This window comes from Bidens hawaiensis, unplaced genomic scaffold (genome assembly GCF_021521415.1).
Source record: "Bidens hawaiensis isolate Kalapana, Puna unplaced genomic scaffold, B.hawaiensis_p1.1 tig00015127_1, whole genome shotgun sequence".
NCBI lineage: Eukaryota > Viridiplantae > Streptophyta > Magnoliopsida > Asterales > Asteraceae > Bidens > Bidens hawaiensis.
In genome coordinates, this window is record NW_027492341.1 from 488,861 (window position 1) to 560,949 (window position 72,089).

The 72,089-nt window shown below is 36.4% G+C and overlaps 1 protein-coding gene across 1 annotated transcript; it reads right to left on the reverse strand.

Moving 5' to 3' along the window:
• Positions 1–39,897: 39,897 nt before the first annotated feature.
• Positions 39,898–48,327, reverse strand: LOC143548451 (ABC transporter B family member 19-like). The gene is made up of 9 exons (XM_077039616.1): positions 48,076–48,327; positions 47,791–47,845; positions 47,275–47,450; positions 45,366–45,566; positions 44,724–44,983; positions 44,316–44,632; positions 43,193–44,236; positions 42,872–43,113; positions 39,898–41,147 (listed from the first exon to the last, which is right to left on the reverse strand). Exons 1-9 carry the CDS (start codon positions 48,325–48,327, stop codon positions 39,939–39,941), a joined length of 3,756 nt encoding a protein of 1,251 aa, XP_076895731.1. The 3' UTR covers positions 39,898–39,938.
• Between the last annotated feature and the right edge of the window lie 23,762 nt (positions 48,328–72,089).

Sequence of the window (72,089 nt, forward strand, 5' to 3'; positions counted from 1 at the left end):
CGCCGATGTTTAGACTTTCATCGTTGAATCTGGTAATAAAATCTTCCACGGATTCGTTATCTCGGCGGATAATGTCCAAAATTTCTGACTGGTCACGAGTATGCTTCTTTTAATGGCTAAACTGTTGAGAAAATTTTTTAACCAAGTCATCCCAGCTGGAAATTTGACCATCAAGTAACTTTTCAAACCATTCTCGTGCTGCCCTTGTTAGTGTCAATGCGAACATGTGACACCAATAGGGGAGCATCCATCCGCTAACACCACCTACTGCCACAAAGTTTGAAGATGATCACTCGGATCAGTCATTCCATTATATTTACTCACCAATGTAGGTATCTTAGCATTGACAGGAAAATGTGCTGTAGAGATGCTTGTTATGAACTTTGATTTCTCAGCAAAAGCTGCTGGGCGATACGGTTTAGTGAAATCTTCTTCCGCATCGCTATGGTACACAGTGTGACGGAGTATATCCTGTGGGCGACTGCTTCTCTCCCGCGGACGCATCCTGCTGTCACTAGTGTAAAAACTGAAGCTCCTGGGTTATAAGTTGAATCATAACTATCAAACTCATCCACATAAGATGGCATCCACATGTCCATTGGAGGACGGGGGTGTAACTCCGTAACTCACCAAACTCTTGCTCCGTCTGTTAACTATAACGGATTTGACGTCCTCTCACTGTTGGTGGAGGAGAAAGAGATCTCCGTGGAGATTCTTTATAAGTCAGTGTGCGGGCATGAAAACGTTCGTTACGCACTCTACACTCATATTCAGCTGCCAAACTCTCTTGTTGTACGCGGAGCCACTCTTCTGGATATAGTGGTCCTCTAGATCTAGAATTATGTCGATGAGTCCTTACAAGATCAGAATCGCCTGAATCGTCCTCCAGATCCAATACTGATCGAGTTCGGCGAGTTTCTCTCATAATTCGTCCAAGGTCACCCAGATTGGAACCTTTTGGTGTCTAACGTGTCCCAAATTAGTGGGAGTTTTCCCAGTTGGTGCTGTGATACGCTCGAGGGTACGACCACCTAGTTTTACATCGGTGAATCTCGAACCCGGAACTGTGACACGTGAAAAAACATTTGAAGCAAAACCTTTAGGTACTTTCGTGTTAGTAACACGTGAAGTAGGTGCAGGGGTTCCCGTCGGCCCTTCGGGAAGTTTACTCATATTTGAACGAACCAAAAAACCAACAAAAACTTATGCAATTCTAACACCAAAACGGATGGCGCCAATGAAGAAACATGGATTCGTTCCCCTGGTCGGGCCCTGGATCGAATGAGTCCACAGGGTAGGGTACAATAACAACCAACACAATATGAATACAAATTCCCAAAGTCCAATGACCGGAACCTGCAAAACAGACACCGTGAATCTCGTCACGGGAAGGACAAGAGGGGGGTCTTCCCGTAACCACCCTCCGACGTGAGAATCAGTAAGTTCTTAAGAAAGAAAGTATTAAATATGAGAGTAAGTACAGTGAGAGTGAATGTGAATGAATACCTCATGTAGGTTGACAATGTATTTATAGCCGAAGGATGTGGGAAGGTGATTGGGCCAGCTGTCCATTTCTAGAAGATCTCAATAACCGTCTGGACGCGTGTCCCTTTGTGATAGGTTGAGCTATACGTCCCATGTGCATGGGTATAACAACCTGGACACGTGTCACCCTATGATAGGACTGATCAAACCCTGGCCATGTGCACGGTTATAACAACCTAGCCAGGTGTCCTCCATTCATTGGTTAATGGGTCATGTATTCTCCAAGTAACAATCGTGGTTATTCTTCTAGAAGGTAATTAGTTATTTACAGCTGTCCTGTTGGCATTGCCTCCCGGTCATTTTGTTCAGACGGGTATTCCATCCTACGGATGAGTTCTGAGGGTGCCAGGATGCTTCCGCATATGTCATGTGGGTGTTTCTTCCTTATACGGTTAAGCGGGTGATCCATATGTCCCGCGGGTGGTATATGAGGAGTTCCTCTCCAACCCGCGGCTGATACTTAAGGGTATTTGGGTCTTTTTGATACCCTACCTCTATATCTATTTACTTTTGAAAGCTTCTCAAAATAGATTTTAAAATAATTAATGATTAAAGAAACCATATATACATAGATTAAATAGTAAATTGATTTACTATTAAGATCCACCGTGTCTACTGATAAGTGTTTGGTATCTTAACATAGCTATATTATATATAGTGATAGGTACGCTTGCCTGTTAACGTGTGTAATTTATTTTGTGGTTATTTACCTTTGAAACTGATATTACATCATTTATCTGTTACGTTTTGCACACATCTCCAACGACTCAATAACTTGACATGGAACTCTATATAACGAGAAAATATAACGGAAGGTTGCCTAAAACCGATTAGATTAGATGAGGGTAAGTTTACCAGCCAAAGAAAGAGTCTTAGACTTCCAAATCATTAACATTTTTTAAACGCTTCTAGTCTTCTACCACATGTGTCCAACTTTTTAATAAATTCATATTCGCTCCCACTTCTATGCCAAAATAGTTAAAAACGGAAGGGCGCCATGTTTACACTGTAATATTTCAACCAAGTTTTCGAGTGATTTAACTTTAAAAAAATGATGGAATCATTTAAAAAAAGGGGCAACTCTATAAAATAGTAACTAAGTTTTGAAATTGTTCAAATGAGGTCACTTATAAAATATTTTGTATCAATCAGGTCAATAAAGTTTTTTTTTCTAATCCTAGATATTTTACCTGGATAGCAGGTCATGTAGGTTTTTTTATTTTTAAATAGTTTATTATTGAAAAAAAATTAAAAATTTTAAAAAGTTGTAGGATCCCAGCCGGATCTACACAGAAATATCTCGTTCTACGTAGGTGCGAAATCCCTACGTAAGACGATACGAGCGTAAAAGGCGATATACGTTAAACCCAAGCAAACACAAACACACGTTACAATACCCAAAAGACACGTTGTATTGAAACTAATAACACGTGATATTCAATCACCAATTACACGTCAAAATGGACTTCTTACCAATACAAGCCGTAACCCTAGCTTATATGGTTATCGACAACTTCGCCTAACAGACTAGGCGAAGTTGTTGATAACTTCGCTTGTTCCACAAGTTCGCTTATAAGAGGCGAACTTGTGAGACAAGTTAACTAAAACACCAATACAAATCAAACTAACACGATGACAGATACTAGATACTGAACTACTGACATCATGCACCAACAGACTCCCCCTTGGCAGTAGCTTCATATCTCAATCTTCAATCACGTGTCTAGTAATCCCAAAACTCGAGTCACCCATCTTCAAACATGTACTCCTTCTCTGACACAAACCGAAACTACTCTCTGATATTTTTTGGCTTCTTCTTTCCAGGCAGGAATATAAAATATCTTTTTCTTGTTCAGCACCAGCAAATCTGCTTGAGACAAATTCACCAAGTGCATAGGGTCATACACTCTCAGCAACTCTTGTTCATCCTCATCCTCCATCACTGCTTCAGCCGTTTCACTATCAACATACCACCATTTCAGATCCTTTAGCACATCCTTGGGCATTTGTTTCATCGGCACTTCTTTTAAGCAACGGATCGGCTTATACTTCATTATCATCCAAGGCTTGCCATCAGCTCTCATTCCTCTGTCTTTATCTTCAACGAGCTTTCCTTTTGGCGGTTTCAACAGCTCGAACTTTTTCTCCTTTATGCTTTCTTTCCAGACTATCTTTCCAATAATCCTAGCCATGTTGTCATCACTCCTGTTTATCAACCCCAACTTGGCTAAGTCCTTCACCTCACACTCCGGCAAGGTATTCAACGACCTCAACAACCTCTTGAAATACTGAACTCCGTCAAAACGTTTAATCACAAACAGCCTCAACTGCTCATCATATAACCAGCAAATAATCCCTTTCTTCGATTCAGCGTATCCTTTGATGTTGTAACTCTTCTTGAACATAGTAGGAACCGCTGGTTTCTTTGTCTTTACGAACCATTGAGCGTAGCCTTCTTTCCATCTTGGCTGCTCTTCCCATTCCGTCTCATCGCTTCCCATATCTTGACCCATATTTGACTTATCAACTTCGGGAATTTCATGCTCAACGTTTTCTTCCACAATCTCTCCCTCTTCAATCTCACTATCAATTACAATATCATCCCCTATCTTCTCAATCTCTTCACTCGGTAACACATCGTCATCACCTTCATCCTCAACATCCAACACCTCCTCAGCATCCACTACCACCACATCATCACCCCCCCCCCCCCCGATTCACCAGTTGCACCAGTAGACTCCCCCTGAGATGTGGAAGTCCCAAGAGCTTGTTCAGTTCTTGGCAGCTCACCACCTGCACCTTTAGATGCATTGGGATCATCGTCTCGATCGTTACTCTTCTTTGTCCTCAGCTCATCACCCTTACAGCTCGTCTCCCCCTGAGATGCCAAGAACTGTTTCAAGGCATCAAAAAGTTTACCGTGCTTAATCAGTAGAGATGACTGAATCTGATTCTCTGCAACAAGGCGCTGAATAGCGTGAGTCTGAATCAGATTTATTCTCGACTGTTCTGCCACGACCCTTTCAAGAGCTGTTATTCTTTCCGAGTCAGATAAGGTTGCATCAAAATCAAACCTCATATGTGAAATGTCTTGAGCGTACGGAGGAGGGATTCCCAAGGTAACCGGCACATCAGAAACAGGCATAAAAGTAACCGCAGGTGGTATCGTAACAGACAACCCTGCAGTGGCAACCAGTGTCGACTCAACAAATCTTGCAATGACCTCCGATGGAGTAAGAGTTGGAGGTGGCAAGGACACAATTTCTGGAGCCGATAGCTGAAATGTAGTGGGTGGTATGCCAAAGGAGGATGAGGTAGTCAACACGGCAACACCCGAGGTGATCGGTCCTGTAACTGTCAATGATGTAGGGACCATAGTCATACCAGACAGTGCGGGTGGAGAAAAACGAACCACCCTCGAGCTCTCACCAGCTCCCGATCCTTCACCCGTTCTTGCCCTTCTCGCTCGACGAACCAACCGATGTAAATCCTCCTCAAAGTCTAATTCACTGTCATCTGTGTCTTTCTTTCTCTTCCCATGAATTCTTTCTTGAGTAATCAGAATCTGACTTGCTTCAGCAACATCATCATCTGAGGAATCAGAATCAGTTCTTTCAGAATCAGCCGCAGTCGTAGCTGCCATCGACACATCCACACTAGAAACCTGTGCAGCCGAGACCTGTACCTCTTCCTCTGGATCAACACGTTCCATATCGAAAAATCCTTGACCGCCGAAAGCAGCTTCAAGGTCGACGTGTTCCTCCGGTGCCACAATAGGAGCAGCAGGAAGAGATTGCTGTACCACAGGCGGTGGTTGAGGTGCTCCAGCCTGTTGCGGTGCCGGATCCCGAAACTCGTCCCCACGAGCTGCAACATACTCCGGGTTGATCAAGTACCCAAATAACGGAGTATGTCGAGGACGAAGCTCTGGTTTACTTCTAGCACTTGATGATCTACATTGGGCGAAGATTCTCTTGCTGACACTCTCCACATACCGAATCGGATGGCGCTGAGGTAGCGTAGGAGCCACGTGATTCAAGATCATTTGTAAAAATCTTGGATACATCAAGAATCTCTCACGCGCCACCTCTCGTCTCTGACGGTCTATCTCATAGAACACCATCTAACTGAAGCTATAACGCTTGTTGTAAGTCAGTGCTGTCATTGCCGACTGCATCGTCGCACCCATTCCATCCGTACCAGCCTTTCTACCCGACATGCACACGATCATCACGTGCATGAGAAAGCGCCATTGATCTAACAAAAACCCCTTGCGTCTCTGAGTATCCCCCAATGGACCAGAATAGCCCATTCTTAAAAAAGCACCATCTCTGAATGGAGCCACGAAGTCTGTTGGATCATCTCTCGTTTCATCCCCAAACTGCAAAGCAACCTGTATCTGTTCTGATGAGAACTGCACTTCCTGATTGTTAACCGTTGCACGCATAACTGGGGGCTCGATTCTGCAATCATATTCAACCGTCTGCCAGAAATCTTCAATGTTTGGTAAAGATATGGGCAGAGTTGTAGTAATAGCATGGAAGATACGCGAGCGGATAAGAAAAGTGATTATCTCGCAGTAATCATCAACACCGCTAGCATCCGGGTCCAGTGTGATGTACATATTATGCCCCGGGAAAAATTGACGGTTGTTATCACCACCTTCGTCACCACCAGCACCACCGGCTCCTGCTACAGCTACCATATCTGCACCACAAACGGTCTAAGTTAGAGACTCGTCAAGGCAGATCGTAACTTCGCTTATTACCATGAGCGAAGTTAAGATAAACATAAGTGTGCAAGCGAAGTTAGACATAGGGCGAAGTTGAGCACAACTTCGCCTATACAATAACTTCGCCTGACAACAGTTTTAATTGCAAATAATATTTATAGCATCAGGCGAAGTTAAGCCTAAGGCGAAGTTAAGGATAACTTCGCCTAATCATAACTTCGCCCCTGATTAATTAAAATATAAAGTAACATGCGAAGTTAAGCCTTAGGCGAAGTTGAGAACAACTTCGCCTAAACTATAACTTCGCCTGAACTGAAACGGCAAAGGTTTAGACGGCCAAACGAAGTGAATTTGGTGAGATTGGTGATTGAGGACAAGGAAGACATGATACTAAAGAGATCTAGACGATCACATTATTTACGAACACGTTAAAATAAGTTTGAAAAGTGGGTGTTTAAGGTTTGCATGAACGGGGTCTTAAATCGGACCAAAACGGCATCTAAATAACTTGATCGAGACGACCATACATTATCCCGACCCTACACACCTTTTAGACGGATTGAATTTGAGAAAAATAACAAGGATTGATTCGAGATTAACTTCGCCGAGGGTTCTGTGAGTATAAGTTCGCCTGAATTGAAAATATGAAAGGTTTTGACTAAGTTGACCTTTATATAGGTCTGTATTATACAGGCGAAGTTAGGGTTAACTTCGCTTACCCCTTAACTTCGCTTGTTAACAAGTTCGCTTAGTATAGAAATTTACACAAAGGTCCTTTATAAATTGAACATTTTGCAATTGTCTTTTAAAAAACTCTCTTTAAAGATTAAATGTTACGATCAAAAACTAAGTAACCAGGTATTAAACCATAAAACGACATATGTAAAATAAAATTTAGAAATAAAATACACGGGATCAAATTTCAGTCTTGACAGGGACTAGTATGTTTTAGAAAAGATCCGAACAGGAATCATACTAATTAAGTGACTGTCACATAAATCCATGTTCAGCGGTATTATGACATAAAGACACAGGTTGTAAGCAGGTAAACAACTTAGTATGGTTTTCATCGCTTCTGTGATACGGATTAGGTTCAATTAAGCTCAAAATATAAATGAACAACACATCAGAGACTGTGATGTCTCCTATCTATTCTCAAAGCGTATTTGGTTTTCCCCAAGTCACCCCGAGTTGACCTCGACCCGTAGTGTCTGATTAAACAGTAATTACACTTCGATCTTGAGAATCTTCTTCCCGTTCTCTTTCTTGCCTCTTGATTGATAAGTAGAACATTATAAGCTTTAGAAGGCTCAACAACACATACACACATTTTTTTTAATAAAGATTTACATAGCTTCTAATATTAAACAACTGCAAGTCCCGAATCTGGATCACTGCAGTTACTTGACACACTATCTTCACAGGAATCAGAACACTCACGGGCTCGTGTATGACTGGGTAATCGCTTTTCTGCCTATCATTCGGAAAGATGTATATGGAGACATGCACAACACTGAATGAGTCACCACTTTAAATCGAGGAGATTTAGTTAGTATCACTTCTACTTTTACGCACCATAAAAAGCTACCATAACATACAATGACTGTTCTAAAGTCTTTTAGGCCTAATAACTTCACTAGTTAAGCACACAGAATTATTTTGTCTATCATTTTCTAAGGTTGGATCAATTTTCTTTTAAACATAGTAAAGAAACTTTTTACGAAGTTATAGACTTGAAAAATTATATCATCTCCCTTAAAAATATTTTAAATTCTATCGCCCCGATCAAGTTAAATTCATCAGGTAAACGGCTATCCTGAAGATCCAATGGATCAGCTGGACCGACCACATACGAATATGTGTCCTTCTAACTAAGTATGAACGACTAAGTTTCAGCGAAAGAATAAAAACACATCATAAACCGCCCCGGTCACTTTCAGTCAGTTGGTTAATGGCTATCCTCATAATCTACTGGTAGAAGTGAGGACCAAACACATCCGAAGATATGTCCTTCAAACTGAAGCAACCGACATAATACTAAGCGATAGAGACGTTTTTTTTTAAGTAAAAACGAAAAATACGGTTACTCGGGATTGATCATCCCATTAAGCTCAACAAGGTTTTGAAAACGAGACCTGTCAAACGCTTTAGTAAACAAATCAGCGAAATTATCTAACGAATCAACCTTTTCGAGCACTATTAATTTCTTCTCAGCACAATCCCGTATAAAATGATGACGAATGTCAATGTGTTTAGTTTTGCTATGCTTTACGGGATTGTTAATTACTGAGATTGCAGCAGTGTTATCTACACAAATAGGAGTTTGAGTGAAATTCAGACCGTAATCGCGCAATTGCTGTTGTATCCAAAGAACCTGGGAGCAGCAGTTCGATGCTGCCATGTACTCTGCTTCACAGGTAGAAATGGCGACTGAGGTCTGCTTCTTGCACTGCCATGACACTAATCTGCCTCCAAGAAACTGGCATCCACCTGTTGTCGACTTGCGATTTTGATTGCATCCTCCATAGTTAGAATCCGTGTAAGCGACCAACTCCAAGTCTCCCCCTTTCGTGTACCACAACCCCAGCTTAGGCTTGCCTTTGAGATACCGCAATATCCTCTTCACTAGCCTTAATCTTTATTGAATAACTATTTTCTCTAGTTTTAGTGTAATGATGATCTTCTTTTAACGTTTTAAATTGAGTGTCCAAACTAACAAACTGATCAGCTAATGTTTTCAATTGTTCAGACAGATTTTCACATTGCATACAAGGGAGTTCAGAACTTACCTCAGAGAGCCGATCATTCACCTCTGCCATATAAGCTTGATCTTCTCTTGTCTCTCTGTCGCTTCCTTCAGTTTCGATGTTAACCAGGTTGGACTGTTCGAACACTTCCTCAACTTGCAGATTCCAATTGTATCCCCCGTTCTGTCTGGATACCATTGCCCTATTCTCATTACTTCCCCCATTCGGTTGTGTTGGCCTATTCTGACTACGTTCTACTCTTTCATTTGTGCATTCTTTAGCAAAGTGGCCATTCTGTTGATAGTTATAACATCGAACCTTTGACTTATCAAACCCTGGTCTTTCGCCAACGAACTTTCTACCAGTTTTCTTCATAAACCTTTTAACTCTTCTTACTATCATCGCCATCTGCCACTGCGGATCCATCTTTTCCAGATCATCAGCATCGATCTGATCATAGTCTTCGTCTAAAGTTGCAGGGTCGACAATTTTACCTTTGATGTAATTTTCATAAGAAGCAATGAAAGATGCATAGAGAGCAAACTGTTGTTCAGCAGATTTAACACTCATGGGCATCTGAGAGTAGTTGTTGTTCGGAACATTTGAGGAAAAACTACCAGTTGTTGCTTGAGGTTTAGAAGAATTTGTTCCACCAGCTACGAAACACACATCACCATCCATGTTGAGAGTTACATGACCATCATGAGTTGAGTTAGAGCTCGAGTCTCCCTTTGAGTAGTAAGCAGATGATTCTGACTTTGAACTTGAACTTGAACTTGAAGTAACTTTCGCACCATACATTCCCGGATCCTGAACCTGATCAGTTGGTGTCTCTTTTCGAACCATGTTAAGTTCAAAAGTTCGTAGTTTATTGACTGCTGTTTCCAAGTCGATGTTTGCAAACTCTTTATCTTCTCTCATCAAGACAGTGTACATTTCCCATTTCGGTGGGAGAGCATCAAGAAGTTTTTCTACGATCTCTTCTTCTTTATAGTCAATTGAATAGTTTCTGAGTTCGGTCATCAAGTGGTAATACCTTGTGATGATATCATCAAGTGACTCATTCTTCAAATACTTGAACACCGAGAATTGGGTTTTGAGTAGCTTAATCTTGGATGCACGTATCCCCACATTACCTTCATATCGATTTTCAAGCGCTTCCCATAGCTCTCTGGCGGTTTTGTATTTCCTGAAGGTGTGGAGAATCTCTTGTGGAAGAGCCATTGTTATCGCAGCATGAGCTTTGCTTTCTGCCTCATACATCTTCTTTTCTTCCTCTTCCATCTTATTGGACTTCTTAATTTGTTCACGACCCTCAAACATAGCCGTTGGTGGAATGTATCCATCTTGAATGCACACCCACATCTTAGCATCTTGATATTTAACATATTGTTCAAACCGATCTTTCCAAGCAACGAAATCGGTACCCTTAAGCATTTTCGGAGCCTTAGTAGCTAAACCTGCTTCCACCTCCATTTTCACCAGTTCCGTAATATTTATAGAAGTCATCTTTGGAAGAAATACGAACGAACACTCAAAGAAACCAAAAAAAAATTATTATTCTGAACAGTACCAGTAGGCGAAGTTATTCTTAACTTCGCTTAAGAGTAACTTCGCTTGAATACTCAACTTCGCTGAAACTCTTAACTTCGCTTTCTTCTCAACTTCGCCTGATGTTAACTTCGCTTGATGACAACTTCGCTTAAGATAAGCGAACTTGTGAGGTAGGCGAAGTTAATGATAACTTCGCTTAGTCTTATATCTTCGCCTAAACCCTACAAACAGTGGCGGCAACTTCGCCTGATGAACACAACGTTTTTGCAGGTTTGATTTTGACGTATTGCGAGGTATCCGAAGGTGTGATGGGTTGTTTTTTATGGAGGGAGGTGAGTAGGACACAAAAACTCGGTATTTCAACGTAAACTCGTCCCGCGAATAGTCGAACGGAACGATTTCTACACCCGTGTGATAATCCTGAACCACACAATCACGAGCAAACGCTCTGATACCAATTGTAGGATCCCAGCCGGATCTACACGGAAATATCTCGTTCTACGTAGGTGCGGAATCCCTACGTAAGACGATACGAGCGTAAAAGGCGATATACGTTAAACCCAAGCAAACAAAAACACACGTTACAATACCCAAAAGACACGTTGTATTGAAACTAATAACACGTGATATTCAATCACCAATTACACGTCAAAATGGACTTCTTACCAATACAAGCCGTAACCCTAGCTTATAGGGTTATCGACAACTTCGCCTAACAGACTAGGCGAAGTTGTTGATAACTTCGCTTGTTCCACAAGTTCGCTTATAAGAGGCGAACTTGTGAGACAAGTAAACTAAAACACCAATATAAATCAAACTAACACGATTACAGACACTAGATACTGAACTACTGACATCATGCACCAACAAAAGTAGTTTTTAAATTGAAAAAAAATAAAATAAAATAATATGGAAAATCACAAAAAAAAAAACTGAAAAAAAAAACTTTTTTTTTTCATTTTGCATTTTTTCAATTTTTTGTTTGTTTTTTTTCATTTTTTCACAATTAATTTTTTTTTCTCAATTTATACTAATTTTGTCAATTTTTAAAAAAATAGTTTGCAATGTCAAACTATTTAAAAATAAAAAAAACCTACAAAACCTGCTATTGAGGTAAAATATATAGGATTAGAATAAAAAATCAACTTTAGTGACCTGATTGAAACAAAAGATTTTATAAGTGACCTAATTGAAACAATTTCTAAACTTGGTTTCTATTCTATATAGTAATCCCTTAAAAAAACGTCAACAGAAGATGCAAATTCTCTCTTTTAACCTTTCTAGCTTTTAGTAACTTAGGTAGCGTTTGTTATACATGAATGACAGGGTGAATGGAATGATTCATTCCATGAAAATGAAAATAAGTGGTGTTTATTTGCATAATGGAATGGAATTATCCATTACACATAACACATGGAATCTCATTTTATTAAAACTATTCTTTACCACCCTCTTTTTTTTCATTCAATTCCTCTTTCATCATACTTTCTTAACAACACCTCCACCTAACAACAACCACCACCACCACTACTATCGCCATGACCACCACCTGACCGCCAACATCACCGACGCCACCACCACCTTCGTCGCCACCGATACCTTACCACCAACACTACCACCGCTATTGTAAGCACTGCAACCAATGTCACCGTCACCGTTAGACCATCACAAAAAACAAAACAATGTGAGTTCATAATTCTCATATTGATTTCCGGGAAGAAATCACAAAACATTTTCCTATAGTTGTTTTCGGGAAGAAAACACCAAATGTTTGCCTATACTTGTTTTCGGGGAGAAAACACAGATTGCCCCTCACGTGAAGGGTACGCTGATGGGTTTAATGACCAGACTTAACGGGATTAGTGAATTCGGGTTTAATTGCAAGTTAAATGAAATCACATGTATGAAAATCGCCAATTTTAAACTATTGGACTAAAAACGCAGATTTGGACAAACCGTAGGGACAAAAACCACAACTCACTCTAAAATAAATGATACCTTTTATTTATTCATTTTTTTAATGATTTTTTCAGCGTGACGAGTGGCTAGATCGTGGTATGTCACGCTCCTCATGATAAAATCCCGTTAATTGAAATTTGAGGGTGTGAAAATTTTTTACTTATAAAAATAGTAATTAAAATAATTCATCTAGTATATACAAAAATGAAATAATTAATTATTGAAGATATAAATTTTTTTAGGAAAATTGGTTTTTATTGGTACCAACTATTTTATTTTTGCCAACGCTGGTCCCAACTATCATTTTGTCTGGCAACGGTCCCAACTTTCACATACATTGATTTCACCAGTCGGCGACTAACGGGGTACTAACTCCGTTAGGTAAAAGCTGATGTGTCATCCTAGTTGTCAAAATCAGATGACATGGGCATCCTACGTGGACGGGTTATGTATTATACATACTCCCCAAATTACACTAAAGCCCTAATCCCCAAATTGCTGATAACTTTAGGTTCAAATCTTGAATTTACATTTTCATTGATGAAATCATCTGGTTTAAATAATCTGTTACGACTTTTTGATCATCAAGTTGTTTGATAACTTCATCTTTCTCAACTACAGCTTGATCAAGTGAACATTTGTCGCTTCCTGATTCGATCTCTAACTCCTTAACTTTCTCAATTTGTTTGGAATTTGACTGTTCCAGTGACGAAATCATGTCTTTACACGCACTCAACTGTTCGTCTTTCTTGACAATTTCACTCTCTGCATTTGTCTTAACATTCTCCAATTCGGTTTTTTATTCAACAATCTGCTCAAACGCAAGCTTCTGCTGCTGTAACTCGTTCATTGCATCTTGCAAATCTTTCGAAACCAAACCATTTTCATTAACTAAACACTCAATCCGCCTCTCGGTTTCCTTTTTCTCTTCAACCAAATCATCAATTCTACTCTTCATGTCCGCTTCATTATCCAAACTTGCAGCATACTTCTTCTCCAAATCAGCAATCTTCTCGCACAATACTCCCTCTTCGGTTCAATTGGGGCTTTATGTCACACCCATACTTAGGGCCTAGGAGTGTGACCAATAGTCGGTACATGTTTTCTATATACATAAGAGTTGCGGGTTTGATTTCAGCGGAAGTCTTAAATAAAGTATCATTATAATTGAAAACTCGGGTTTAAATACCCGTTTGATATTTCAAATACCTTTCTTTAGAAAACATAATTCTTTACAATATTTTAATATGAAATATTTGAGCCATCAGATAGCATCTAATGACTAATTCTCTAATCTTCTATCATGTCTTGCTTGTCTGTCCTAACCTTTCTGATTTTCTGTAAAATGGTTAGAAAATACGTCAGCACACAGCTGGTGAATGACACTGACTCTTTGTAAAAATCTTTTCAATACCTTTGTGAAACCAACAATAATACCATTATGACTACTCATTAGGCACCCAACTACATTGGGATCAAATTACCCTAAGTACCTTGTACAATTAATTATATACACAATATCATTTCTCTGAACAGTCCCGTAGACCTTCAGAGGCATGTTGATGATATGCATGTCCTCGGGGAAATGCTGAGTCACCATGTATGAATGGATCCAGACACATGTATACTCTTAATCAGAGTGTCTGTTTCTTATTATTGTAACACAAAGTTTTAGGATTTGTAATTCCTATGCAAACATTCTAACTCTAAAAGAGTTTGTAAAAGGTTTTGGGGCGTATTCACGTTATAAAAGGTTTGAACGTATTCACATTTTCTGTTTATAATCAGTTTCTGATACTGATTCCTGTTTTCTATTTTCTTCTTCTTGACTTGTTACCTCGGACTTATACTACGAGAATAACCTTTTGTATAAATAACTAGATCATCAATCTAGCTTCAGACCTTTAGTCCGTTTTGTATAGCTTCAACCTTGATAAAATTATTTGTTTATAAAATATTTGGACCTTTAGTCCTCTTGTTTATTTACCAATCATATACTATGTTTCTTCTTCAGGAAGAAACATCTATATTGAGTTTCTTCCTCAAGTAGAAACATTAATTTATTATCTATAATCTCTTGTATAAATAATATATTTCTTAGTATTAAAGAAATACTATTTTGACTATAACCTTTACTTAAGAAAAGTTAAATTATACTTAATCGTAATCAAGGTTAGGCTATATCTCCGACTATGGTCTAAGCCATTTTAATAATAATAAAATAATAAATTAGGCAGAACCCCTACCTTGCACAGGTATTCGGAGTTAGATATTCCTAAGTTTATACGGGCAGCACTTCTACTCTATATGCACGTTTATCGATGCGTTCTTGATCTACCTTCATTGGCACGAAAATCGAGGCGATGTTCAGGTGTCACTGGGTCGTGCACGTACTTAGAGGCGTAATTTTGGGTTACTTTTAGTTGGCACACACTTCGAGGAAAACATCGAGTATTTGACACGGATTATGAGGTGATGATTGTCGCGTCGGTGGCATGCAAAACGGTGCTTGTCACGTAAAACGAGGTAGAGAGAGTGGAATTCTAGAGAGAGAGAGGGAGGTGTAAGGGGAATCGCCATGAGCCTCCCCTTTTATAGTTGATTTTGAGTCCCATCGCGATACGTGATGGGCTCCTCTTTTAGTTGCGTCGCGTATCGCGACACCGCCATTTCTGCATGAATGCCACGTGTTGACACGTGGCCTGCCACGTGTCCTGCCCTGCTGCTACATGTCACCAGAGTGTGGCACGTGTCCCTGTTGTTAGGCCACGTCATCGCGTATCGCGATGACATTGTGGCTTGGGTGATCGCGTATCGCGATACCACCCAAACTTTGGGTTCTGTGAGGATCCATCGCGTTACGTGATGGTTCCTTGGTCTTGCCCGTCGCGTATCGCGATGGGTTAAGTTATCATATTTTTCATTTTTAGTCCTTTGTCTTTAGAACCTGGTTACACCTGGGTCTAACTCTCGTTATCCAAAAATACTAAGGCGGCTCTCAAAGCGGCTCGCGGCGATGCGAGCGTGCGAAGTGCAAATTGCGCCATCAAAGCGTCACATTGCGCCCAACGCCCTTTGCCGTCGCCTTCGCCATCGTCCTCGTCCTTGTCCTCGCCCAAGCCCGAGCCCGTGTGCGTGCGCGTCGGGTGCTTCGCACCCTCCGCTATGACCACTTGGTGCATGCTAAGAATAAAAGAATATAACTATAGAAATTCTATCTTTTATAGAGAGCTTCCATTTCTTTACCACTTTCCATGTGGGATGAAGTTTCCTTTTAGTATTTTCTTTATGTGAGAAAACTTAACTTAGGAATTATTTTTATTTCCTTATTTTTTTTATATTTTCTTATTTAATATTTTCTCATGACTTGTCTATATATTATTTTTGACCCCTCAACTTTCTTAAGTTGTCAAATTTGGATTGAAATTTTAGAGATGTTACATCCTCCCTACCTTGAAATGAATCTCGTCCTCGAGATTCATTGTTTGAAGTGCGAATGACTCTTACGTTTGATTAGATCCTATCTAATCTGGTTTTTTTGTTATAATCCGAATGCGGAGTTGCTGAGGTTTCTGTTTTGTGGTTAACTTACATCCTTGATTGATGTAACTGGTTAATGGTTCAGAATATCATTAGTAAATATAAATTGATAAACACAGTGATCAGTGGTGTTTAACTATTTACCTTACCGTTTGTATTCTAAACATTTACCGATGTTAACTACATTGCTATTTTGATTCAGTCTGTCGAATCTATTCCACTAAGTTGTTGTTTAGATTCGGTCTATCGAATCCATTCTATCCTTGATCTTGATCTATGATGTTCCATATATTCTAACAGTACCTTTGTACTTTAACTTAATCACTTTTGCTATACTTAGCGATTGTATTTTCTTGAATATCTTCGAGTTCTTTTTCTTTGACTTTTTGGTCAACCCCAATGGGTAGGTAGTATAATATTCTTCTTCTTGAATGTTTCCTTTCGATAATATACTGTCCTTGTATATTTAGATATTTTCTAATGTTCGATGATCATCTTCCTAGATGATATATTCAAACATTTTCATTCTAAGTTTCGGATAAAACTTTCCTCTTATTGTCCTCTCGAGGTAATGAATATAAACATTCTTGTCTATTAACACGATCTGTATGCTAATATTTCATTTATAATATAGGGAATTAAATACCCTTCTTTGAATACAAAATTTCTCGTTTGGAAACGAGTTAATATACAAAAGTTAGCTAATCTATCTTTGATATGATCTTATCATTCATTAATCTTGATTAGCTTTTCTTTTTGGGCATTCGGTCTTAAATTGACCCGTTTCTCCACATGTAAAACATACTCCTAACTTCTTTCGACATTCTTCTATTGTGTGTCCTGCTCTCTTGCAGTATGCACAATTATTTGTATTTTCTAGTCGACATTTTCCAGTATGTTTTCTTCCACAAGTTTTGCATGTTGACTTGGGAGTACTTTCTTCTTTTTCTAACTTCTCGAAATCTTTTGGTTTCTGGGTTTCTTTGTCTTTCTTCTTTTCTTCTTCTTGATTCCTTATCATACTGTTGATTAAATATCCGGCCAATTCCATAGCCGAATCAACTGTTTTCTGGCATATTGGATCGTACCATATCTCTTATTTCTCTTGGTAGTCCATATATGTAACGAGTTACTTTATTATATTCTGGCGTTACCAAATGTGGAACCAATTGGCAATATTCTAGGAATTTAGTGTTATATTCCCTAAGATTTGTGCCAATAACCTTGTGATTCCATAACTCAGTTGAATTCGATCCATTTCAAGAGTTGGGAAAAATTTCTTTAACATTAGACCTTTAAATGTTTCCTAACTTAAATTATACATTGTTTCTCGACCCTTGTTTTGAATCAGGGTATTCCACCATTCAAGAGCTTCTCCCTTGAACATTTGTGAAGAATACTGAATAACTTCCTCACCGTTGTATTTGCTTATGGTGACGATTGATTCTTGTTCTTCTAGCCATCTCATAGCGGCTATGCCATCTGAGTCTCCATGAAATTCTTTAGGATTGTAAACTTTAAAGTTCTTAAAGTTGCATCCTTTTTGGGTCTTACGTTTCTTTTGTTTCTAATTCGTTGAATTATTATCAGATGTAGAGCTATCATGAGCCTCTTCCTTTCTTGAATGTACAGATTTACTTTTACTTCGCTTGTCGGGTTTTGTCACACCCTCAAAATCCACTAACGGAGTTTTACCGTCAGAGGGTGTGAACTAACAGGATCGGAATCATTAGTTATAATCAAACACCATAAATAAAGTTTTCAAACCATGAAACATTTAAGTTTTAGTAAGTGCGGAAGCATGAATCATAAACCAAGTGTTGCGTCACGCAGGACGACTTAAAAACCCAATTAATAAAAGTTTAAAATAAGTTTTTCAAAACAATGATATTCAATGAATGCATGTTCCTATACCGTACGCCCGCCTCGGCTACCTGAGAATAACATACTAAAAGTGTCAACACAGGGTTGGTGAGTTCACAGGTTTATATAAATAAAGTGTTTGCGTTTGCGTTTACGTTTTGCGTTTGCGTTTGCGTTTGCGTTTACGTTTTGCGTTTGCGTTTGCGTTTTGCGTTACCAGATAATGTTATGTCAATTATATATCAATAGGTAGCTAGCCTATAAAACAAGTATTACTAAGTGTTCGACACCGAAGCTGACTGTTTATCAATTGCCTTGCCACCATGTCTACCACGACCATGGAAAATGTGTTAGCCAAGATTACACCCACTCGACCTACAGTCGAGTGTAGAGTTGGGTGGGGTTTGTCAAACCCAGTAGTACTACTCAACAATGACTCGCTATTATACAAATACTAAACGGTTCGATGTTATGAAGGACTTTAGTTGGTTCATTTGCCACTTAGCCTTTACAAATGATATATAACTAATAACAAAATCTAAAGCGTTTTGGAGTATGTTATCTCCCCCAAGTAAAAAGCGTTTAAAAGAGTAAAAGGGGAACGTGAAACTCACTGTTTGCGAAGAATTCAAAAACAAGTCAACCAAGAGATGCGCGTCACAGAAAATCCTCACTAGCGTTCTAAAACAAGAATGAGATTTTCTAAGTGTTGGAACTATAATTGAGTCTCTAGACTCGGCACATAATACCTATGCATGAGATACGTTTCATGTTTCGTTTGTGAATTGTGTGTGACTCAACAAACACATTGGTGATACGTTACATGTGTGAACAACTACTTACGTGTCAAGTATTAATATTGTACATTACTAGCAATTATTCCCCACAGGGGCAATTTAATCAAAATCATGGCAATTATCTAACAACAAGTACGTTTCATGTAATTTCGTATAGTTCAGCAGCTAGTTTTATCAAGACAGATTTCTACTTGAAAGATTACTCTATTCAACAGGTCACAACATATCAATTAATTCACCAAAAATCGTCACAAAAGCAAACATGAGTTAGGTTTCCAGAACTATTTGTATTATATTTTTATTCCACATAGTTTTCTCACAAACACCAAAACATTACAGTAAACTCACAGCAGTCAAAATCATGCGCAACAGAATGATATTTGTTATTCCCGTTAAATGGTAATTTCAATTAATGCAAGACTGATTGGGTTAGGTTTTTAACTCAACATGTTAACTTCCAGAAGTGGAACCAACCCATTTGGTCTGGTAGTTTATGAGATATGATAATTTCAAAACAGCCTAACAGCAGACCTCACAATTCAGACTTGCACTTCAGTTTTGTAAAATAATAAAAGTTAACTTTTACACGTCCAAAAATTACAAACTTGGACTTTATAGAAACTAGACTCAACCTAGTATACTGTAGTGTTAATAATTTTGACCAATTACCACATTAACATTCAATTACAGTCGTCTAAACATAAACTTAACAATCTGTCCAGTACCAGTTTACATCAAAACTCAACATAATAACAATCTATGAACCATAATCCATGCATATAACACTCAAGACACAATATTTACCAACCATGCATATCAATCTCACATTACACACATAGTAGGGTTTTTCTTGAAAGTTTAAAATCAAAGAACAATGATTAACAAACAATAATAACACAACAAGTTATCAATTTCATTAGCAAATCATCATCAAGCATATAATCAAACCCTAACTCATCTAAATCATCAATTTCGTGAATTATGGTTTTGATTAACCCATTCAATATCAAAATTAAACATATGGAATGCATAGAGTGGTTGTTAATACCTTCCTAGCACCTTAATTCTTCAACCAAAAGCTTGAAAATCCTTGTGTGTATGTGTGTGTGGTGTGACGGCAGCCAAGAAGAGAGGGAAGGGGGGCCGATCGGGTTTGGGAGGGAGAGAGGAGGTTAGGGTTTTTGTTATTAATTAATAATTATTATATTACACAATGGCCCCTCAACTTTTAGTTATTACTTTTCTAGCATAAAATAGCTTTTTGCATCTTGAGTTAATGTTCTACTCAATATTATCAAATAACACATAAGCCTAACATATAATTATCAATTACTTATTGTTTTGATGTTTGTCGTTTGTTCACCAATGGTTTGAGTCAACTCGTTAGCGTTTCGGTGCAATCCCGAAAGACTACATGTGTAGTGATTGTCAAGTATCATTTAAAACCCTAGTTTAAATGAAATGAGATGTGCGTTATAGTTCTAGTGATCTTAAGTTTGAATTGACGGAGTTTGGATTAACGGAGTTAACCTGAAATTGACGAGTGTCACATCATTCCCATGTTGAAAGAATTTTCGTCCCGAAAATTTGAGTCAAGTCGCGATGGGTGTCTGAAAAGGCAAGAAAATTTTTCAGATTGTCACAGGTTTTGGTTGACTTTGATTTATAGAAATGTCTTTGATAGCTTCCTTAATCATCTTTTGAATTCCTTCCATATATTGGGCGGGAATTTCATTATCTTTATTTTTCGTTTTCTTCATTCACAGTTTTCTTAGGAGGACTGTTGTGAGAGTTTGCACTTTCCTCTCTTGACATACTACAATAAAATTTGTAAAAGATAAGTCCAATATTCGAAGAATTCAAAACATATATTTTATTCATCTTATTATAGTTACAAGAGTGCATATTATTTGTTAAAATTATACTCTCTACAATTACTAAGGTTTTATTTCTTCTAACGAATGACAAATTTCTTAATCTTGATATCTTTCTTGATGTTTTTGATAGCCTCAATTTCATTTTCTTCTACTTCCATTTCCTTCATTGTTTCTTCATTTTGAGTGTGAGCAAAGTAAGGATCTTGAGTTGCCGGAAAATTAAAATATTCCTGTCCGTGAGGATATTCTTCCGGATAAGTCATTACTTCTTTTTCCCTTGACATCATTGGTTTCTTAGATCTACTTGATACGTCTCCATACGTATTATGATTTGGAATAATCTGAGCTAGCGTAATGTTAGAATCGAATGAATCTGAATCTTCCTCCATTTTTGTTTGGCATGTACTTTCATCGCTAGATATAGGAATTGGGAGAAAAGAAGTTCCCATAAATCCTTTACTTTTACCAGATCGAGGCTGACATGATCCTTGGCTAGATTGACAATCGGACATTTGCGCGAGGTTAGATTTTAGGGATTGGAAGACGCTCCTATCTTATTTGTGTTATTTATTTCTTATCCGTATCAGATTTGAATAATTTCTTGATACTTTTCAACTAAGTATCTAGTTTGTTTGAATCGATATTTGTAATATAAGTTTTCCAAAACTTATCCTTAATCAAAGCCTAGGTATAATTAAATACCTATTCGCTAAGATTGATGGCTCTGATACCAACCTGTCATACCCTGACTTAGGTCCTAGGCGTGTGACCAATAGTTGGTACCTGTTTTGTAAATACATCAGAGTTGCGGGTTTGATTTCAGCGAAAGTCTTAAATAAAATATCATTATAATTGAAAACTCGGGTTTAAATCCCCGTTTGATATTTCAAATACCTTTCTTTAGAAAACATAATTCTTTACAATATTTTAATATGAAATATCTGAGCCATCAGATAGCATCTAATGACTAATTCTTCAATCTTCTATCCTGTCTTGCTTGTCTGTCCTAACCTTTCTTTTTTCTAGTAAAATGGTTAGAAAATACGTCAGCACACAGCTGGTGAATGACGCTGACTCTTTGTAAAAAAAATTTCAATACCTTTGTGAAACCAACAATAATACCTTTGTTACTACTCATTAGGCACCCAACTACATTGGGATCAAATTACCCTAAGTACCTTGTACAATTAGTTATATACACAATATCATTTCTCTGAACAGTCCCCGTAGACCTTTAGAGTCATGTTGATGATATGCAAGGCCTCGGGGAAATGTCGAGTCACCATGTATGAATGGATCCAGACACATGTATACTCTTAATCAGAGTGTCAGTTTCTTATTATTGTAACACAAAGTTTTAAGGATTTGTAAATCCTATGCAAACATTCTGACTCTAAAAGAGTTTGTAAAAGGTTTTGGGGCATATTCACGTTATAAAAGGTTTGAACGTATTCACCTTTTCTATTTATAATCAGTTTTGTATACTGATTCCTGTTTCTGATTTCTTCTTCTTGACTTGTTACCTCGGACCTATGGTACGAGAATAACCTTTTGTATAAATAACTAGATCATCGATCTAGCTTCAGACCTTTAGTCCGTTTTGTATAGCTTCAACCTTGATAAAATTATTTGTTTATAAAATATTTGAACCTTTAGTCCTCTTGTTTATTTACCAATCATATACTATGTTTCTTCTTCAGGAAGAAACATCTATATTGAGTTTCTTCTTCAAGTAGAAACATTAATTTATTATCTATAATCTCTTGTATAAATAACATATTTCTTAGTCATAAATAAATACTATTTTAACTTTAACCTTTACTTAAGAAAAGTTATATTATACTTAATCGTAATCAAGGGTCGGCTATATCTCCGACTATGGTCTAAGCCATTTATAATAATAATAAAATAATAACTTAGGCAGAACCCCTACCTTGCACGGGTATTCGGAGTTAGATATTCCTAAGTTTATACGGGCAGCACTTTTACTCTATATGCATGTTTATCGAGGCGTTCTTGATCAACCTTCCTTGGCACGCAAATCGAGGCGATGTTCATGTGTCACCGGGTCGTGGACGTACTTCGAGTCAGAATGTTGGTTTACTTTTAGTTGGCTCGCACTTTGAGGAAAACACCGGGTATTTGACACGGAATACGAGGTGATGATTGTTGGGTCGGTGGCACGCGAAACGGTGCTTGTCACGTAAAACGAGGTAGAGAGAGTGGAATTCTAGAGAGAGAGTGTGGGAGGTGTAAGGGGAATGTCCGTGAGCCTCCCCTTTCATAGTTGATTTTGAGTCCCATCGCGATACGCGATGGGCTCCACTTTTAGTTGCATCGCGTATCGCGACGCCGCCACTTCTGCATGAATGCCACGTGTTGACACGTGGCCTGCCACGTGTCACCAGAGTGTGGCACGTGTCCCAGTTGTCATGCCACGTCATCGCGTATCGCGATGACATTGTGGCTTGGGTGATCACGTATCGCGATACCGCCCAAACTTTGGGTTCTGTGAGGCTCCATCGCGTTACGCGATGGTTCCTTTGTCTTGCCCGTCGCGTATCACGATGGGTTAAGTTATCATATTTTTCACTTTTGGTCCTTTGTCTTTAGAAGCTTGTTACATCTGGGTCTAATTCTCGTTATCCAAAAATAATAAGGCGGCTCTCAAAGCGGCTCGCGGCGATGCGAAGTATAAAGTGTGCCATCAAAGCGCCCAACGCCCTTTGTCGTTGCCTTCGCCTTCGCCATCGTCCTCGTCCGAGCCCGTGCGCATGCGCGTCGGGTGCTTCGCACCCTAAGCTAGGACCACTTGGTGCATGCTAAGCATAAAAGAATATAACTATGAAAATTCTATTTTTTATAAAAAGCTTCCATCTATTTATTACTTTCCATGTGGGATGGAGTTTTCTTTTATATTCTTTATGTGGGAAAACTTAACTTAGGAAATATTTTTATTTCCTTATTTTTTTATATTTCCTGATTTAATATTTTCTCATGACTTGTCTATATATTATTTTTTATCCCTCAACTTTCCTAAGTTGTCAAATTTGGATCGAAATTTTGGGGATGTTACACTTTAGGGCTTTAGTGATTAAGGCTTGAGAGTGAAATTGATTCAATTAGGGCTTTAGTGTAATTTGGGGAGTTTGATGTATTCGTTAGGGAGTATGTATAATACACAATCGGTACAAGTAGGATGCCCATGTCATCTGATTTTGACAACTAGGACGACACATCAGCTTTTACCTAACGAAGTTAGTACTCCATTAGTCGTGGACCGGTGGAATCAACGTATGTGAAAGTTGGAACCGCTGCCAGCCAAAATGATAGTTGGGACCAGCGCCGGCAAAAATAAAATAGTTGGGACCAATAAAAACCAATTTTCCATTTTTATATAGTAAATAAAGGGTAGGTGATGAGGTGATGATTTGAACATAGGACGTGTAATAACCACTAGAGGATAAATAAAGGTTTTTGTATGTTAGTTTGAAATCTGATGTGGCATGCTTAATTAGCGGTTTGAAACAAAACAAGGAAGTTTGCGTTGCATTGGTGATACTACTTCGACTGATTTCAGTAAGAAACTTAGTCCTAATCTTTAACATCGATTAAGAAATAGGTAAAACTATATGGTCATATTGGTTAGGTCAATAAAACTGGTCAAAGTGTTATGTTTAACAATTTGGAGTGTTTGAACCATTATTTTTAAACATTATCGTTAGATTGTATTAAGCATTTATAATGCTAAAAACGATTTATAATAGGAGGTTCTAAGTTGGGTAAAAGAGTTTCTCACCTATAGTGAGTTTTCTCCTAAGGGCACAGTGAAAATGATCATTGGCCTGTCGGTGATTCAAATGGCCGTTAAAAAGTTTATAGATACAAACAAGTTCATATTAAAGAAAAAAGGAAATAAAAATAATAAAGAATCTCTCGATTGTAAGTTCCAAGCTGTGAGTCAAAACTTTTGAACCTGATTTTTCAGATAACAAACTGTAAATCAAATAATAGAAATTTTAAACCAACTAATTTATTTGCTTTAGTTTATCATTGACTAGGTTTTTGAGGAAAGTGTGGAGTATGGAGATTAACCCATCAAAAAAAGTTACAAATTGTTATAGATTAAATAAAGGATAGGTGATGAAGTGTCGTTCGAAGAAAGGTGGGTAATAAACACTTGAGGATAAATAAAGGTTTTTTAGGTTCGTTTAGCTCTTATGTGGTATGATGAATTAGCAGTTTGAAACAAGGTTATTGGCGTTGCATTTGTGATACTATTTCGACTGATTTCAGTAACAAATTCAGGCCGAGTCTTTTAGTTCAATTTTGAAATAGATAAACATTATCATCAGATTGTATAAAGTATTTATAATAACAAAAGTGATTCATAATAGGAGCTTCCAGGTTGAGTAACACGGTTTCTCATCTTTGGCGAGTTTCCTCCTAAGGGTATAATTAAGATGATTAGGTTGTAACAACTCAGATCTTTTTGTTTAATATTTTATCCATTACCAAACCTGTTTATATGTTCGGGAAATTTTTACCGAGAAAATATCCTGTCGATCGAGTTATTATCGTTATTATTAAATGTTTATCATATTTATTTAATATTAAAATATATACAAATAACTTTCAAATATATGCATTTTATACCCTTAACAATACTTTAATATCCTTTTGTATCCATATCCAAACTTAAGGGGCTAAATAGAAAATCTGTAAATATATAATTATATTATAATCATTACCCAGCAACCCTTACCCGTATACCCATATTCATGCACCAAACCCGCAACCGAAGACCCGTTTTGTTTCTTGAGCAGTAATTGTCGTTGTTTGCATGGAAATTGAATCAGAATTTTGTTATATTTGCCATAAACAGCCTACCAACGTCTCTAATTTGGTAATAACAATCATGGATGATACGTATTTCTCATTTGAATGAACCGACCTTAACCTAAAACTAGTTTATACCTATTTCGTCTATAATTATTTAATTAATCAGGCCTGCATCATCCTTTTACCAGCACCAACTAACCCCTCATACTCAATTACATTCTAATTGTCTGAAAGTACCAGTTCTTACCCTTGCTAGTGCCGTCGGGTCAAACCAGTGGTTCCACATCAATTCTTCATCATACTAGGTAATTAGAATATGCACTGTGTTTTTTTAATCGTATATCAGAAACCCTAACATGAATTAAACAAACGAAAACAGGATTAATCGATTTATCTTGTTAGGGTTCTTAATAGAATATGTTATCTGGTCTGTCTGGTTATATTATTCAGTTTCAGGTTATAACCATCTAGCACCCTAGCCCAGATGGGTGGATGGTGTTAAGATTTTATGTGGCTATTGGCACGGGTTTGAGTCTCGACAGCCGATATTTTTGGCGATTTTTTATTTAACTCATTTATATATTTTATAAATTCTTTTAATCAACTAAATAATATTATAAATATTATAAAATTAATAATTACTTTATATCGTATTAAAACCCAACTTTATAACTAGCCACATTTATGAATCTGCTAAAATTATATGTATATATGTTTGTATATAGTGATAAAGGGTTTTATTAAAGATTTTAATAAAGTTTTATACATAATTAAAATATAAAAATAATTAGTGTCAATGTTTTTATATATGTATTTTATATTTATATTTATTACAACTTTAGTACTTATAAGTATCAGTATTTTTATAAATAATTATATTTTTATGTAAATTTTTATTAGTTATTATTTACAATATTAATTTAAAGGTAATCTTTATTATTAAATAACAAGTTTAATTAAATTATTATTTCACAAATACTGATCAAGCCAAATAATTTATTATTTATATAATATTATTAACTTTAATATTTTTTTAAGAAAAGGATTTATTTTGTTATAACTTATATAAGATAAAACTTTAAATAGATTCTTTTATCCTCTGAATACCCGCTCAATCTCTAAAACTCTAAATCTATGAATTTCGCCATTAATCCGTAGTTATTCGTTATTACACTTGTTAGGATTTAACTTTACTACATCTCGAGTGTGACGTTTATTTACCGTTCTTTACGCGCTCATTCCTTCGTTTATTTACTAAGGTGAGTAATCACTCCCCGTTTTTTAATTGTTTTCAATGTTTTTGGGGACATATGTGTATTTATAGTACTTTCTTATTATTCTTATCTACAGTAGCAACTGTTATCCTTGTGTGTATATCAGTTTATGCCTAACTTGCTATTTGCTTACTTGCTTTATTTTACAGCATTCAGAGAGGTCTATCATAATAGTATGATCATAAGACTGTCGTAGTGGCCGAATTCCAATCGTATGACAATGGTTTCACCGACAACTCATTTTTGGTAACCAATGCCAGATTCCCATGACAACGGTTTAGCCATTTCTTTATTATTTGTTTGAATTATGTACATGTTATGGCTTAATTGTTATCTCACAAGAACAGTTTGCATTTTTCTTTATTTATTATATTATAACTCAAATTAACTGGTGTTATACTCAATCAACCTCGTGTTGACAAAATTATTTCTATTTTGTACGCATATGCAGGTTACCGTTTGAACTGATTTATCAAGATTTATTGAAGAACTTAGGAATTTATATGCTAGAGAAAGATTATCAAGATTTAATCTGATTTGAACTATTTACTTTCTTATTTGTTTTAATTATGGATGATGTATTTTGTTTATTTGGATTTTGTTTGAATATTTGAATTAAATAAATAGATATTGTCATCTTAATTATTGCATGATAGTACATTGAAAGCTGTGGGCAATCAGCTCACGCTCCGACATTTTCGCCTTAGGTTGGGGTGTGACAGATTGGTATTAGAGCCGAAGGTTTAATATAGGTCGTTATTGGTGCCTTAGTAACATGCTTATGAGCCTCATACGTGCTTATCTGTTTGCCTTATGTGTGCAAATTAATTGTTTGCAACTTTCTTAGATAATTAATTGTTTATTATTATTTTTTGGGAAATTCCTTAAGAATTTCCTACTTTTGTTTTTACTCCTTCACCATAGGGCTAGGTTGTGTGATAAGTCCCGTAGTAACTGGAAGGGGGAGAGGACTCAAATAGATTGCCTTTTTTATATTTGGGAAATTCCTTAAGAATTCCATACTTATGTTTTTACTCCTTCTCCTTAGGGCTAGATTGTGTGACAAGTCCCGTAATAACTGGAATGTGGAGAGGACTGCGAGTAGGGCCTTGGCAAACTGGTTCCGAGAACCCAAGGTAAGATGTTATTCTTTACCTGGAGGATAACCTGACCAGAGTACTCGATCTTATAGGACAAAGCAGGACACGATTGTCATACGACCGACACCCTAGGTTGTCAAACGTGACCGCATTAGCGGTTGCAATTTTATTTAAACCGAATTCACGATGGTTCGTGGCTAAACCGGTGCACTATAACACCCCACATTTAAGTGAAATACGTCGGGGTGCAACGTACAGATCAATCATAAGCTCGTAACACTATTAAAATGACAATAACTATATTTATTCCATTTCACAAAGTAAAAAGTACACAATTTCTCATAATTGAAAACAAAGCAAAAAACATTTCATCGGATAAAACATAAGTCTTATATAATGTATCCTAAGGTAAACATGGTATTCGTCCTTAGCACATCAGCGTATTCAAACTGCAACACGTTTAAAATAATATATTTTTGTCAACACATGTTGGTGATATTTCATAAGTTAGTTTACATTAATATAAAAATGCTTGTCGATTCACCTGTCACGAATGCAATATATTCAAACATAAAGTAAACGGAATGCAACCAAGAATAGCGCCCCAACCTAGGGGAATGATAATGATACCACCATTCTCTACAACCGAAGTTGAAGGATAGGCAGCAGATGTACGTCCCTTTGGACCCTCCAACTTTTATGTTTTATGCACCAACCATAAAGCGATAAACACATTTCACATTATTCAAGTATAGTCATCATAAACAATATAAAGAAATAGTATTAACATGTGTGACATTGTAAACAAGATCATGAAATAACGTGAAAACATTATAACGTGTTACACCCCAAATAATTGTAAAACATTAGAAAAAGGTGTTATGAAATTCACTTAAAGTGCAAGGATTAAATATTGGTGTGACTTTATCAATCATAACCATGAAGTCCTAAATCAAAGTGTAAAAATGTGTTTTGGGTTAAGGATGAGGAATACTAAAACCAATTGAACAAATGTTAACATAAAAACAAGAAAAATATAAAAAAGGAATATGTGATAAATCAGTTTTTGGACAACAAATTGTTCTATTTTGTTATAGGTTTTTAAAATATCAAACAATTTTATTAAAAATCAAGACTTTTCCGTCAACTAAACTAAGACTTTTGAACAACTTTCATTAAAAAAAGTTTTACAAATTCGAACCCTAAATAGGCCAAAACAGCTGTTTAAATCAAGGGGTACGAATCTATGCACTTTTTTTAAAAAATATCAAACGTAAATTCATAAAAATGAATTAAAAAGTGTAAAAATAACTATTAGAACAATATTTTATGAAGGTTATCATAGAATCCGATCTTGCACTTTTTTCTATTTGTGATGAACAAGCTATGACCGTTTCTTTGATGGCCAAATCTAATGTCAAAACTAAAACATTGATTTTTAATCATTATGAAAAGGATTTTGATGAAATAAAATTTTGGATTTTTTAGGACATGATGATATAACATTTATGAGCATATATCATCAATAATCTTGAGTCCTTTGAATAAAATATAATGATTCAAAATAGAAAAATAAAGATGTAAGAACGCTTCAAGTGTGACGTTCGTGTAATCGATCAACTACTTGTGTTATTTGTCTCATCCACCTTATACACCATGGTGTATAGATTATGTGGATTCCTAGACATGTTTATGTTATGGTCATATGACCATTTGATTAACTAGTATGAACAAGAATTAAAAAGAAATAGAAATAAAATGAAGAAGACTTGAATAATTAAAATGCTACATTTGAAGTGGAAAAGAAGAAAATAATTATCTTGAACTTGTCAAAAAGTCGTGCAAAAAATGAAAGGGTGAGAGTAGGCTTCTATTTATATTAAAATGGGAATGTTACTCTTCAGAATGACTTAATGATAAAATTGATTAGGATAGTGCTTTTGGGGAGGAGGTTCGACCCTTTTAAAAAAGTTTAAAGTAATTTATTTATCTTATAATAATACAAAAAATAATGGTAACCAAAAATATATTAATTTTATGGATGCATACTTATTCAAAAGTTCATGTGTAACATGTAATGTGTCGTATTATCCATGATGTATATAATTGCTATTAAAATGTTTCTTATAGTTAGAACATATTTATATCTGTATTACATATAAAACATATAAGAAGGACAAAATAGTAGGTCTGTTTAAAACCGGATATCCGAACTTTCGGATATCCGAAACCGGATATCCGAACCTTTCGGATAGCTGATTTCGCTATCCGAAATTTCGGATATCCGAAGTTCGGATCTCCGAAATTTCGGATATCCGTTCGGATAATGAAACAGATATCCGAAAATCTGAAACATAATCCCTAGATCTGAGAAATCCAAATATATGGTCATCACCCTAACAGAGAATAAGAATGTGGCTTTATTTACAAGAGAGATCGACGTCATTTAATTGGTCGGAATCTCAAAAAATCCAAATAATAAAACACATGTGACACATGTATTATTGCTGGTATGCTAAAGAATAGGGATTTAAAATATTAATACATAAATATAGAGATTTTAGGTTTTATAATCAGATTCTCCCTAATCTCCATAGCAAAAGACGGTGGCGCCAGTGGTTGCCGGAGTCGGAGGAACCGTGTGTGAGTTTGTCTGTTTAGGAGACACGCATAAAGTTGTGAAAGATGGGTAATCACCAACGTAAAACGAGAGCTGAAGGTGGTGACCGCCCGGAGGTGGTGACTAAAATTGTGGAGATAGGAAATAAAGATGAGATTCATGAGAGATAGCACATGGAGTCATGGATGGCGGCTTATGTTTAGAATTAGGATTCCATACTTTCAATTTTTATTAGCTGGAATATAAACAATAAAAGTTATTCAATATATCGGATAGTTCGGATATCTGAACTATCTGAAAATTCTGAGAATTGCTATCCGAATCTGAATTTTCAAATATCCGGGATTCGGATATCCGAATTTTCGGATAGTTCGGATACGGATTATCGAATAATTCGGATACGGATTCGGATTCTTTTGAACACCCCTACAAAATGGTAATTGATCGCCTTTTTTGTCTTTTTCTGGAGACGCCGTTAACTTAAATGTGTATCCATGTCTCCGTCGTTATCATTAACTTTCCGGCGGGCTCTTTAACAACAAATCCATCTCCGAAGATTTAAACTCATCCTCCGTTACGGGCATTAACCACATCGTCCGTTATACAATTACTCCTTCAGTTCATCGTTATATTCACTCCTTCAATCCTCCAGCAACACCCTCTAATGCTCCTTCTAATCTTCTATTACATCTTCAATTTACATGATGATCTGTAGCAAGTTATTATATCAAAATCTTCTCCTATTCAAATCGGCCCTGCTACTTTAGGGTTCTATGTGCTTGTTCATTAACGCTATTATTTTAATACAATTAATTTAAAGTTGTGCTTATTTATAATGAATTGAATGCGTGGAAAATACATTGCATAAAGTTACTCAGATTGAATGTTCCTATTTTATCTTCATGTTTGATTTTCAATCTTCTCATTATGTGTTCAGAATCTACTCATCATTTGGGAGGAATCGTTGAACCTTCTTTGATGGCATTGGCAAGGAAATGCTAACCGTTGCAATTGGTTATACTCCAAATTTGTATGTTATTGCTCCTAATTCTGTTGGTTCATCTTAAGTGTTTTTTATAGCAATTGTATAATATTGGCAAGGAAATGTATTGCTCCTATCCATATCATCTGTCGCAAAATTCTGATTTTATGTTATTTTGATTTCATGCATTTTTAATTTTTTTTTTGTTGAACTATTATTTTTAGTTGGCATTGTAAACTTTGGTGTATTCATAGCTCTTTGGTTTCTTAATTGTTGTTTTGTTGACCAACAAAGATGATATGTTATCGATTTTTGAATTAAATAAATCAAATTATTGGATTTTGTTTATTGATTATGGTTATGTGGCTTAATTGATATTTACTTACTTTTATTTTTATTTTTACTTTATTCTATCATGCCATCACATGTTTGATTAAATTCCTAATTCAGATGTTGGTCAATTTGTAACATCTCGAAATTTCTAAAATAATATTAATTATATTACTTAATATTGGTGGGAAAGTTAACTCGGGTTAGTGGAGAAATAATAAAATAAAGTAGGAGTTATTACGAGCTGGGCTTATGTTGGGTTAAATAATATGGGTAATGGACTTAGAAAGAGAGGAAGATGGACCATGGGCTCAAGCCCATGACCCATAATATATAAACCATAATTAACCCTTAATTCATTCATTTACCACTCATTCCATACACCACCCAAAACACACACTTATCTCTCTCTCATCCTACTTTCTCTATCTAGCCAAAATCACCAAGAAGAAGCGATTCCCGACCCGAGGTAATGATAGTATGTTATTGTAGAGATCCAAACCCGTTAGATCTAGTTGCGAAATGACGAGCCGACACCTTAAACCGTTAAAGTCACGAGATCCGGAAGGAATCGGGTATAAACCGAGCAAAAGATGAGCTTAGGGGTCACCCTAGCTCAGATCTGGATCGAACGGGACGAAAAAACGGTGAAAACGGTGCGAAAATACGTTTTTCCGGTCACCGCCCGTTTTTCCGGCGATGACGGCGCCGGAAAGATGGCGCCAGAAAAGATGTACGAGGTAAAGAGAATGTCAGGGAATATTCTGACATTCTCTGACCTAACCCTAGTTCGTTAGCGGAGACTTAACGAATTAGAAGGTAATTCGTTATGTCATTCGTCAAGGAGGGATAACGAACTAGAAGCAGTCAATAAGCAGTTCGTTAAGCAATTCGTTGAGTGATTTGTTACCCAGTTCGTTATGTTAAGACAAAGAATCAAGTGATTCGTTACTTACCCAATTCGCTAAACTGAGCTAATGAACCAGACTAACGAATCAGATCACAAAAGATAACAAATTAGTTAACGAATCAAGCTTAACTCGTTAAAGAAAATGAGTTAGTGATTTAAATAATAATTTGGAATCCTAATGGAAAATGTGTTAAGACGGTTAATGGAAATAAAATTTTTCCAAGCTGACCTGGCAGCTCGACCCCAGCCAGGGGCTCTGCCCCTTGGACTCTGCTAGGGGTTGCCGCCCCTAGACCCCGCTGCCAGGGGCGCTGACCCGGACCCCCATTCGTTGAGGGTTATAATTAAACTAGAAACACGATATGGGTAGTGATATTTAATTGATACTTGTAATTGTTATACAGTTAGTCGTGCACAACTCAAGAAATGAGTAACTATAAACGGTGAACGTAACCGAGTTCAGGTGAGTTTCTAGCCCAATTTCCTTGCTATGTTTTCGGGGCTGTGTGCATACTCGATGTGATTAGTAAATACACTTACCTTAACTGGTAAGTGTATGCTATATATGATATATGTGGTAGTTATGAATGATTGCTTGTCGATACGTGAACGATCTTCGTATATTGCGCGTACCGTCAGGTTATAAATAAAGATATTAATGTTATATATAGTGTATGGAGTATGTATGAGCATTATGGGTGAAAACTTGTCGGTACATGAACGATCTTCGGATATTGCACGTATTGCCAAGAATAGTGATTGTCTCCTTATATGGATATTAAATAATAAATTATGTATAGAGTTCCCTCTAAGGATAATATATATATTGTGTTCCTCTAATGGAAAGTATAGTGTTCCTCTAATGGAACGCATAGTGTTCCCCTAATGAAAAGCATAGTGTCCCTCTAATGGAAATCATAGTGTTTGATGGTCGGTTAATTTGTATATGTTTTAGTTTGTTTATTATTTAGTTTTAACTGTTTATTCTAGAACTATCGATACTTCATACGTGTTTTATTGGATTTCAGGTCATAGGCGTTAAAGTACTCGGTATGGACCTGTTGTGACACGGAATGAAGACCCGGGATGTCCAGCACAAAACGAGGAAAAGAATGAAGTTTGCTGTAGAAGAGTCCCATCGCGATACGCGATGGGCTTGCTGAAGGTCCCATCGCGGTACGCGATGGGCTTGCTGAAGGTCCCATCTCGGTACGCGATGGGAGATTAAATGATGACCACTTGGTCAATAGCGGTACGCGATATGTAACAAAAGACCCCGTCGCGGTACGCGACGGGAGGTGCAGACGGGATTTTTAGTTTAAATCATATTCTTCATCATTATGAAACCCTAACTCCGTTTTTGAAGAAAATAGGCGATTTCCAGCAGTTCCTATAGGCGATTTCACCCTCCTAGCTCGTATCAAGTCCATATCTATGATCCAATATCATCCGTATTGAAGACTCGATAATGTCGCGGCTCGGCTAATCTCCTAGAATAGCACCCGGGATGTATAGCTTGTAACCTTTTACAGTTTTTCTCATGTGATTAAGAATACTTATGTTTTGTTATTGATGATTAATATATGATTATTGATGTTTGGTATTTCTGAGTTTTCGGTCGGTTTAGGTTTATGTTAGTCTGAACGATCTGTTACCAGTTGCTAGATAATTAGTCATATAACTGTTTGGTTAGATTGAATACGATAAAACATACAATTACCCTTAACTGAGTCACACTGGCAAGGACTGTTTGATAACCAGTGCCGTGTGTGAAGTAACTGTTGATGTCTAAGGTTTTGTCTGATTGATCAGTTTTCAGTTAATCGTTAATAATTAATCTGTTAGGTTGCATGAGATACTGTTGGTTACTTACTTGAATTCTCGGGTGTGATTTGCTTTGTTAACTGTTTGAAATTCGTTTACTTGTTCATTGCTTAGTTTTCTGAATTTACTAAAAATTGCTTGTGTGATCAGAACTAAAAAAATCAATAACATCATAATTAGAAATCTGTTACACGAATACATTTACCACATACTCCTTGTGATACGATACCCTACTTTCTCTAACTGTTTAGAATAATTAGGTTTTTGATTGACTCAAACGACGGTCATCAGTGTTCCTCAAATGGAAAGCATAGTGATTCTTTAATGGATAGTATAGTAAAAGTAATAGTTCCTTTTGTTAGATGTTATGTGGCGTTCCTCTTATGAATATTTATACAAGGCTGCAGTATTAATACGTGTCTTCGAATACGTGTAGAAATGTATGAGAAAGAATTGTATGTTGCCTGATTAACTAGAACTCACTCAGCGTAGCTGACTTTTAGTATGCACGCAAGTGATCGGACTAGAGCTAGTTAATCAGGCACATGGTATGGATTGAACGGCTGTCATATGAAGATGAGAGTATTGATGTTTTGAATATAATGTTTTATGTTATGGTTTTGAAGAAAAGACTGAGGTTTGTATGAAATGATTAAAGTTAACGTTTCCGCGAAAGTTTTTAATTAACTCTGATCTGTAAGAACTGTGTTTATGAGTAAATCCGACGTTAAAGTAGGGCTACCGGGTTCGGGGCCTTACACAATTGTTGTCTAGACTCAAGAGGCTGCAAAATGGTCAGCTGACAAATCCAACACCAACTTTACAAACATTTAAATGATGTTGAAGATCAGTTTATTATTGATGTTAAGTTGGGCTGTGTTGTCACCTTAGTATATTCAAAGCATGCCAATATTCATTTGGATGATGCTAAGCCCAAAGGAGTTGTCAATGAGACTGTAGAACAAATTGCTTATGCTGATCGTATAAAAAATACAGTATTTGTTAGTAGCACCTTTTGGTTTCTATTATTAAATATTTTATGTTGTTTGGTTCAAATGAATAACGGAATGTTTGAGGTTGGATTTAGATTGATCTTGTTGGAGATAGAGATATCACTTTTTTGATTTAGCAGATAAAGGTACAAGGTTGCTTATTTAGTTAATATATCATGCTAACTTTTTACCTTAATGACACTTAAATACATGTTATAAACCGGATGGCTAAACTAACACGTATTTGAATTTGCGAAAGTGGATTTGGATTATATTCTTGAGAAAATAATCGAGCCGATCATGGTGTATATTCCGCTAATTCCGTCACAGTAAGTTGTCTTTCTGAGTTTCGATCGGAATTGACCATTACGCCCCTCAAAGACATGTATGTAAATTATCCGAGCCCAAGTTGGCTCATTTAATTAACCTGACATGAACTTGAGCTTGGATTGTTAGAGTTTTATTTTAAAAGCTCGTGATCGCCCCTTTCTGAGCTGAACCAAAAAAACCATTTTTTAAATCGGCCTGTCTTGACCCAAACTTATTACGACCTAAAGCCATTATGACACGTTACCCCATCTTACCCGGTGGGAATTACAAATAAGAAATGGTTAAAACTTGGTTGTTGAGTCTATGATCAAAATATGTATTACTAAACGGAAAAGGTGTAATTAGAATTACAAAACGTATAGAAACTATAGTCATATTCTGTATTTTTGGTGAGTTTGACTTTTATAGAAGGGTTGAATTTTAAGTCAACCTTGACCAAAAATAAACAAAAGGCAAACGTAATTAATTGTTTGGCTTTATTTTTAGCTGCATATTTGTGTGTGAGTTTCATCATCATCATCATCGTACTCAGTATATCCCACCAATAGCAATGCTATGGTAGGGTCTGAGGAGGGTAAGACGTAGACAGCCTTACCTCTATCCCATAGGGATAGAGAGGCTGCTTCCGGTGAGACCCCCGGCTCGATAGTAGTTTTGCATCAAGCCTTGGACATAAGGCACATAGCACTCAATCATCGGGACACCGGCTGATCGGTGCATGTGCCCTTGTCTTTCGGCTATCAACGCCACCACATGATGCCTGATTAACCTTCCGCCACTTTTAACGTTATTTTCACGTGATTAGTAAAATAACGTCAAAATTAGTGCAATTTTACTTTTGCCCACCCAAGGGTTCACACATATATACATTATATGTGCGCACCGCAAGCAGGGCGTGTGTGTGAGTTTCCAACTCTTAATATATATCCGGCATGATTATACGATAGGAAAAAAAAAACTTTGTTGCATGGAATTTTTTTATATAAATGACCATACCAGTGTGTTATAACATTTGTGCAGAAAGATGCATTCTGTTCAAGGACCATGGTGGAGTTTATAAGAGGTGAAGTCAAGTCTTTCATAGGTATAAATACGATAGATTTACTTGCTCTATATATATAATTAGTAATGCTATTCACTTCATTCCATTCATACAAACTATAATATTTTTCTAAACTAATGTCTTAATTGTGTTTTAGTTATTAAAATAATAATTCATAAAATTAGTTAACTTGTTTTAAAATTTATTATAAAACGCTGTTGACTTTCGGGAAAGATGTAAAATGAGTCAAAGTGGAGATTTGAATTTTGAATAAATCTAATGAGTGGTTGATGAGATATTCGTGGTTGAGCAGGGGTTATTAATCAGTTCACAACATTTATCACAAGAGGTGGCACCAGGTGCGTTTTCTCATTATTTTGTTGGGAGATCCAACATCTCCAACAAACCATATGCACATGCGGCAGCGTGCTTTAGGTATGAGCATATTCGGTACAGGTACCGATTAGGTACCATCGGTACCGAAGTTTTGAGTTTTGGGATTGGTACGGTACCGATATTTCCTGAATTTTTACCTTCAATACTGGTACCGTTCCGGTACCAAGAATTTGTGATATTCTGGGTCGGTATTTTCGTTACCGGTATGGTACCGAGCTCTCCTTAGTGTGCTCGTACTGATAACCCATTACACACCACACCAAACTATATAAACCAATATGAGGGGATAATTCCGCGGCAACGCTTGGGCACTTATGATAGTATCTATAATTATTCAAAGCTTCTAAGGTCAGATGTAAGACAACAATTTTTAAAATGACTTAAGTGACAATGTATTCACAAACAACGAAATAACATGAAATTCAAAACTTTATTGATAAGTGAAAATCTGAATTACATTGAAATTTAAAATGGGTCGGATTTTAAAAATTAACGAATGTTACAGTATTTACATATTTTGGGAATTTCGTCACGAAATTAAAAAAAATAAATACTACACGGAGTTGTTGAAAATTTTAACAAATCTTATATACATGTAAAAAATATCAACGATTTTCGAATGAACCCGAAAAACGCCACACGTGAGAAATATGACAAGGACACTTATATATAGAATGTACCAGCGGCGTATCCACCATGCCCTTATCATACTGCATTTGTCCTGATGTCCAAAATCATTCTACGTTTCGAGTTATTACACATAACCATACTTATTACGACTTCCATGTAAGAACATTGGTAATTACGTGTGCACCAATAATTACTTACATCGTTACATAATCCACATGGTTCATTCTGTTGTGTGGGTTTTAAGTCATAAAAAATAAATAAAACAAACTCTGGAATATCATTATAAATAGGAAAATTGGTTTTTATTGGTCCCAAATATTGGCTTTTGGTCATTGCCGGTCCCAACTAACGAATTGATCACTGATGGTCCCAACTTTTAATGTATTTGTTCCTAACGGTTCGCGGCTAACAGAATCCTAACGCCGTTAGTTTCAGGTCGCCGGAAAAACGTTTTTGACCGGAAAAGTCAATTTTTTTGCTAGAAAACACCACCTGAACACCGCCACCACCACCAATTGACTCACCACCAACCAACCACCATCACTTAAGCACCATCAACTGATTCCGACGATGATTCTAGGGTTCCGGCGACCTCAAAAATTGGGGCTTTTACTAGAAAAAGGTTTCTAAAGGTACGATACAAAGTTACAATGATGTTTGGGACAAAATTGTTGAGTTTTCGGGATAAATTGTGTGTTTTCCGGCCAAAAACGTTTTTCCGGCGACCTGAAACTAACGACGTTAGAATTCTGTTAGTCGCGGACCGTTAGGAACAAATACGTTAAAAGTTGGGACCGTCAGCAGCCAATTCGTTAGTTGGGACCGGCAGCGACCAAAAGACGATAGTTGAGACCAATAAAAACCAATTTTCCTTATAAATATATCAAAACTTTGAAATGAAGAATAATGATCTATCAAAGTCAAAACTAACAAAATAAATAAATGAAACTCTTGAGGTTAAGGATATGGCGAGAACGTTGGAAAGACAAAAGATAATTACGTCGGACGACAGAAAAAATTACGTCGGACGATCGAAAAACTTCGTTTTTCATTGAAAGACCAGACACCATAACACGTGTCAAAATTTTAGTGGCCAATCTAATCTGTTGGACCAGTTCTTGTTTACATCGGATCAATTCTTTCAAAACCATAACTAAATTTGAAAAATGTTAGTAAAAAATGACTACTTAATAAATTTTTCCTTTTCTTTTTCCATCAATTTAAAAAAAAAGATGTAGGTTTCACACTCCTTATTCATAACACTTTTATTATGAAATGTTTGGGTTTGCTTTTTTGCTTTTTAAAAGGCAAAGACATTTTTTAAAGTTTCGGTTTAAGGCTTTTAGATGAATTTCGTCAAATACATTTTGTTTATTAAAAAGTAAATAAGCAAATAAAAAAGTTAAAAAAGCTCACCCATACACCTCCTTAATTAAAATAGTATAAAATGATTTTTATTTTCAGGGGATTGGAATAATATTAAATATTGGTTTAAATCAGTGTTGTAAAAGTCGGATTCCAAAGCCTTGGAATCAGTGATTCCAAGGTCCTCGGACATCAACCTTGTTGTCTTTTCCCAACTCTGCCACCATTACCCGCCGTCGGAGTACTCGGGATTACTCGGCCTCCAAGGTCAACTCGGCCACCAATTTTTATTTTTTTAGTAAAAAGTTAAATATAACAACAAAACATGAATTTTTTTTTATTATCTTGTTTTTCTTAATATGAATTATGCTTATTTTTTTAATATATCCAATAACTATTTTTTATTATATTTATTATGTTCGGGTATAAGCCAAGTTTTTCCAAATACTCCGAGTACTTCCTACAAGACACTCAACCACATAGGAAGTTTTACACCACTTATTTAAATAAACATGTAGGTTGAGAGTTGTAGTTATATAATGGAACCAATCGACCAAACAAATGAAATATATAACCTTATATGTTATGACATAAGGATTGGAACCAAAAACATGCATATAATTTAGTAATTTACTATTTCCTTCAACCAAACAATCAAACCCTTTAATTTTAATCATCATACATAACTCATATACGATGTTGTTGTAGTTGCAACAGCCTAGAGTAAGCCCCATCGGGTCGGCTCACTAGCTCACCATGGCTACCCTGTTCCACGATCCGCCCATCTTGGACCACACCGATACTATCGACCCTTCGGATGGTCGATAATCGGTGAGCCACTAGGACCGTGGTTCGACCCCTCATTAGCCTTTCAAGTGCCTCTTGAAGCACACATTCTGATTCAGCATCTAGTGCGCTAGTTGCTTCATCTAATAATAATATTGTTGGATTTTTCAAAACTGCTCGGGCTATCGCAATTCTTTGTTTTTGTCCACCTGAGAGTTGAACCCCACGTTCCCCAACCGGAGTTTTATATCCTTCTGACAAGCTGCTTACAAATGTATGCACGTTTGCCGCTGTTGCGGCAGCAATAATCTCCGCCTCAGTCGCCCCATCTTTCCCATACGCGATGTTTTCCATAATGCTCGTAGCAAAGAGCGCGGGTTCTTGTTGGACCAAACCGATTTTCAACCGAAGTGACTTTAGGTTCAACCGTCTAATATCTTTCCCATCAACCATAACTTTCCCAGCCTTCGGGTCATAAAACCGCTCGATTAACGCAATAACCGAGCTTTTGCCAGAGCCACTTGCTCCAACCAGAGCCTGGCTCTGGCCTGCCCGTATTCTAAGACAAAAGTCTTTGAACACGGGCACGTCAGGTCTTGACGGGTACGAAAAGTCAACCCGACGAAGCTCGATCTCGCCCCGGATCGTTTCAACCGGGTCGGCGTCATGATCATCCGGGTCAATCCGCGTTGACCTGTCAAGGATTGAGAAGACCGACCCGATGGCGTCCCCGCCCCGAATAATTTCCGGGGCGAGGCTAACGGTTTCCGCAACCGAGTTGGCCGTAATGACCAAAACTATAAACACTTTGATGACTTTGGAGAAGGTTGAGAGGCCTTTGGTAACAAGGTGTGCACCGTACCATAGGATTAAGGCTTCGGATGCATATAGGGCTAGTTGGGAGATACCGAAGAGTATGCCGGAAAGTTGACTCCGGCGAAGGCTTTGACTTTGGGGAAGACGGAGTTGATCGGAGAATAATGAGAGGATTTTGTCTTGGGCGTTGAAGGCTGCGACAGTTCGGATGTTGCTTACACCTTCTCCGGCGATCATGCTGGTTTTCGCGTGTGCTTTCGCGGTGTCTCCGGCGAAACCTTTGAGAGAAAGTTGCTGTAAAATAAAAAAAATGATCATGTTATTATTTTCATGCAATGGTTAATAATATGAATTATTCGATTTGGTTAATGAATTGCAGTTGTTTGAGGAATTATATATAGAAAATAAGTAATTGATCTCATACACATTAACGAAGATCAAAACCGAATTATTATATAATTTTAAGAACACATAATGATATAGTATTTGTTGTTAAAAACTTGAAATTATCAACAATATACAATTATTAGAAGTGAGGTTGAGTATATATTTGATAATATTTGATATGTCATGTTAGTTTTTTTGGTAAGTTTAAGATCGGGCCTCATGTAATTGTATCATAAATGGGTGTATAGCCATGACTTGCAAACTTGCCCGGTAAGGGGTATCGGGTACCGGAAGGGCATAAAAACTAGTGTACAATCAAATATGAAACCTGAAATATAATAACTTATATTGGACCATTTTAAGAAGATTGTGTAAGAGATTTTATGTTGTATACACACTTTGTGTGTGTTAGCACCTGGCCTTTTCTATGTTGTCATACTCATACCAGTCGTAGATCTCAAACAGGTTATGCGGGGTGTTTCAGCATATCCTACCCTCACTGGTCTAAAGTGAGGAGTGGTTAAAAGTAACTATCGATGTTGGTCTCACTCTCATGCATGGTCTGGGCTGGGGCCATGAAGTAAATGAGTAGTAGGTGAGAAAACGACACATATATCTATCTAATATTCACTCCTACGTACTGTCACACAAGAAAGAAGTGGAGTATTCAAACCCAATCACTTGGACAACACACTCTCCCATGGAGTGTGAATGCATGACCAAACAACAACAACAGGTTGGGACACTAAATAATGGTTCTGACAGGAAGAGTTGACTGTGGAAACCACCACATAGAGATCGCATCGTTCACAGGCTAAATAAGAATCTCTGTCACTTACACCCATCACTGTCTCGTGTCTTGATCATTATGTTAAAGTTTGTATTATTTTCTACAAATCATATATACTTTATAGAAGTAAGAGAATATATTATATATACAAGTCAAGTCAGTGGGTATGGTGCGAGTAACGGGAAAGTATGAACCCGAACCACATGCACGATCCCGGGTATCTAAAATTTAAATTGATACATGGTGGTCTTTAAAATATTTTAAAATTAATAATACATTGAGAACGGTGATATATTTGATTTTCTTTTTTTCTTTTTTGAACGACAAAGCAGATTAAATTAGAAAGCAAGGAGCCTCCGCTAGGAGCCGGAGGGAATAAACAGACTACAAACCAAAAAAAAAAGAAAAGAAAAATACAAGCAAACACCAAAAAAAAAAAAAACTACTCAAGCTAAGAACGGTAATATATTTGATGAGAAAGTGATTCAATAATCAATAGTTAGCATTGCTACTTGAACCGGCATGACACTAAAACATGGCGAAACGTCTCAAAATTTTGAAAGACACAACTTGTGCTACTAGTAATATTATGGAACCCATAACTTGGCCCAGCTGTCAAGACCGAAATTCCACCGGTTTGGTTCGACTTTCACAAGACATCTAATGTAATCCTTTGAGGCATTTAGAAATTTATCTTCTTTTATTTGAGAATTATCTCTCTGTTTCTTTATTTCTTGTTTCGATCAAGATTATGTTACTCAAAATCAAGATCATCAAATTTGATGCTCTTTTTAAATGTAACAATATATAATATTGTAACTGGTGGTGAAAATGTATTTACCTGAGCAAAATGGGCCAGGACAAGAAGGGGAAAAGTGGCAAGAATGAGAAGCGAGACCCTCCATTCCACAATGAAAGCAACCACAAATGAAGTCAGAAGAGATGTCATATTCTGTAAAATAACAGATATCCGCTCGGCTATAGCTGATTTCACATCTGCAGCGTCTGTTGCTAGACGGGCTGCAACTAGACTAGAGTTGTGCTCCTCTTCATCAAACCATCCAACTTCGTTCCTCAAAATCGCTACAAAATATCACAACTTTTTAAAAACTAATAAAAATCCACGACAAGGGTAATTTGGTCATTTCACACAGATGTATACCTGAAAGCATCATCCTCCTTACTCTTGTAGTGAGGTTCTCTCCCATGATACTAAAGAAGTAATGCTGGATTAAGTAAGCGACGACCGCATACAAACCCGCTCCAACATAAATGAAAACATACTCTTTGGTCTTTCTCTCCATTTTAGCTGGGTTATTGAAGTAAAACACTTCAATCATATTACTCATCACAATGGCAAAAGTTGGACCGATGAATCCAGACAGAATTGATCCAATGGCTCCCATTAACGAATAAGGCCACTCGGGAGCGTTCATTTTCAACAGACGAAAGAAATACCCGCTCGGAGCTGGATTTTTTCTATCAGTTTCAGCATTCGATATCATTTCAATACGCCCATCTGCACCGGTACTATACTGATAACTTAAATTCCTCAAGCTTCCAGATCTTAAACTAAGAGACTTTGTAGACAACGAGTTGCTCAAACGTGACGATCGCGCCCTGTGAGTTGACGGGTTAGAAAAGTCCCGGTTTCCCGCCATTTCTTGAAACCTGATTAACGAAGCGTATGCTCCCGGTTTTGAAATCAGTTCTTCGTGTGTACCCGCTTCAATAATCTGTCCTTGTTGAATAACCGCTATCGAGTCAACGTTTCTTATGGTGGACAACCGATGTGCAACCACAACGGTTGTCCTTCCGACCATTAACCGATCAAGGGCTTCCTGAACAATGCTCTCAGAGCCCGAATCAAGGGCGCTGGTGGCCTCGTCAAGGAGGAGGATTTTCGGGTTTTTCAACATTGCTCTAGCGATTGCGATTCTTTGTTTTTGACCACCGGATAGCTGGACCCCGCGCTCACCCACCTGCGTGTTGTAGCCGTTAGGAAGCAAAGTAATGAAGCTGTGAGCATTGGCAGCAGATGCTGCAGCCTCCACTTCAGCTGTAGTTGCATCTGGTTTTCCATAAAGTATGTTTTCGAGAATCGTGGTGGCGAAGAGTGCGGGTTCTTGGTTCACTAAACCAATTTGATCGCGCAACCATTTTAATTGCAGTGTCTTTATATCCACATTGTCTATCAATATTTGCCCTGCATAAGTATATCACATTAAAACCCCTTAAGCTCATAACATCAATAAAAAAAACTAGAAATATGAGTAATTATTTACCTTGATTAGGGTCATAAAACCTTTCTATAAGAGAAACAACAGTGCTTTTACCCGACCCGCTACCACCAACAACCGCGATTGTCTTTCCAGCAGGGAAGAAAATAGAGAAATTTCTGAATATAAAAACATCTGGCCTTGAAGGGTAGCTGAAAGATACATCCTTGAACTCGATATTGCCGTTGACCTCGGTCAAACACTTCCCATCTGTTGAATCTTGAACTATAGTTGGTTTTTGATTAATAATTTCCATTAACTTATATCCAGCAGCTTTGCCTTTGCTAAATGCTCCAAGATTTGAAAAAGACTGACCCAAACTCCTGTTATGAATAATGATCCACTTGTATTGATCAAACTTTGAATAAACGGTTAATTCGGTTTGTGAATTTAGAAAAGCTGAGAAAAACTTACATGCCACCAACAATGGCGGAGAAAATGGCGGTAAATGCTTTCCCGCCATCCGTTTGACCGTTTCTTATAAACACACCAGCATACCAGAACACAAGTGCCCATGACATGCATGCAATTCCATATGTGCATCCCAGTCCCAAACCCTTAGCCATACCGGCCTTGTACCCGAGCTTAAGCGTGTGCTGTATTGCATCTGAATACGAGTCCAACGCCTTTGTCTCGCCCACGTACGAATACACGGTCCTTACTTGTGCAATAGCCTATTAATATTTAAAAGATAATTATCTTTAGCTTGCAGTAATAAAATGACTAGTTGAGTCATATTGTTTACCATGTACATGTATATCAGTATATGATAATATTAATAGTTGATTAATACCACACTAAGGAAACACAAGAGATGTAAAGTGAAAGGGTAAAACTAAAGTAACATATGTAACGCATGCTGTATAGTATATGATCACAAAGTCTTTGATACTACTTTAGTAGCATTGGTGTCCATAAAGTAAATGATTAATTATTCAACATAGACAAAGTTTAGGGGATACCATATATGAAGTTTGTGTATTATTACATTATTTTTTCATTAATAAAATTTGCCAGAGTATCGCCCTCTTTTAGTTTTTACATGATATGCGTCACCTGTTCGGCAATGATGCCAGCATTGGCATAGGATTCACGGCTCTTTGAAGTGAGGCCGGTAAGAGTGTATGCGTATAAGCCACCAGCAAAGGCGATTCCCGGAATAATTGCAATGCTCAGGAGAGCTAGCCTCCATGCGGACACAAAACCGACCACCAATCCAGCCAAAAATGTGGAGAGATAATGGATGAAGTTTCCCACCTAATCAAAGTAAATCTTCATTTCTATGGAGATCAATGATTTGAAGTTTATTAATTTAACAAAAATTAACTTGGTTAAAGATGCATAAAAGTTATCAAATAACAAAATTGTCTCAAATTGATAAAAAGGGAGCAGGTGTAATAAAGGTAAAAGATACAACAAAAAGCTTTTGGTTTACCAACAGACAATCTTCTTGTACAAGGAAAAAATAAAACTAAAGTAGGGGTGTAAATAATAATAATAATTATTGGAATAAATAACTAAAAACTACTGTATACTATGTTATATATATAATTTATATTCATAAATAAATAAATATAAATACAAATATAAAAATAAAGTGATAATATAATTATTAAATAATAAGCAAGTCGAGTCATACTGAGTTTGAGCTCGTCTACGTATGTTTTGAGCTCGACTCATTTCGATCTTTATTTATATAACACAAGCACGGACCATGAACAGTTTTTCTAAGTAGACTGGTGCTCACCAAATATAATTATTTTATCAATTTATTTATATGCATTTATCAATTTATTTATATGCATTTATAACTATAATATTTATGTATACATAATATAGATTATTTATTATTTTCTCATAGTTTTATATATATTAAAAACACTCACTTGTTTAAGTTCGTCGGTTTATTTGAGCTCGATAAATGTAGTTTGGGAGTTTGGGCTAGCTTAATTTAGACGAATTTTTTTTTAAAGTGGTGTTTATTTGGTAAAAAAAAGAAAAACAGGGAATTAAAAAAAAAAAAGGGAAATGGTGTATATGTTTGTGCAACCGGCGGATTAGAAAGAAAATGAAGTTGGATTTGCCATTGGCAGGAGCGGATCCATCACTGGACCTATTTCTCCCCTGCCAATGGCGGATTAGGACCTATTTTTTGGGTAGTACAGTATTTCATATCCCTATGCTATCTATGACTCTTGATGAACCAGTTGCACGAATAATCAACCCCTGTCAACCTCTTCTCTCTTCCGCCGACCCGACCTCCTTCACGGTTCACACTAATACAAAAACACCATATTGAACCCTGAAACACTTAACTTCCTTTTCCTTTCTTCTTCATCATTCAATTCTCTCTTATAATTAGCTTATTTCCTTAATAAAAATGGGCAAATCTGGAGTTGCAGCTGGAGATTTGTCAGTGCTTTTGGCTCAAAACTTTGATGTGCTTGCTGGGTATTCATTATTACTAACTTTATGATTATATATATATTTAACTATTTAAGCTGATATATATTTGTTCACATATATGTTACTCAAATTTGCAGGCCTGTAATTAGTTTGGCCTACCCTCTGTAAGTTCAATTGATCCATGGACTTATCTTAATCCGTCATTGGCAGGGGAGAAATAGGTCCAATGATGGATCCGCTCCTGCCAATAGCAAATCCAACTCCATTTTCTTCCTAATCCGCTGGTGGCACAAACAGATACACCATTTCCCTTTTCTTTTTTTTTGACTTCCCTGTTTTCCTATTTTTTTTACCAAATAAACACCACTTTAAAAAAAATTCTAATTTAGACTGAACTAGTTTAAAATCGACTCAATTTGACCTTTTTTTTAACTCTAGTATGCTAACTTGCGCCAGTCAAATTCCATTGGACCCACATCCCGGACATTAAAGGACCAACAAGATGTGATGATTCGTGAAACATTTAATACCCAAAAACAGAAATATTATGTTACATTACCTTCTCACTGATGGCGTCTTGAACAAGAAGTGTGTCCGTAGAGATGCTGAAAACAATATCGCCCGTTCTCGCATCCGTATCATAAAACCCGACGTCCTGTTTCAAAACCGCTTCTAAGTACCTCTTCCTCAACGCGCTCACTTGTCGCTCTCCGGTATACATCCAACATCCAATCTCTGTCATTTCGTTACTTCATTTTATTTTATTTTCATTGACATAAAGCTATAAAATTTTTAATGTGATAGGAGATGAAAATGTGTGTGAACATGAAAATATTATTCGAAATATTGACAAGTGCGTGACGAAAAGGACAAAGGATATCAAGGAACCACGTGCAACTACTGATCCTAAGTGAACTGGCTAAAATAAGCGTTTTTCTAAATATTAAACCATTGAAAGCAATAATTCATGAAACCAGACTGAACTTACTTCTAGTCAAACAAATATAAATATAAATATAAATATAAATACATATAGAGAGAGAGAGAGATTAACGGATCAAGTTTAGCTTCTCACCTGCGTAAGACGATACGCACACAACCAATCCGAGATATACGAAGTACAAAGCGTACTGCATTAATCACCAGAAACACAAGCTCAATACAAATAGATTTAACATGTTAAATGTACAAATAACTAGAGTAATTTTTTTTAATGTGAATAATCTAGTTCAAAACAACAGAATAATAATTACTTTAGTTATTTCTTATTTGTATGTTTATCAGGTTAATTTACTTTGTACCGAAATAAACCAGCTAAACGCTGATGATGGTGATAATAGCAAAAAAGATAACGAATAACCTTAGAGACTTCATGAGTCATAATACTCAAATCAGACTGGTTTTTTCCAAACCCATTAATCATCTGACCGAACAATAAGAAGAACGACGGCATTGAAGATCCATGAACAATAGCACCAATGCTACCGAGGGTCATGAGAGCATAATCAAACTTGTCAGCAAACAAGAACAGCTTGTAAAACGGCAGCGTTTGCTCTTTTTTCTTCTCTGCCGGTGCCGGCATTGGCTTGTTTGTTTCCGGTGTATCGGTCATTTTGAAAAGCAGTTGTTTCTTTTATATAATGGAAGATTGTATGAAGGGTTTTATAAAGCCATTAACTGACTGGACTGGTGGTCAAACGAGAGAGAGAAAAGGGGGTTTTGAGGGTGTGAAGAGAATGTGGAGTTGGGTTATATAAAAACAAGAGGGGTATGCAGCAGTGGTTCACTTTTGGTGTGAAGTGAAATGAAGGGAGGAAAAAAAAACAAATGTTTGTTATCAAGCAATTGTTTGTTAAAAAGGTTTTTTGTTTTCAAGCAAAACAAAAATTTATGTGTGTTAATGGATGATGACGGGGTAGTCCAAGAAAATAATAAAATGGCTAAAACACATTAACGTTAAAAGGGTTAAAAGGTTAAAGGCTTTGTTTCCCGCCCAAATTTATGTAAACAAGTACGTGAACAGTACCCACGTGCTACAGTACGATGTCAACTCACTGATCAAATCACTGTTCCCTCTGAGCAAGGGACATGCTCAGATAAAGTATTATTATTTTAATCATGGACCAACGGTCCAAAGCTTCCCGCCTACAAAGGTCAACCCTCTAAGCGAACTGGAGGTCAATTAGTTTGTAAATTGGACAAAAGGCTCAGTCTCTTCTTCTATATAAGAAGAACTTAGCCATAAACAAGAACACACCAAGATTTGGGCTGATAACATACTCTCCCTAATCTTCTCTTCTTCCTTGAGAAATATGCTCTTAGCTTATTTCTTTCTTACTCCAATAGCTTAATAGCTTCACCAATAACATCATTCAAGAACCGATTCCAAACATCACGGTTCTTGATCCTTGGTGAACTATAGCAACCAACAACAAACTAGTGAACTTCCTTCTACGTTTTGCAAACGTAGAGGGACACCACAACCTGCGTTAGGTTAACTTGAACCCTTGAAGCTTGTTAGCCTAACCAGTCCATTCACTATCAATGGTCTTATCTTTGTTGTAGCAACAAGTTTGTAAGGCCCCGTTACCGGTAACCCTACTTTCGTGTTGGATTTACTCATAAACACAGTTCTAAATATCAGAGTTAATTAAAAACTTTACGCGGAATATAAAACATTCATAAAACATTACATATCGATTCATAATCATGTCTTAAAACATTCCTCTTGTCTTTCAAAATCAAAACATAACTTATAAAACATATCAGATCTTCAGATGCCAGGCTTTAGTCTTCTGCCATGTGTCCTCCACTCAAGCCAGCTGTCTCAACCTACTCACCTGCGTGCATACTAAAAGTCAGCTACGCTGAGTGAGTTCTAGTTAATCATACCATACCATACAATACCTTATTACATACATACGTACTTAACCTCATAACTTTCTTTCATACACACATAAGTACTCATGCATTCATTCTTACTTACATACTTTCTTTCTTATTTACATACTTTCTTTACATTCATAATCATACGTTTTAAAGAGCCTTTCGCCCTATAACCTCACAGATATTATAAGGGTCTGGTCCCAAACATCACAGATATTATAAGGGTCTGGTCTCTAACATCACAGATATTATGAGGGTCTGGTCCCTAACATCACAGATATTATGAGGGTCTGGTCCCTAACATCACAGATATTATTAGGGTCTGGTCCCTAACATCACAGATATTATTAGGGTCTGGTCCCTTGTTTTCGAATATTAGTAGGGTTCAGTTCCCTCTTCGTTACCATACAACCATGCATCATACCTCGAGTATTATTAGGGCTCGGTACCCCTTTCGTAACCATACAACCATACAACCGTCATTTCCTTCTTTTATTAACTTTATTACGTTCATACACATAAACATACATATCATACTTGCCATATTTATAACGTTACAACCTGACAGTACGTGCAATATCCGAAGATCGTTCACGAACCATCAAGCAATCATTCATACATATCACATATATCACATATGGCTTTATAACGTTACAACCTGACAGTACGTGCAATATCCGAAGATCGTTCACGAACCATCAAGCAATCATTCATACATATCACATATATCACATATGGCATACACTTATCACTTAGGATAAATGTATTAACAACACATCAAGTATGCACACAGCCCCGAAAACATAACAAGGAATGGGGCTAGAAACTCACCTGGATCCTGTTACGCTCGCCGTTGATCGTAATTCCTTTCTTTAACTGGGCTCGGCTAACTGTATAATATTTACACACATCAATTAACTACTACTACTCGTTTTGTATTTCTATCTATATATGACCCACAACGAACGGGGGTCCGGGGGCAGCGCCCCTGGCAGCGGGGTTCTAGGGGCGGCAGCCCCTAGCGGGGTCCAAGGGGCAGAGCCCCTGGCTGGGGTTAAGCTGCCAGGTCAGCTTGGAAAAAATTTTATTTTCGATAACTGCCTTAACACATTTTCCATTAGGTTTTTAATTTATTTTATAAACGAACTTCACTTCAGGCGAAGTTAAACCTTAGGCGAACTTGGCTTCAGGCGAAGTTAAACCTTAGGCGAACTTGGCTTCAGGCGAAGTTAAACCTTAGGCGAACTTGGCTTCAGGCGAAGTTATACCTTAGGCGAACTTGGCTTCAGGCGAAGTTATACCTTAGGCGAACTTGGCTTCAGGCGAAGTTAAACCTTAGGCGAACTTGGCTTCAGGCGAAGTTAAACCTTAGGCGAACTTGGCTTCAGGCGAAGTTAAACCTTAGGCGAACTTGGCTTCAGGCGAAGTTATACCTTAGGCGAACTTGGCCGTAGGCGAAGTTATCCTTAGGCGAAGTTACGCTTGAAGGCGAAGTTACGCTTGAAGGCGAAGTTCATCAGGCGAACTTAATCTTGCAGGCGAAGTTATCGCGCTGCAGATCTGTTTGCCCATAAATCCTTCGTTTCTTAGCCAAATAACTCGATTTTGGTACCCACGGAATCGTATGATCGGCGCCTACAAATCCTAACCATCAAATCGGCCTAAAATCGACGTTTTAGGGGTCCGATTTGGGCAGTTTGGGTTTCGGGTTCGGTTAACCCATCAAATCCTAACCATTTTCAGTAATATAAGCTTTGGTGGATTTGTTCTTACCTTACCAACTCAGATCTATCAACAAAATCTCGGGTCTCGGCTTCGAATCTTGATCGGTTAGTATGTGTGTGTTTTGAGTGTGTGAAGAAAGAAGGTGGAAATGAAAGATTGGGTTTGGGATGGGATATTTATATCCCTCTAAGCCCACGGACCCGAGGCCCATTCTCATTTAACCCATCTTACGCAATCTAAGCCCAACTCCCTCCTTACTCGACATTAAATAATTAACAACGTGAAATCACTAAACATAACTTTCTTTATTTATAATTAAAATTTAGGATGTTACAAAGTTGGCGCCTACCGTGGGGCTACGCCGCTTACTTTATCTTAAAGACCAGTAGTGTAGCTTCATTTTCACTAAATCATTATGGCAGAAGGTGAATCTCCCGAAGAAGTTAACCAAGTGTCAAGAACACCGACACCAAGCTCCGGTCAAGAAACTCCGGCGACAACCTCGATTTTCTCCACTCCGGGAGAAACCTCTACGGGACCTTTGTTCCTCGAGTTGTCACCTTTTCGAACTCCTACTCCTTCACGATCTGGGGTTCCTTCTCCTCATGCAGGAGTCACGAACACCCCGGAACGTGTCGACTTGACAATGGAAGGTGTATCACGGCATTTTTTGCAATTAAGACATCTTCTTAACCAACATGTGAGCCAAGAAAGAGAAAAGGGGATAAGACTAAGGCTGGAGTATGACGACGAAGAACTCTCACTGTCACTTGGACGCCCGCCTTCCCCTTTAACCAGCTCACGACCTACTGCTTCTAGTTTAGAAGCTGGTACAAGTGTAACCTGCCAACCTTTTAACCCATCTCCTTATACCTATGCAAGGCCAAGCCCAACGGCTTTCCCTTTGTATACTTCACAACCCCTTGGACACGAGACCACTCTCGACCAAATATGGTAGTCACCAGCTTCAAATGTTCCTCCTCCTACAGCCACCACGTGGGAACAGGCCATGTCGGTCCTACCCTTGGCTCGGAATGCAACGATGAGCACTCCTATGGGAACAAGCAAAGCAGCAGCAACCCTTGAAAGCCTTCAAGGCTTCAACCTCATGCCTCAAATGGTGGCTCAAATGATGACACACTTCTCTTGGACCCAGCTCATCAACCAAGCGCTGGGTACTCACCAAGGAACAACGTGTCATAATCCTGCCACGATGGTAGAAGAAGACCTTGCTAAACCCTATAAGCCTAGTAACTTGTCGTGCTTCTCTCAACAAATCGCCAATTATGACTCTCAAACAAAAATCAAGATGCCACCACATATAAAAACATATGATGGGACCGAGGATCCCGAAGAACACCTCCAGGTATTTACCGGTGCTGCTAGAATTGAAAAGTGGTCCCATGCTGAATGTTGTTTAATGTTCATGCAAACACTTGTCGGATCAGCCAGGATATGGTTCAATGACCTTCCTGCTCAAAGTGTTCGAAGCTTCGATGATCTGAGCAAAGGATTCTTGGCCCACTTTTCACAACAAATGAGGTATGTCAAGGATGCCACGATAATTTTCCAGATAAAACAGAAAGATGATGAAAGCCTTCGAGACTTTATCGAAAGGTACAAAAAAGAAGGGTTACAATATGTGGGGGCTGACGAAAAAATGAGGGTGACAGGCTTCATGAACGGCATCACCTCCAAGTACCTCACAAGGGACTTCAACAAGTGCCTACCTAAAACCCTTGAAGAAGCTCTCGAACGAGCTGAAGCACATATCCGAGGCGAAGAGGCCGTTGATTTCAAAGAACAAAGAAAACGAGCTCCTAGTTGGCAATAAGCTCCCAAGACACTGGAACGGCAAAATGCTTAAAAGGTTCCATGCCTAGTCAAAGTCTTGAAATGTACTACAAGAGATGTATAATTCTCTTTTTTGTGAACAACAACCTCTTGAAATAAATGATAAAGTTCTTGTCATAACTTGTCTTTACTATCCTATAATCAGGTTGAGAACTTAGCAAGAAACTCCATGGCAAGGGCCATGTAAGGGGATGAGCTCCCAGGCCACATCGCTCAATAGGTTCAAGGGTTAAATGGACCTATATAAGGGGTAAGTTCCTATATCAATACAACTCCATGAGACTTAGAAAAATTTTTCAACTAAAAACTTGTCTCATAGACGGGTCTGAACAGCCTACATCAATTCGTTCCTTAAGCTTTGAAAAAGTTTATGAAACAAAAACATACACTAAGTAGTGATACAAAGGATAGCCAACATGTGCTTTTTACCTAATGAAGCCTTGAAGCTAAAGTGACTGCAGCACTAAAACTTCTTAAGGAAAGTTAGCTAAAATCACATCAAATTAACAAGATAAGCAACCAATACATAAATGCATAGAACATCATAGTTCATAAACAAGGCCATTTCAAGGCCATAACTAATAGCATCCATAATAAGCCAATTAAGGCTAAACAAGGAAATCACAGGGATTCCCATGAAAATGTTCTATGGGCAATAAAAACAACCAAAACTGAACAAAGCCTCGAAGCCTTTAAGCAATAAACAAAATGTGTGCAAAAGTCAGAAGCCCTTGAGCTTACCTCTCAAACACCTCTGACTTGGGGGGCTGATGACGGGGATAGCCCAAGGAAATAATAAAATGGCTGAAACACATTAACGCTAAAAGGGTTAAAAGGTTAAAGGCTTTGTTTCCCGCCCAAATTTATATAAACAAGTACGTGAACAGTACCCACGTGCTACAGTACGATGTCAACTCACTGATCAAATCACTGTTCCCTCTGAGCAAGGGACATGCTCAGATAAAATATTATTATTTTAATCATGGAACAACGGTCCAAAGCTTCCCGCCCACAAAGGTCAACCCTCTAAGTGAACTGGAGGTCAATTAGTTTGTACACTGGACAAAAGGCTCAGTCTCTTCTTCTATATAAGAAGAACTTAGCCATAAACAAGAACACACCAAGATTTGGGCTGATAACATACTCTCCCTAATCTTCTCTTCTTCCTTGAGAAATATGCTCTTAGCTTATTTCTTTCTTACTTCAATAGATTCATAGCTTCACCAAGAACATCATTCAAGAACCGATTCCAAACATCACGGTTCTTGATCCTTGGTGAACTATAGCAACCAACAACAAACTAGAGAACCTCCTTCTACGTTTTGCAAACGTAGAGGGACACCACGACCTACGTTAGGTTAACTTGAACCCTTGAAGCTTGTTAGCCTAACCAGTCCATTCACTATCATTAGTCTTATCTTTGTTGTAGCAACAATGGACAACTAAACCTTGGAGTAAAGTTTGAAGCTTATCTTTAAGACACAGGATAGAATGTGAATGCTTTTATTTACATAATTTAATGTGTCAAATAGAAGCAAATAATATATGTTGTTCTAAATAACTTTTTTCGTAGGGATTTTTACATATATCCCTTTATTAGCCTTCTTAATTACATATTTTTTCAACTCTTAAATTTTAATTACATATTTCCCCTAAGCTATCAAAATTACCCCTTTACCCTTCTCTTTCATTAACCAAATCTTGTAAGTTTCTGGAGACTCAAAGGGAGAACCTGTTCGACGGCTCTGGATAAGAAAGACCGTCTACCACTTATCAAACAAGTGTTAATCATTTCAAAGTAAGTTCTTAGACCTTAGTCAAACAAGCAAATACAAAGACTTCTGGTTCGTATAATCCAACCATAGCTATTCAACCCACAAATATTAAGACAACAACAAATTCACCGAAATTAACAACACCCAAGTCAAACGCTATTGATTTATAAGAACAATAAAGATGACACTGAATGTGAAATTAATTATAAAATAAAAGAGAATAAAGTGGTAAAATATGAAACATATGTGGAACAGAGTATGAAGATAAGTAGCAAGTGATTGAGATAAAGCTTAATTTGAAGTGGGCCGAAAGAGAAGTTTTATATCTGGATGCCATCTTCAACTTTTTTTTTTAATTTCTACTCGTTTTAATGTGTTTGTAGTTTCGATGTTTTTAAGAATGGGATTAAGGGCAAAATAGGAATCTAGTTAACTAATTTTAATGAAATGGATAAATATATTATATATATGTTGTTTAAAAAGGGAAAATATGTAATTGAGTTTTAAGGGTTGGGTAAATATGTAATAAAGAAACTTAAGAAGGGGATATATGTAAATGCCCATTTTTCATATTAATAACTTAAAAGCAAATTTGAGTGTAAAAGCATTTTTTTTTAATGTTTAAGCTTGCCTCCTATCATTTACAATAAACCGCCATTGCCAGGGATCGAACCCTGGACCTCTCACCCAAAGGCCTAAGCCTTTACCATCCCACCAAAGTGGAGATGGCTTGTAAAAGCATATGAGTTAACAACAGTTCATATGGAACAAGGGTATGAAAGTAGTGCAAAATTAACCAACCATATTCCATTGTAGGATCGAAGTTGGACCATTGCTCTCAAACACACTAAATATCAGGCATACGAGTGAAGAGGAGTTAACACACCAAAGTTTTCTTAGTTCTTTTCTTCGTTGAGCTCAATTGACCGGATGGACCATAGAGGAGTTAGGGTTTACGATGATATAATAAGGGAGAGGGGGGGGGGAGGTTACGGGTATTGTATTATGATAATATCCTAATCTTTTTGTATACCAATTAGGCCCTTGGTTTAATTATTTTTTAAGAAAAAAAAGTGAAAAGGATTCACAGGATAAGAAAACTACAAGATCAATAACGTCACTTTTTTTTTTAAATCAACCTATATAATTAGAGAAAAACTGAATTTTAATAATTCAACTATAACATATTAGCTAATAATAATTTATTATGACAATTCAACCCATATCACTTTGAAGTTTCAATTTCATTACAAAAATGGATCCATTCCTAGCTTTGTTTGTGGTTTTTAAACTTTTCATTTTCATATATGAAATCTTTCTTATACAAATTTAATAACACTTCCCTATATATGACACGTGAAAAGGAGGTGCTTTACATGATTTTAGGCAGGCGATATGAAATCTTTAGATATTTTTTGGTTTAAAAAATGTTCTAAATGTAATGTTATAGCGTGAATCAATTGTTTGATTGGTGACTGTCTTCGGGTTGTAGAGGGGGGCGTCTTTTTTTCACCGTTTGTTTATAAAAGTTTATGGTTAACAAAAAAGATAAAAAGTCACATTAAGAAAGTTATGAATGTAATGGTTTTTGAAGATTAAATTAAAGTTATAAGTGTTACTGATAAATTATTATTATGAATTATTATCGAGATGCTATGATTAAGTTATTAGAATCAAATTTTGCTTAATTAATCATTTTAACAACTATAAGTGATTTGTAGATAATTTTGTAACAAATTACATTTTTTTGAATGACAAATTTTAATAAAAAACAAAAACAACTAATCTAGTAAGGAGCTCGACTAAAACATATTACGTACCATACAAACACACCCAAAAACATCGTCACAAATTGCACGTTCCTCTGTTTTTTCAAAAATAATAGTAATAACTTGAATTTATATGGAAACTGGAGTTATGACACACTTTAATATATTATAATTTGAGGTATAAGTTTACCCTTTGTAATATTTTTGACTTATAAAGCAAGTCAAAGATGTTTATACTATATTCCTCAAATTAAGGCAAATGCTAATGTTTAAAATGATACTTTTAATTTGACACTAACTTTATACTTCTTTTATATGTCTTCATGATGACTTCTTAAAGTATATTCTTTAATATACGATATGTACATTTTTTTTTTCTATTTTAGATGGATATGTTTTTTTTAATTAAAGGAAGGAGTTATGGTTGTGGTGTTAGGACTTTTGGGAACAAAACAATAGTTTTAGAAAATTATTTACACCTTGGAATATTTGTGTACCGCATAAAAAAAGGTTTGATATGAAGGGCCGAAGGGGCATGTGAGGTGATGTGCTTTTAGGGTTTTCGGACCACTTCATTTACAATAAACCGCCATTGCCAGGGATCGAACCCTGGACCTCTCACCCAAAGGCCTAAGCCTTTACCATCCCACCAAAGTGGAGATGGCTTGTAAAAGCATATGAGTTAACAACAGTTCATATGGAACAAGGGTATGAAAGTAGTGCAAAATTAACCAACCATATTCCATTGTAGGATCGAAGTTGGACCATTGCTCTCAAACACACTAAATATCAGGCATACGAGTGAAGAGGAGTTAACACACCAAAGTTTTCTTAGTTCTTTTCTTCGTTGAGCTCAATTGACCGGATGGACCATAGAGGAGTTAGGGTTTACGATGATATAATAAGGGAGAGGGGGGGGGGGGGGGGAGGTTACGGGTATTGTATTATGATAATATCCTAATCTTTTTGTATACCAATTAGGCCCTTGGTTTAATTATTTTTTAAGAAAAAAAAGTGAAAAGGATTCACAGGATAAGAAAACTACAAGATCAATAACGTCACTTTTTTTTTTAAATCAACCTATATAATTAGAGAAAAACTGAATTTTAATAATTCAACTATAACATATTAGCTAATAATAATTTATTATGACAATTCAACCCATATCACTTTGAAGTTTCAATTTCATTACAAAAATGGATCCATTCCTAGCTTTGTTTGTGGTTTTTAAACTTTTCATTTTCATATATGAAATCTTTCTTATACAAATTTAATAACACTTCCCTATATATGACACGTGAAAAGGAGGTGCTTTACATGATTTTAGGCAGGCGATATGAAATCTTTAGATATTTTTTGGTTTAAAAAATGTTCTAAATGTAATGTTATAGCGTGAATCAATTGTTTGATTGGTGACTGTCTTCGGGTTGTAGAGGGGGGCGTCTTTTTTTCACCGTTTGTTTATAAAAGTTTATGGTTAACAAAAAAGATAAAAAGTCACATTAAGAAAGTTATGAATGTAATGGTTTTTGAAGATTAAATTAAAGTTATAAGTGTTACTGATAAATTATTATTATGAATTATTATCGAGATGCTATGATTAAGTTATTAGAATCAAATTTTGCTTAATTAATCATTTTAACAACTATAAGTGATTTGTAGATAATTTTGTAACAAATTACATTTTTTTGAATGACAAATTTTAATAAAAAACAAAAACAACTAATCTAGTAAGGAGCTCGACTAAAACATATTACGTACCATACAAACACACCCAAAAACATCGTCACAAATTGCACGTTCCTCTGTTTTTTCAAAAATAATAGTAATAACTTGAATTTATATGGAAACTGGAGTTATGACACACTTTAATATATTATAATTTGAGGTATAAGTTTACCCTTTGTAATATTTTTGACTTATAAAGCAAGTCAAAGATGTTTATACTATATTCCTCAAATTAAGGCAAATGCTAATGTTTAAAATGATACTTTTAATTTGACACTAACTTTATACTTCTTTTATATGTCTTCATGATGACTTCTTAAAGTATATTCTTTAATATACGATATGTACATTTTTTTTTTCTATTTTAGATGGATATGTTTTTTTTAATTAAAGGAAGGAGTTATGGTTGTGGTGTTAGGACTTTTGGGAACAAAACAATAGTTTTAGAAAATTATTTACACCTTGGAATATTTGTGTACCGCATAAAAAAAGGTTTGATATGAAGGGCCGAAGGGGCATGTGAGGTGATGTGCTTTTAGGGTTTTCGGACCACTTCATGTTCAATGTAAAATTCATTTTTTAAAATAAAATATATGGAAATTAATGACTTTAAAATGTGTTATTAACTTTTTTATTTAATGCACTTATTTTTAGTTTAAAATTATTTATAGACAAAACTAGCATAACAAAGAGATTTATGAAATTATTAAAATGTTTTAGATGGTCCTAAATCACACCATTATGGTATTCAAGAGACGTTTTTATTGTCATTGTCAAAGTACTTACATTTTAAAAATTGATAAAAAAATTATTAAAACGCACCAAATTAAGTGTATGTGGAAGGTTACTCATAGATTTTCTTTTGAAACTACGACTTATATAAAAAACTTGTTGAAGCTAGAGAAAACCATTACAAAATAAGGTTTTAAAAAATAGCTCTCAATCAATTGATAAAAAATTCAATTTGTCATCCAACGTTCTCATCTAATGCAAGTATCTCGCAAAAAAAAAAAAAAAACCAAAGTATCGTGGGCCTATCCAAATCCTTCACGTAACCGAATACGCAAGGGTGTAAAAACACATTAATATTTTACTCGACAACCCTGATTTTCAGGAAGTCCATCAAATCCGCTCTATTTGCCCGCGAAGCAAAAGGAAAACAAATCTCAAATCGCAACCAGAAAGTTACACCCGGAGAACGTATGATCAACCTCCTCTTCATCTTTCTCACGAAAGGGCCAACCATAGATGTAACATTACTTAATTTTCAAACCCGAAAACCCCACCCGTGTTAAATTTTCGGATTTAATGTTATTAATAAATCACAAGTTGAATTTCATGTATTTCGAACCATTATAAAGCTTAAAACAAGGTTCACGGATCAAATGTGTCAAACTCCAAAATCTGATAAATCTGGACACGTCGCGTAGCACGTCTGGCTCAGAAATCTCAACGAATACATTTGGGTCGTGCTACGCGACGAAGCCACCCCTGGCCCATTGCGATACACAACCAAAGTCGTTATGAAAACTTTGTATGAAAATGAGCATTCAATCCAGTTCACTGCCAATTTGATTAGTTTTCTGTTTTGATTACCTTTGCAATGAATCCATTAACACTCATTGATCATTGGCTCTATGATACAATTACAAATTGATGATTTCATTAAAATTTTAACGACTTTTAACTCAATCTAATTCTTTGACCAACTTAATCAAGTTGAAACACCCTTGGCTTGTTTTTCCCAATAAATATAGTTTAGTTTTCCGCTTCTTACTTTGCTACATTACGAAATATGAAAATTTGTTGTTGTTGAGCTCTCTTTGGTGTTTTGATTAAGTCTGACTTCAAATTGTCAAATCGTTCCAAGAATTCATGTTTCATCTTTTTGTCTTGTGTTCACTCCTCAGGTTATTCGTGTATTTTTTGTGCATTATGTTTATTTAGGATGTAATACCGGGGTGAAAATATTTAACAACGTCGTTCATCCAACAAAAACGAACTCAACTCGCTTATGCTTCTTTTGCACATAGTTTGGATATTTTATTTATACAAATTTTAAAACATAAACTATTAAAGTGCTAAACCTAAAAAAACCATTTTTATCATGACGGACACGAATCCGTCATAAAAACCGGATTTATATCCGACTAAAATTGAACCACTCGCTTAAATCTAATTTATTACTTTTTAAGCCCGTTTGACTTTCTTGAACGGATCAAACTAATAAAACTTGATTAACGATATCAAACCCCGATTCTTGAATAAAAATTAACGTTTAGAGAAATTTGCGACAAAAACATAATCAAAGACTATTTTTTGTGAAAAATATTTTTTTTCTTTTAAGACTTAAAAATTCCAAACTTTTAGCAAGAACCTTTCACCGTCTTTATTTTCTTTCAACCTTGTGAACATTGTGTGAACTTAGAATTTATTTAATAAGTCCGCCCGCTGAACCAAACTTGTTCGGTTCATCTTGCTTACATGTTTAATTCGTCTTCATTAGCGTAACTCCATCAAGTGAGTTTTCATAACCACATTTTAAATATTTATTACATTTTTGGGGTGTAGCATGTTTAAGTATTTATCGTTAGTTTATGTTTACAATTTCAAACCGATTTGCGTTAATGAGGTGCATGTTAATATCATTCTATCATATCGTTTATGATTATCATATGTGTATTATGTGCAATACGTTTATCGCTTTATGGTTGATACATCAAACATAAAACATCAAAACGGGAGGGTCCGGGTGGACGTACCTGTGATGCTAGACTGTCGCTATCTAGTAGAAAACAATTAAATCAAGTTCCTAATCACCTAAGCAAGCTAGGGTAAGTAGGGTGTCGAACACAAGGAGTATGTGGTCAATGTAATTGTGTAACTAATTTATAATAATATGAAGTAATGAGTTTTAGTGTTGCTCACACAAGCAAATAATTTGGTTTTAATACTGATTAAACAATTCACAAATTCAAGCAATTAACATAGACAAATAACACCCAGGGTTCAAGGATGCACACAAATAGTAATCTCATGCAACCTAACATATTAAAAATCACTGATTAATACAGATTGACTAACGAGCTAAACCTTAGGCACCAACAATTACACATCACTGCTTATCAAACAATCCATACCAGTGTGACTCAACTAAGGGCAATTGCATGCTTCATTGAATTCAACTAGTCAAAACAGTCATATGAGCAATTATTATAGCAAGTGACAAATTAATCATTCGGATCAACGTAAACCTAAACCGATTGAATGCACAACACTACTAAACATCAATACTCATAGATTAAGCAAATGATAATTACAAAGTATTTGTTCTTTAATACATGAGAAAACTGTAAACGATACAAACTCTACATCCCGGGTATGACTCGAAGAGATTAGCCGAGCATCGACATCATGGAATCTTCAATTATGATGATTTGGAACATGAATATTATCTCGGTATGATTCGGATTGATGAAATCGCCCTCTTGTAGCTCTGGAAACTGCCTGATATCAGTTGTTCAATGATAGAGTCGACATAGGATGTGAAACATAAAAACCCTAACTTTCCTGTCTTTGTAACCCATCGCGATACGCGATGGGATCTTCTGTACGCGATGGACCATGGTCTACATATTATTAATTAATCCTATCGTGATACGTGATGGGTCTTCAAGCCTGCCCATCGCGTATCGCGATGGATCTTCTCATCATAATTTATATATTATTTTTCTCGTTTCGCGTGCTGGGCGTCCCGGTTCTTCATCTTGTGCATCAACATGTCCAAATTAAGTACTTTAACATCTATGACCTGAAATACAATAAAAACGTATGAAGTATCAAAGTTCCCACAATAAACCGTTAAAACTAATAAATAAACGAACTTAATTATATACAAAATAACCAACCATCACATCGCCACACTTATATTTTGCTAAACCCTCAAGCAAAATTTAAAGTAAAGATTAACCTCCATCATAGGTATGTGAATTATCACCATTAATACTAGTAAGGTTTAAGGTCACACCCAGTGCCCAGACTGACACTTTCTAGATTGACATCTCACGAATAAGGTTAAATGATACTATAAAAACAATAGAGCCACCCAGATGAGTGTACTTTGTTTCCGGTTAATGCATACATATTCATACCCCTCACACTATCAACACTCCTCTCGGTTTAATATTTGGACTAGCAAAAGATGTGTCAGTATATGTCTCTGCCTCAAATACCAAGTATGAGTCACAACTTAATAAGCTTGCATGCCAGTCTTATCTCCACCCATTACCCACCGGTTGCATAAAGACTCAGACTAAGTTTTTGCTGAGGCTTAGGTTTGGGTGTGGTTTAGGCATATTTAGTGACTAAGGAGGATGAAACCCAGTTTAACAAATACATACACAACTAAACAAAAACAAACAAACTGCTAATTACATAACTAATGTAAACAGATTTCTTTTTGGCTTTTTGCTGGATTTTCATTTTTTTTCCAATTTTTTTAGCACAACTGATAAATAATACATTGAAATAAAAATATACAACTCTGACGATCACATATTTACAACTCTTTTAACTATATATAACTCGATAACGAACTGGATTTCATCACACAGGGTTAAAATAAAATAAAGGCCAAGGCTGAAATTGTGTGTAATGTTCGGTTTAGCAAATGAAAATGAATAAGGTCCAAACGGGCTCCTACGGGGATAATGTTGGGCGAGGGATTTTATTTAGTGGGGGGAAAATGTATGTACGGGTTTTATAAGTCCTAATCTCCATACAGGTGGTGGTATTAAGATCTCGATAAGCATATGGCAAGCAAGTTCTAATTCTATAAAACATACCGGTTTCCCTCAATAAATGATAAGACCTGTTTTATATCTATTACATAATATGCTATTAAGTATAGGGGCTATCTCCCAATATGTTTGGAATTATGGGCCGCCGATATGAAACATGTATACCCGTCCCCTTGACTCGTTATCCCCGCCTAAACGACCCCATTTTCAACTTATCTTTTTGAAAACATTTGTGAGAAAAACTATCGAGAAGCTGAAAAACCAACCATGACCAGAAACCTATAACTTGGTATTAGTGACAATAATTAACAGTTAATAACTTTGGTTTCCGAACATTCTTCGAGGTACTATTGAGCTAAAATTTTCAAAATTCCTCCATCCCCACACTTGAGGTTTACATTATCCTCGATGTTAAAATATTTAAGCAATTTACAAACATTTGAGTGACGGTGTTGAAATTGACAGTTTAACAATTTAAAAACTCGGTGCTCTAATGTGATGGTTCTACTAGCAATTATACAATTACACTTCTAACACTCAAAACTAGAATACCAAAATAGATAATGATACTGAAATCACCTGATATGAATGACAATGCAATGCAAAAATGCGGCTCATAAACTCTCGTAAACACTCGTCTCATCCAACTACCAACCGAACAAACAAATCTGAAAAATCTCGAGACGTGTAGAACCTAGCTTCTCAAAAGTGTAAGACATAGGTCTTTTACGAGATATGTAAAAATGATTTTTCTGTTAATTTTATCAAAATAATTACCGAGCCGAATTAATTAATTTCATAATAAATTTTGTTAAACTAATTAAAAATGTTAAAAGACCTAACTCACTTTCGTAGGAATCATGATTGCATTTAGCGTATGCAACAAGCCCTTTAACCCCCCCCCCCCCGGGGCCCCGGGTGGATGAGTGAGGTCTTGTGAGGGTTTATAGTGAACTACACTCATAAAGTTCCAAATACAACACAACCAACATCGGGTTGCTCCACATGCTCTGCAGGCTCTACGAGTGTAGGAGGAAGTGGTACCTGCGAATGAGTAAATAATAACCTGAAATAACCATCATGACGAGCCAGATGGGCCCGTGTCTCCTACTGCATCGTCAGCAGCTGGTGATAAATCATGTCAAGTGTGACTGACTTCTGCGGCTGCAGTGGTGGCTGGCGAAGTGGATACTGTCGCTGTGGCCGCATCATATGTGGGATCAGCACATGCTTCCGGTGTGTCAGAACTCCCATCTGTAATGCTACAGCGCTGATCCTGGAGGTGGTGGCACTTGTAGTCCATGTCTGACTGGACTAGCATGCGTGGATCCTGTAGCTTGCAAATCCCGGCCCTCCGGGCATCCTCTAACCCTAAAACCTCGGTAACTGGTCAGCAGTAAAGAAATCGACTGGATATCTCTCGAAAGCCCCAACACTCTCTACAATCCTAGTAATATACGGCCCCAAAGATAACTGGGCCGACGCACCCTGTAAACTCCGGTCTATGGAAAACGACGTGAGCAGCAGCATCGCAATGTTGGCCTCCCAAACAGTAATGATCGATAGGAGGCACAACAGATCTAAGTTGCTACACTTATCGTGGCCCGAATGACGGTCGGCGATAGTGAAGAAACGATCCTGTGAATATAGCGATGGACGAGGTCCTGATGGATGATGCCAATACTGAACTCGAGTTGGCCCCATCCGGGATCTGCTCCCAAAACTAAGCTAGCTGAGCTTTAGTAAAAAAAAACTCCCTGTCCCGCTGTGACCGCAAGGTATAACCCCTAAAACTCTGCAAAAACATGGGAGTCTGAACCTCCTCCCGAGTATAATAACACGTGGCCACAGAAAAATCGGGAACTGAAATCTCATACACGTGCCGTCCAAGTGAGAACGACACAAATGTGGCTCGGCGGAGTCGGTGGCTGTCACACCCCGACCAAAGGCGGCGGAACATGTCAGGGTGTAACGGATTGCTCAAGAACACAAGACACTATTGAAGTGACAATATTTAAACAACTCATTAATTTCATTCAATCACCAAAGTAACACATCTCGTTCATACAATTAAACACTAAATACAAGAAATAAATATTGTTCATTCTTCTAATATCCTAGCGGTATCAAATAGAATGACATCTTCAAACTCCAAATCAAGTAATAATTAAACCTGTAACGATGCATAAATTATTATTTGTCAACACGTATGTTGGTGAGCAATTTGATTGTTTTGAGTATATATAATATGAGCGAAATCCACAAACGTATATGAGACTATAAATAAAAGCATCAATCGTGGCATATAAAACATATGTAAATGAGGATCCTTTCTAATCGGTACCAACCGACATACTTGGATAATGAGGCCCTATTCTACTAGCACAAGGCTAAAGTAGTTATGGGAGTGTATGATCATACTTATGAGGCTCAACATCAACATAAAAATAAACACTCGTGCACGTAAAGCATATGAAACATATAAAACACAATAGAGCAAGTACTCTAATTATCATACACCATAAAGTTTGTGGTTTGAGGATCGAGTATATTAAATCATTCTTGTTTTGAATAAGTATGCATGTTACCCCCAAAATATAAAAGTGAAAACGGGGGATGAAATGTACTCACGTTAACTAAGTAACTTGAAAGATTGATTCGTGAATAATCGGAGATCGCGTTAACAAGAAAGACCTAGATTAAACGGGTCTTAAGTTAGTAGGTAGTCTTGAAAGGTTTTAAAGTAAATATATGACAAGTAAAGTAAATAAATAAAGTTTATGGTTTAAAATTTAAATATTTGAGAAATTAAAGACATGTTTCTTGAAAAGTAAGTTTACCCGAAACCGGGTCTTGGTATTCCATTCGTAAATATTACTCAACCTATGTCAAGTAATTATGTGGGGCTATAATGCACTATTGCAAGACCCTTTGTTATATAAATATCAAAACGAGGTTTTAATCGAGTGTTCAGAGTTATCGATTCGAGTCTTGATAATTAACTAAACTCAAAGTCAACTTTCCAATGTGATAAATGTAATGAGATAACTCAATAAAAATGAAAAGACTTAACCAAGTATATAGTTCTATTGTGAAGAACCTTAACGTCCGTTAAGCGAGTATTTGGTTTCACCGGTCCCAACTTGTTATAAGATCAAGTTGGATTCCGACACACCAAGTATGTTTATAAAATAACTTAAAACTAGTTTAAGATACATTCTTGAAGAAAAGATGAGTTTTGGTGGCCCAAACCACACTTGTATGTCTTAAGCGAGTGAACTCGGTTTAGTTAGCTTTTGGTTCGGTCCTTGACTCGGAATGATACCGAGGATGGTTGCCACATACCCAAATACCATAGAACTATAAAAATGATTTTAGAAGTTATAATATTCAAATCTTACATAAACATTTTTATTTAACTATTTAAAACAAAACTAGTAAACAAGAGTTCGGTTTTGGTTCGGTTCTCAACTCGGGATAAAACCGAGGCTAGCGACTTCATACCCAATACCATGGAACTCTTTAAACATGAATTATAAACTAAACTACTTACAATATAAACAAGACTAGTAAGCATTAAAGGAAAATAGTATAATCAAGGACTATAATAAGTCCTCCATGTAGCCTTGCCTTGTAGCGTATCACCTCAACCGACCATGGTCGGAGAAGGTGAAAGCTGAAGAAAACAAAGGGTGCATATTATATATGTTGTACCACAAGCTTCAATTATTAAGTAGCAAAACAAATTAAAGAAAGGTTCTTCTTAACTATTAAGAGACCTTGAAGATGTGTTCATAGTTTGAGAGAGAAAAGAGATGAATGAGAAAGAGTAAAATGAAAGAGCTGAGCTTGTTTATATAGGGAAGGAGTGTGGGTTTGGTCATAAAGGTTTTCTTTTGAGGTTTGCATGAAAATGGTTAAGTTAAAGTGGTCAATTAAGACACAAACAAACAAGAAAAACGAAATGGATCTGCAGGTGGCACTAGGCCACGCGCGACCAGGCTGCCTCCCATGGCCGCGCGGGGTGGTCGGGGGGGGGGGGGGTTGGTGGTCTGGTCCGGTTCGTTTCGCTAGTCGTTTGGTCGTTTTCGATGCGTTTTAAGCGCTTTAAAGTGTTTTACAACCGTAAAAGGGTGTTTTCAAAATCCGACAAGCGTGAGATGATTATGAAACATAAAAACCCATTATTTTATACAATCGAAAGATCCGGTTTAAAAATCGGGTCGGGTTTTGATACAAACAAGCTATCCAAAATTGACAAATGTTAGTGGTCGTGTATCGGAAAGTCGAATAAATCTCACGTGTGAGCTCAACGTATGGAATCAAGTCACACACGAGCACCTGGACCCACCGGGCCGATATCAAACCTCGCAATCTACCCTCCACTCCTAAACGTTCTGTAAAATCAAAACGTTTAAGTTAAATATATCAATAATAAACCGTGGCGACGACCATATAACATTTTGGTTGCGGTCGACCCACATATAAAATAATATTAAAATAATAAAATAAAAATAAATAAAAACCAAAAATTTAGGGACACCATGTACAATATTTATAAAACCAGATTGTCCCGCCCGAATGAAGATTGAGTACGAGTGGTACAATCAATTTTCTAGTCAAACTCAACTAATAGAACATCACCACGACTCGATAAACTTACTCAACAATGGACTCAACTCGAACTATAAGACACACTAGCAACTATTAACAGACTGACTCGAAAAAATATGAACAAAAAGAATGACTATCTTGAATAACGTGTAAACAAACACATCATATGTGGGCAAAACAATTAATTATGTGACAAGTCGGGTTGGTGAAATAAAATATTAGTATATAAAGTTCAAAAATATCGTTTAATTTCGAAACGTCACTAACATTAAATTAATAATAAAATAATGATTTTACATTTTTGAACTTAGAACCCGATCCGTCACTACCTATGTTTAGCATACTGACAATTTAATGACTAATCACATTTAACTAACTAATAATCCAGTCGTAATCTGGCCACCATAGAACTTCAAACTTCCAGACTAAAATTCAACCGCCCCGACCCTACCACATAACACCAATAAACAGTAGAATAATCACGACTGCCTAAAACCCGCACACCGTAATTACGCTAACCCAGCATAATAAAATAATTTCTAATAACGTACCTCGATGTCGGGTCAAGTAAAAATAATAATAATGAACTGTGACAGTGGTGGTGACTGATGTTTGGACGCCAGTGACGAATGGTGGAGGAGGACTGGTAATGGTGGTGGACGGAGGTGATGGTGAACAACAACGTTGGATGAGTGGTGATGGCAATGGTAACTGGAGATGATGGTTGTGACTGATATCAGTTGTTCAATGATAGGGTCGACATAGGATGTGAAACATAAAAACCCTAACTTTCCCGTCTTCGTAACCCATCTCGATACGCGATGGGGTCTTCTAGGTCTTCTCATAAGAAATTATATATTATTTTTCTTGTTTCGCGTGCTGGGCGTCCCAGTTCTTCATCTTGTGCATCAACATGTCCAAATTAAGTACTTTAACGTCTATGACCTGAAATACAATAAACACGTATGAAGTATCGAAGTTCCCACAATAAACAGTTAAAACTAATAAATAAATGAACTTAATTATATACAAAATAACTAACCATTAACCCACTTCGCCTATATTATGTCCAGGTTAGACTAATTGGTGGTTATTATTCGTTGGTTCCTCAACTTTGGGTCGGGAGATTGGGTCATTATTTCATACTCGTTATCATTTAGTTATGGTTGAAATTATTAAATGTGGCACGTGAATTGTGTAAAATTTATATATATATATATATGTATGTATGTATAGAGTGAGGTTACTGTACAATAATTACTTAACGTACGATAGGTACGCGGCACGCTCAAAGGCAAAAACAAAAACACTCAAAGGAAAAAATAGTAAAACACTTAGCCAAAAACTAAAACACTTAGCAAAAAAACTAAAACGCTCAAAAACGGTTTTCATGAGAAAAGTAAAAAAATTGATCGATTAACGATCCAAAACTGTTTATTTCGGTGAATCAATGATTTATTGGGTATGTATTAACGATTTCGAGATTTTGTGATGTGATTTCATGGATCGATTTCATGAATATAAGTATTCTTGTACCTAATATACGTTAAACAATTATTGTATTCTATCTTTTCTCTATATGTGTAAACCAAAACTTATGAAATCTCACCTATTTAAATGTTGACAAAATATATTATTTTCAATGTCCTACATGTTGAATCGATGGCGTGCTAAGTACGAAGATCATTAGTCGATTTTAGGATATATTATACTTTATTTTTATTTCTTATTAAATGATATGTTTCTTGTATTTTTTATATATGAACAACCATGCACTTGCTATTTTATGAAATGGAATAAATATAATTATTATCACTTTAATAGAGTCACACCCCAACCTAAGGCGGAAATGTCGGGGCGTGAGTTGATTGCTCACAACTCTCAAGGTATTATCATGCAATATTAAAATGATAATATATATTATTGCAATTAAAATAATCTAACAATTTCAAATAACAAAGTACATAATTCCATAATTAAACAAGTAAACCAAAATTCAAAATTTAATTCTTGTATCTTCATCTCTAGCATGCAACCCTAAGTTTCTTCAAACAATTCTTGATTATCATATCATACAGTGACCTGCATATGCGCTAAAAATACAATAATTTTGTCAACACTTGGTTGAGTGAGTAAAACACCATATAAGTGAATATATAATAAGTATATAAGAAGTGCAAACTATATCAAGTGGGATAAGCAATTAACCAATGAGCAAGTAAATACGTTGTCGGTAAACACGATGCCAGACGAACTGTACGATGGCTACTACGACGGTCGTATGATCATATTATTCTGTGATTATGATGGACCTCTCCGAATGCGTATCAAGTAAAGCATATAAGCATATAACACGTTAGACATAAATTGTTAAACACACATGACTAACAGTTATAAGTTGAATATTAAATAATAATAAAATATTAAGAAACCCATGTCCCCGAAACAATGTAAAATCAGTAAAAGAGGGAACTGTGATACTCACCTTATCAGATGAGCAACGAGATTAATAAGATGATAAGAATGAAGATTGCGATTCAAGCGTTAACGATATAGCCTAATAAAAGATTAAGTGAGGAATAAACATAATAAATTGACGAATAGAGATAGAGTTTGAGAGTTTGACGATCGATTATAATTTTTGTTAAATATATATTACTTAGTCTTATTATTTTATAGATCTTATAATTTATTCAATATTATATCTTATTATGTAAAAATACTTATTTAATATATATAAAAATATAAATATAGAAAGGTTAATCTATGTCACACCCTGACCAAAGGCGGCGGAACATGCCGGGGTGCAATCGATTGCCCAAAAATACAAGACACTATTTAAAGTGGCAATATTTAATCAACTCATTTAATTTCATAAAATCAACAAACAACACATCTCGTTCATACAAAACAAATTGAATACAAGTAAACATATACATATATACATATACATATATATATATACATATATACATATATATATATACATATATATATATATATAGGGAAGGGTTATTTTGAGAACCATGATGAGTTTAAAGAACTTTAAGAACTCAATTTTGGACCACACATTTTATTAAATGGATTGGAATATGTGGTTGAGATTAAATCTGACAAAAAAAGTCAAAGTAGGAGAGAGAATAAATATGTAAGTGGTTACACTAACTTTTACGTCCGTTACATATGTGTAAAAAGTCGACTCGGTGCGTAAAAAATTCTGTAATTTTTTTACGTGTATGTAACTTACATATATTACGCATGTGTAAAAAAATTCGTAAATAAAATTCGTTACACTGAGTTCTTTCGAGTTCTTAAAACTCAAAGTGGTTCTCAAAAGAAATCAATCATATATATATATATATATATATATATATATATATATATATATATATATATATATTGTTCGTTTTGATAATATCCTAACAGTCTTGGTAACGTTTTTCGTCAAGTCCTCAAGTCAACAAAAGTCAAATCAGTAACATTGTATAAAATAAAGTTTGTCAACACAAAGGTTGGTGAGCAATTTCATGGTTTTTGAACAATATGCATATAATAATAAATGCCACAATCTTGTATACAGAACAATAAATAAAAGTAACAATTTGGATAATAATGAGATCGCTAACACATTAGCGTCACATACCATAAGAGAATACCTGGTTCAGAATTTTTATATGAGATCGTTAATAAGAATACATTAACGACATCGTCTATAAGAGAATACTAAATAGATTTGGATTTCATGAGGTCGTTAATAAGAATACATTAACGGCACCGTGCTATAAGAGAATACTAGATAGTTCACGGATTTGTGAATCAACCAACCAAAAGCGGTAAACACATAAACACATAAGCATGTAAGCATAGAACACCAAATAGAGCATTTATTTAAGTAAGTATACAATAAAGTTTGTGGTTTACGTCTCAAGTATAAAACATTTAGATTGAAATAAGTATGCAATATCACCCCCAAAACGAAATATGGAAAACGGGGAAATGAAAGTACTCACGTTCAAGTTATAAACTTGGTCGGCAAAATAACAGGTAACCGGAAGGATGAGGTTTAATGGGCAAGGTTTAGGTGAAATGAAGTCTTGTATTTGAAAAGTTGTCTAGGAAGTCTTTAAATGGAATAAATGATAAGAAATGCAACAATTTAAAGTTTAAGGTTTAAAAATGTAAATATTTACGAATTTATAATAATAACCCTTTAAAAATGTAAGT

Excerpts from the sequence above, each read along its gene's own strand:
- LOC143548451 (XM_077039616.1), bottom strand. The coding sequence starts at position 48,327 with ATGACCGATACACCGGAAACAAACAAGCCAATGCCGGCACCGGCAGAG. Across the intron at positions 47,451-47,790 it reads GTGCGTATCGTCTTACGCAG|AGATTGGATGTTGGATGTAT; the intron begins GTGAGAAGCTAA and ends ACGAAATGACAG. Across the intron at positions 44,237-44,315 it reads GTTTTATGACCCTAATCAAG|GGCAAATATTGATAGACAAT; the intron begins GTAAATAATTAC and ends ATACTTATGCAG.